Raw genomic sequence first — 72,089 nt, forward strand, 5'->3', positions numbered from 1 at the left:
GGCTTTTAGAATATTCTATAAGACTTTAGCGGCGGCCTTACCCGCTATTGGTAACTAGGAGACGGTTAGTATAGAACGGACCACGGAGCGGTCTATAGCGGAGGGAGTATAAGCCTATATTAAGGTATAAATAATTACCGTTAATCTAGTAGTAGTGATATTTGGCTAATGTCTCTAAGAAAGTAGGTAAGTAAGGAGTTAAATATAGGCTAATAACACGATATGTACTAGCGCTATATCGGTATAACTTATACGGGATTGTGCCCCCCTCCTTTAAGTCTAAGTCGGTTAGGTGGCCGGCGTGCTATAAGTATAGGGCATGAAGGCCCTCGCCTTTGCCTATATTAATAAGCTTAGCGGTAGCGGCGGGCGGTATATTAGCGGCGGCGGTTTTTTTTTAACGTTTACTAGGCGTTTTAGCTATACTATTACTACTAGTAGCGGTATATCTTTTATTAGTCTTAGGAGCTATAATAGTCGGATAACGCTAGGATACTGGTTAGCTTATACTCTAACTACGCGTTAAACGATAAGGGAGGAACTTATAACGCTATATAATAAAGATAGCTATAATAGAAGAATAAGACTAGGACTAAGATAAGATTAGAGTTAGTAGTAAGATACACGGTAGGATAGATAGAAGAACGAATTATATAAAGGTATTATCGGCTAGTCTTAACTTTATTATAGAGTAGCGTGGGATCACTTATAAAGCTGGTTATCTAATCTAATAAAGTTAATTAGAATAGGGTAAAAAGAGGAAAATAATAAGAATAGGATCGTGGGAAAGTCAGAATATGATATCTCTAAGGTTAAGTAGGACTAGTATCCTGTTTTATATATATAGAAGGAATAATAAAGGTAATACTATGATTAGAAAGAACGATTACCCTAGTATTATAATAAAGGTAGTTATGGGCTAACCTTACTAAAGGTATTTAGGATAATAAAGTGGTCGGTAAAGGATTATATTATAACCAGTATAGGGTTATTATAAAGGATGATATTCCGGAATAGGTAATTACAAGGAGGAATATAACGGGCAGATTAGGCTAGAGTTATAATAAAGTTATTAGGCAGATCGGGGGGTAGGAAGAATATAAAGATATATCGGGTTAGAGGAAAACACGGGTATATTAGATTAGTATTAAGGTTTCCGGGACGGAAACTATAAAGACGGGGCGCCCTATTAGGTACCGGACCTCTAGTACCTAAGTACCGGATAGCTATAAGTCACGGCGAGGTTCTAGACCGGTACGGATTTCGGGTAACTATAGAGTATCCGGTCCGGGACCTAACTCGGCGCTGGCTATAACATAGTCGGCACTAGGGTATAAGTCGAGCTATCGCCACGAGCTAAGGGATAGTAATTAATCGGGCAGAATAGGGTCTCGTGCTAGACTAAAGCTGGCTAGTATATATATAAGAAAGCATAGATAACTATCCTTAGGATAAGGAGGCTAGCGATTAATTTAACTCTTTAGCACCCCTTACCTTTTAACTGAAGTATAATCACGTCCTGACCACTAAGTGTCTTTATCCTGATTATCTCTTTACTCTTCGCGATCACCTACTTAATATATATAGCCTTTATATTTACCTTTTACCTCTTACTATATAATAAGAATCGGAGCACTAAAGGGTATTAGTGCTAACGTCTATTTCATACGGTCCTGGTCGTAGAGTCTGTTTAGGATTTAGTCTAAAAAGGCTCGGTCCTTATAGCTAAGCGGATATAGCTTCTAGCTAATCCTTTAGGTGTACTACCGGTCGATTAGGGGAACGCGTATATAGTCCTTTTTGTCTATATTAATAACGCCTTAGTCCGTCTAACCCTTAGGATAGTTACTAATAATCCTAGTAAAGCGTTATATAAAGCGGGCTCCGTGGTTATAAATAGTCACGCCTTCTAGAGTCGCTTTAGTTAGAGTATCTAGGCTCTTAGCGATTGTAAGCTTGTCGCTAATAGGTAAATACCCTTTAAAGATATCGCCTTATCCTTCCGGACTTAGGGACGTCTCCGCGACCTCTAGTTATTTTATTAGAATATCGCTGGCGTTATCTTGCTTTATATGAAAATATCCGTCCACGTAAAAGGGATCCGTATACCCTAGCTTACTACCTCGGGAAATAAATAATAGCCGGTTGTTAGCTATATAGACTAGAACGGATATCCCTTTACTGAGGATATAGTTCAGTAAGCCCTTAATATCCAGTTAGAATTCTATAGAGTCTAAGGTTATATTTTATTCTTTAAATAGGATAAATCTATATTAATACAGCGGAATAGTAACCTTCTTAGTGACTTTTAGTCGGCGTCTAACTAATAAACGTTTAGCGAAGATACGTGCCGGTACGATAGGACTATCGGAGGACCTAATCTAGATAGCGTCCCGCGAATTAAGGATATTAACCTTATTCGGATAGTTTAATTACTGCCTAAGGAGTAGGCCGGCTTCTAGTTTAGAAATCACCTAAGCCTTTATATATAACTGTTTAACTCGGGGCTAGCCGTCCACTATACCTTATATTAGCAGGGTGAATAAAGCCTATCTAATAGTGTGTGATATACCCACGCTACGAAGCGTAGATCTTATAAACGTGTCGACTTCTATATCAGGGAGGTAAGGGAGAAGGCATTAGCTTATAACGTATCGCGAGGCATCCAAATTTTTTATAAGCTTTAAAGGGAGCGTTATCTAGGGTTACTCGGACTTAGACCCTTACGTATATATAACCGTATAGGCCGACTACGGGGTCTATTACTTCCTATTAAGCGCCTTTAATTAGCGTGGAGTCCTAACTGCCTTATTCCTTTATTAGGAATAGGTAGGAATAGGGCTTCTTATAGCGGAGGGCCTTATTATTAGATCTTATTAGTTATTTATACTTAGTATATTATCGTTATACCTAGTAGAGATTATAGTATTTAAATATAAATCTGGGTTTCTTAGCGACCTAGTATAGTTAATCACTGCCTCTATTAGTCTCGGCTTTATTATCTATAAGGTCCTTAGAGCTATTAGACTCCTCCTCGAAATAGTATAGGTCCTCTAGTTCCTTATTATTCTTATATCCTTTATCGGAGACCTATTCCTTAATAGTAGTGTTTATGGGGCCCCGGGATCGTTTTTAGCAAAAGTTCCTGTTTCCGCGCGCTAGCTAATCGGATATATTATTAGCTAAGACCCGTTAGCCGTGTTGATTTATATAACGGTTTAGCGTTCCTAGGGCTAATAGGGCGCGGTTATTACGGCGGAATTATCCTGGTCCTAGTAAGCGATATTCCGGTAATAGTAAACGACGATCCGGCGCTAGGGAATATCGTTTAGGCTATAGTAAGCGGCGTAAAGCCGGGCTACTATATCGATCCAGGTACCAGGGAAAGGGCGAATAAACCTATAACGAAAGGAAAGTCCCTAGACTTTAGTCAAGGAGAAGATATTATAGAAAAGACTCGATAGCTTAGTATCGCAGAGTGATCGCAGTATAGTCGTTGACTAAGCGCTGACTTTAAACCAAGACTTTAATTTAAGGGATTAAACTGATCCCTTAACGCACGTATAAAGATAGGTTCGGATCGGTGGTCCGTGCGCGGCTATCGGTCCGACTATATACCGATAGGTCTGCGATTATCTCGTTACACTACCCCTCCTCCTAATAAGTCTAGTCTCGTAGACTCGTATTATCGTGATGCCTTTAATTACGCGTTTATCGCGATTAATTATTTCTATCTAATTCTATACGAGCCCTTATTAAAAACCCGTAGGAAAAAAGAGTGGCCGCTCCGTATTTACTTATTCGTCCGTGTTCGATGGCCGACTATATGCCTGGCGATTTATCCGAATATTACTATAGAAACTCCGCGATAAATATTATTATTACCTATAGTTATTTAACCCTTCGCGGATATTATACCTAGCCTAGGTAACCGTTCCGTAAACGAGTATATAATCCTATCACGCAATTTCCCTTATATTATTTTAACCTTCCTCCTATAACTATCTTCTATTATAATATCGCCGATTACACGGCGATAATTTACTATTTTCTATCTATTAACTATTATTATTCTTTACCGTTTATTCGCTATTTTATTATTATATCCGATATTTCCTTATAGATGGTTATCACTATAAGCGAGAGGCCCTTTAACCAGGCTTAAAGATAGTTTAGCGCTATTAATAAGGCGCTGTACTAGTATTAGATTACTCGCTTAGGTTACTATATCGAAGTTAAATACTTCGATAAATCCACTAGCTAAGTAGGCACTAGCCGTTATATCACTTACGCTCGTGACTAGTAATAGTGCACCGCCGTATATTCGATAATCTTTTAGCGTTTCCTATTATTTTATACTAAATTCTTTTTATTAAATTCTAGAGTTCTTAATAGACGTAGCTTAGCTGCTTTAAAATTATAGTAAGTGTATACTTAATAAGAACGATAACTTAACGCCGATTTAGTATTAATACGCCTATACCCGTATCTTAAATACTTATAAGTGGTTCCGGGCAGTCGTCCTACGTGGCGACTATAAGCTTATTATTAAAGCTATAAGTTTCTATTTCCGCTAAGCGCTTAGCGATCCTATACTAATTATTAATAGAATTAATAGCTCGTCTTAGATAAGGTTACTTCTCTACGCTCGGTTATAATATTAGAATTTATACACCGCCTTAGCCGTGTTACCGATAATAGCGCCGCGGTCCTTCTGGACTAGATTCGTCTGCCTTAAGAGGATAACTTACGGGATATTATATCTTTTCGGCGCTCCCTCGCCGATCTACGTGGTATATATCGCCGCCCCTATCCCGATAAGGATAATTAGGAAGGCATCGAGGCCTTCCTAGCGCTACCTAGCCTCGCCGCTTTATTAGCGGCTATTAATAAGCCTCGCCGCCTACTCCTTAGTTATTATTTTACTAGCCGTATAATAACTCCTCGCCATAGTTATACGCCCTGGGCTAGTCCCTTTATTAGCTAGCTTCCTACTATTAAGCCGGCGCCTAAGTCTCCTCGCCCTCCTTCTCGATATACCCCCGTCTCCTCGCCCGCCGCTAATAATAACGATAAGGAGGAAACGGTCCCCGGACCCTTCCGTTCTAACCCTTATCGCTATTCGTCCGGCGCCACCTTAGGCGGAGAGACTAACTTCTATAGCTTTAACGGTTAATTCCGCCTCTTTCCACTAAGCCTTCGCTGGTATTAATCGCCTATAATAGCGTTAAACTTTATACTACTAGTTTAGGATTTTAGGGCTAGTCGGGGGATTAACCCTGTTTATTAAGTTACTATAAGAAAAGGTTATTATAGCCTATAATTAAGTTTTTTATTTTTATATCTAACGACCCTTCGGCGCCTTATACTATCTCGTAGTCGTTCTACTTCTTATATATATGTTTTTTATGTTTTTAGTATCTTTTCCGGATCCCTAGAGCGTTTTCTAGGTGGTCCTCTGATTCCTAGATATTATACTCTACCGGCTAGCCTGCCCACTTTATAAGATAAAACGTTTTTCCCTATTCTTCTTTATAACTAACAATATCTTTTAACTCCTATTTATCTTACTCCTCCTTTAGAAGCGGAGATCCTTCGCTAATAGCTTAACGGCTACTCGGTCTTTCCACGGTTCTAATAAGGATACCGGGAATATATCGTATATTCTTATATACTATATAGGAAGGCGAACCATATACGCCTACTCGCCGATTCTTTTAGTTACCTATACCCGGATATATCACGGTACTAGCTTTAACCCTTACCGGAACCGGAAGTTCTTCGTGGATAGTCTAACGATATCGCCTACCTTATATTATTAAGGTTACTAGCGCTTATTATAGTGCCGAGCCTAGTACTTTATAGCACGCGCCTAGTATTCGCGGACCTTCCGCCGAACCTCCGCTAACTTTTTAATACGTTCTTAAACGCCCTATACCCGGGTATCGTCCCTGGGTCGAATATACTCCACTATACGTGGATAGTACCCGTATAACGCTTTATATAGCGAAATACTAAGCGAGGAATACTCGCTATTATTATAGGCGAACCTTATTTCTAATAAGTAAATAGGCTATTATGTTATTATATTATTAGCGATTATTCGTAGGTACTTAATTAGAAACTAATATAGTCGTTCCGTCTAACTATCCGTTTACGGGTAGTATATAGTGGATAATCGCTAAGCGTTCGCCCGCTTATAGCAGAACTTTATCTAAAACTAACTAGTACATAGCTTATCCCGGTTTATTACTATACCCTTTAGGCTACCGAATCAGCACTTAATTTCCCTCTATAGTAGTGCTACTAGCTAAGGTGCTATTAAGTCCTTCCTTACAGGAGTAAACAGGGCGTACTTTATATACCGGTTAACGACTACTATAATAGCGTTATAGGTTTACCGGTCGGCCCCTTTTATAGGCGGTAGACCCGTAATAAAATCTATACTAATCTCTTAGAATAGATATATAGATAGCGGTAGCGTCTATAGCTAGCTATACGGTTTATATCGTGGCACCTATACCCCTTAACACGCCGAATATACGGTAACGTAATCGCGAACGTCCGCCGCTAAGTCTACCTAGTAGAACTTTCTAGATATTAGCTTAAGCGTCTAATTCGCTCCTATATACCCCGCCCTAGGGTTATTATAGTGCTATTATACGACTTCCGCCCTTAGGGAGCCCTATATAGGTAGTACTAACCGTCCCTTAAATAGTAGTATATCCTTTTCTCTAAGAGAGTACCCCCCTCTTTTTCCGGTCTCTCGGCGAATATTCTTAATTAAGGATAAATAATCCAGGTTAGTGGTCCATAGCCCTCTAACTAGATCTTTTAGTTCCTTACTAATTATACGCCGACCTACCGTTTTATTCCTAGCTAGCTCTTAGGCTATAGAATATAGGATATACTAATTCGGTATTATAGTAACCCTAGTCTTATTAGCCTTAGGCGTCGGCGATATCTTATCGGCAACCCTTTACCATATAGTCGTCCTATACCCTACATCTTATATTAGGGAGCAGGCAATAGCAGCGATAATAACACGCCGGGTACCGTTCATAGGATATAAGGGTCGTAGCGTTTTTCCGTCCTTATATTCTTTTAAGCTAGGCAGGGCCCCCTTTTATAGAGTTTATACCCGTTTACGTTTACTAGGCCTATATTCGGGTACCATTACCCGAGCGACTTAAACGTATATAATCTTTACCGCGTTACTTATTAGGGTAAGGTGGATACTCGGGATCCGTTAATAAACGCTTATCGGGAGATCGCTAACTAGTCGTAATCTTTATAATAGGGTAGGAAGTATATTATTATACAGTGTCTCGTCCACTATATAATCCGGCTATCTTAATAGGCCGTTTACCGGGTTAGTTTTACCTAGGCGGTATTATACTTTAAAGTTAAATAATAATAATCGGTATACCTACCTAGTAAGCCTTCCGCGAAGGTCCCGCGCCGGCGTGTTTAGTATACCCTTAAGCGCCTAATAGTCTATTAGCATAGTAAACGCCTACCCTATGCCTTTAAGATAATAACACTAATACTCGAGGCTTTTTATTATAGCTAATAGCTCCTACTATCCCGTGCCTTATCGTTACTCTATCTTAATAAGCTTCCGCGAGAAGTAAGCGACTAGTCGCTATTTAGTCTTATACTTTTAGCTTAGATATCCGGAAATAGCCTTGTTCGAGGCGTCCGTTTCGACCCTTATCTCTAGCACCGGATTCTAGTATCGTAGAATAGAAGCTAACCCGAAGGCGACCTTTAATAGTTTAAACACCCGCTTAGCGTTATCTAGGAACTTAAAAGGTCTCTTCTTCTTACCCGCTTAACTACCCTTTAGTAGCGTAGTTAATAGCATCGTGACTCGGGAATACCCCTTAATAAACCTTCTATAGAAATTAGTAAAACCGAGGAAGACTTAGATATCCCGGAACGACTTAGGCGCCGGCTACTCGGCGACCGTACGTATACGTTCCGGATCTATTATAATACCTTCGCGGGTTACTATAAACCCTCAAAAGTCTACTTAGTCACGGTAAAATTCGTATTTTAATGGCTTTATATATAGCTAGGCCCTATAAAGCCGATCTAAAACCTTCTTTAAGTCCTTTATATACTATTCCTTTAATATAGAATATATAAGGATATCGTTAAGGTAAGCGATATAATATATATCTAGTAAACCGGCGAGTGCTTAGTAAATATATGCCTAGAAAGTAGCCGGAGTATTCGTTAGCCTAAATAGTATAACTATATACTTATAGTGGCCGTATCGCGTTCTAAACGCCGTCTTCTAGCGATTCTCTTTCTTAATCCGGATCCTATAATAGGTACCTCGGATATCCACCTTAGAAAAGTACTTTACCCCGGTAAGCCTATCTAATAGCTCGCCGACTAGGGGTAGGGGGTACCTGTTTTTAATCGTTATAGCGTTTAATCCTTAATAATTAACGTAGAGTCGTAGGCTATTATCCTTTTTAAACACGAATAGCACCGGTGAGCCCGCGGGGCTTATAAACCGTTAAATACGACCGCTTATTATCCCTTCGGCGATATACCTTTTAAGCTCCTCTAGCTAGGCTTAGGATAAGGGATATAACGGCCCTAATAGCGGTTCCTTCCTGTTTTATAACTTAATCGTGTGTTCGGCGTCTCTTAATAAGAGCGGCTCCTTCGCGGCCTATTCCGAAAACACGTCCTAGTAACTAGCGATATCCGGCGGTAATTCGATAACTAGTCTGTATACTACTTTATTATCTATAAACGGAATAGTTATATCCGGTATCCCCGGTATAATAATAGTAGCGGCAGCGATATATATAATATATACCTTCGCCCGCTTCTCGATAACCTCGTAAACCTATAGCTCGGGGTCTATAATTAAGATCGGCCTATAAATAAATATTCGGCGAGCCGTATTAATTATAATACCTTCCTAATCCATACTATTATTTAAGAGCAGTAATTATTTAGGACCCTTAGGTCGATCCGTATATAGGAAGACCCTTTTTAATAGGCGTGGTCTCTCTTTTATATCTAGTAGATAGAAAGCTAAGCCGTATACTCCGCGAACCCTTACCGGGCTACCGTTAAAGCCTTTAATCTCTAGAGTCTTAACCTCTAAGAGCGGTGTTAACCCTAGACGTTCTACTAACGCCGGGCTAATAATATCTACCTATATATAGGTATCTAAATCCATACTAAACTTAATCTCCTTCCCGTAACGGATTACTATCGCTATAAATGTCGCTACTTTACTAACTATAATCGCCGGCCGGTTATTAGGCATAGGTTCGGCCTCCCTGTCTACGCCGACTCGTTTCCTAATAAATAGAGTTCCCTAACCCGAATATCGTTATTAAGGTCGTTATATATAGCGTGTATATTACTAACACGGGCGTGACTCTTCGCTGCCCTATTATCGGCTATTATCCGCCGTTCCTTATTACTATAGTAGTTCTTAGAACGGTAACCCTTCTTACCGTAGTTATAGCACTCGCCTATAAAGGCACGCGTACTAGGCTGCGTTTCCGAAGGCTCGGGGCCCGACCCCTTTTAACTCGTTAAGGGCGCCCTATTTAAGTCTGCCTTATTTAGTTCGGCAGGTATACGCCGGCTAGTCGCCGGAGTGCTTACCCGGCTTAAGCGACCGTCTAAATGCTAGAAGTTCGATAAGGTCCTTTTACGACAGGTATCCGATCACTTACTACTCGCCTTCTTAAGGGGACTTATATCCTAGAATAGCTATAACTCTTAAGCCAGCATTACGGCCTTATCTAATTTAGTCCTCCGCTCTTATATCTTATCCTTAATACGCAGAGGTAGTCGACTAAAATAGTCGTACGCACGCTCTTCGCTTCCGCTTATCTCCTAGCCCAATAGCCTATATAGGTTATCCCACCGTTTAAATAGCTTTATCGGCGTTATATCGCCGGTTATTCGTGACTTATAAAGTTCCTTATAGTAATAGTACCGTTATATATTATAGGATAGGTGCTCCCGCCGAATAAACGCCGTAAAGTCGTCTTAGTTAGGGTTAGCGATCTTCCTAGTATAGTGCCTTTAGGATATCTAAAAGGTATATTTAAGCTTCGTTAAAGCCTATTCGATCTGCTATAGCACTAGGGCACTAGGTCCAAACTAATTCCTAGCCTTAATCGCTACTAACTAATTATCGATTTTTATAACTATAGATAACTCTTTAGATAACTTATAATTATATCCTAGGGGCTTTTCGCAATCGCGCTATGGCGCCGGTTATTTAGCGAGCTTCTCTATAATTACGCGGTTAATCTTACTCTACTACTAGAGGTACTACGAAAATATCGGAATTAACGCCTTTTACGTCGCCGTTAAGGGGCCGGCGACGGATCGCTAATTAACCTATAAACTATTATCTTTAGGACCGAGTATAACCGGCGTATCCATTAACCCCTTATTTTTATCCGGTCCCTACTCGGGCACTATTATTATTACTTTCGGTACGACGGGCGCCTACTCGGCGTCCGCCTTATTAGGTCCCCCCGGGGGAACGCTTATTCCTCGAGTCCTTCTTAGTAGTATCTTCGGCCTGATTATCTTAAAGATATAGAAGTTAAAGAATGATAATAAAAGTAAAGTTCGTAGACTTTATGCTATGCGGATTTCCCGTATCTGTGTGTCATAGACGTGTATAAAGAGAATTCAGAGAAGTAAAGATATATTATATAAGTATAAGCTCGTAGAGCTCTATGGGACCATAGACTAATATCTATAAAGGTCCCGCTGACTAAAGAGAGAGTGTGTGACTAAGCTAGTGGATGTGTATAATAAGTGCCCTCCGCCGTAAAAGCAATCGTCCCGATTACTATACCATACTCCTCTCTTTTATATTTCCTCGTATATATCGTTTTCTGTGTTAAAGCAAAGTAAAAGCTAAATAAATATCCCGTCCTGTTCTAAGCAAACAACCGAAATTCTGATCTCTTATATCCCTTTTCAATGCTTATCCTTCTCCTGTATCGCCGTCTACCGATATTAATCGGAATCCTCTAGCTAATCCGTCGATTACGAGTTCTATCGCGATATCGAAGAAGCTGGTTATTACTGCTAGGGTTACGGCTACGAGGACAAAGGCTACTACTATAAAACTTTTGGCTTTACCGACTTTAGTCGTGGCGCTTATAGCGGCTACTAAGATATGGTCGGTTAGGCCGATTTTAGATAAGCTAATTTCGGCTGTTTCGAGGTCTTCGAAGCTTTTTTTAATTAGGCGATTTCCTTTTACATTATTATAATCTGCGCTTTAAGTGCCCTAATACTTGCCTCTATAACTGCCTAATTATCTTCGACCTTCTTATTAATCTACTATAGTTCCGTCTACTATCGTTAACTATCGCTCTCTAGCTAGTTAATTCGAACATGGTATCGGTCCTATCCTTTATACGTGATATCTGCTCTCTAGTCGAGTTTCTTCTAAAAATCGACCGCCTATCGGTTAAATTTATCGTTAAAAGCCTTATCCCTATCGTCGATTATCCTCTTAAGGCGTTTAATATAGTTATTCGATCTTATATCCGCAGCGTTCAGTTCGTCTTTTATCGCAAAATTTATCGTTAACTATATCGTCTAGGTAGTCGTCTACGTCTAAGGGACGGTTATCGTCTACGCTAGGGGAGCGGCTATAGCGTTAGGGCCGTTAACGGTTTTCTTTTTCTTCCAGGGATTCGCGTCTATAAATTCCTATAAGTTATTAGGGGAAGCTAACCTTTTCCGTTATCTATTATTTTCGCCCTTTTACCGCCACTACGTGATTTAGTCGACGATAATTTCTCGGTTTATTATATTCGGCCAGTCCGGTCCGATCATTCCCTTATCTCTAAGTACCAAAGCGATAATATAGTGTTTAATAAAGGATTTTCCGGCTACTAACTTATTCCTAAGCCGGACTACCAGGTCGGTATAGTCAAAGAATATAGATCCTAATAAGTAGTCCACTTTAGCTATAGTATACTAGTCGATAGCTCCCTCCGCCCCCACGATAGCGAATCGCTAGTCTATAAATATTTACTTTACTTAATTATCGTTACTAGTTAGCTATACTTAAGTCAGGTTAGCCGTTAGCTGCTATACGGCTATATTAGCGAGGGGCTATAGAGCTAAAATAGCGGCCGGCTATAGGGTTATACTAGCGGTTATCTATAATACTACGCTTAGCTATAGGGTGTTAATTTATTACTAATAAGGATCCGTTTACTAGCCGGCCGTGGTAACTATATTATCTAGCTTATTAGCGTTATTATTATTGTATAGGCTGAATTCGTTATCGCCGTATACGTAGATATTATTATCGGATATAGCAAAGTTTATATAATCCATGTTCCACCATCTATCGTCTCTAATAGAGTTATTATCCTACGCGTTGGTAATAAAGCTCGGGTCCTCCTAGTATCTAAACGTCTCGGTATCAATTAAAGCTTTCTCGAATAACTATAAGGCGTTTTCGTTATCAGGCAGGTAATTATCGTCTTATATTCGTTTATTTACCGTATCCTACACGTCCTGCTAGTCGTTAATCTATCGTTTTATACCGTTCGTCTAAATACAGTATACTATATACTATGGCTCTAGCAGGTATAGGCTTAGGTTATTCTTAAGGATAAAGTCGTTAAAGTTTTCGGTTTTCTTTTTATTACTACCGCTCGTAACTATCCAGCTAATACAGAAGGTCGTGGTGGCCTTCCTTTCCTAGTTATTATATCTTTACTCTGCCAATAGAAATAGTAGGACGTTATGATACTACTCGTATAATCGATAATATTTATATAGATATTTAGATATCTTTCTAAGCAGCTTAATACTCTCCTCTGCCTTATTACGGATAAAGCGTCGTTCCTATAGATTAGGAACGGGGTCCTTACCTTTTTTCGCTATAATAAAGAAGTGGTTAAACGTAGGGGGAGGATAGATATTTATATGTCGGTGTCCATCGGCATAAAGGAGGGATCTCGATTACTGTTTTCTGCAAGAGCAGATAAAGTGAGAATCGGCTAGACGTAGAGAGGGTTAGAAAGAATTATCTATTTATTACTTGAAATCGCTGGCCTAGGCGATTATATCTTTCTGTTCTATTCGGAAGCTTAGGAGGTTTAAGTAAAAATAGAATATAACGTAAAGGATATCTGATTACGCCTCCTTTTCCGGAAGCGGCTAGTCGTTTCGCGTTCTTTCTCCGTTTAAATAGGTCTTCTTATAAGGGATATAACTGCGTTTACGCTCGTGTAAGTCGTTCCTTAACTTCTGTTTATGCAAGGGAGTGGGGCCGAAGATAAGAAAGGGGTAAGAAAATAAGGGAAAAAGGGGTTAAAGGGTAAACTGGTCCTATGAATATATAGTAACGCGTCGAGGCAAGCCGTTTTGCAACGGCTATGGACGTCCTTACTGGTTGCTTAAAGGCGAGCTCTGGTGTAGGTGTGGAGCTGATGCGTCTGCGGTTATATGCTGCAGATAGGTGATCAGCTATTAGTGGAATTTATGGCGGGGCAGCTATAGGAAACGAATTCGAACGGCAGCTATGGGATTGATTTATGTCGCGGAAACAAGGAAAAAAGGGGGTTAGGGTATAGTATAGAGCGAACGATTACAACAATTCAGTTACTACCATTTACTATACGGATTTCCCGTATCTATGTGTCACGGACGTATATAAAAAGAATTCAGAGAAGTGAAGATATATTATACAAGTATAAGCTCGCAGAGCTCTATAGGACCACAGACTAATATCTATAAAGGTCCCGCTGACTAAAGAGAGTGTGTGTGACTAAGCTAGTGGATATATATAACACTTTAGTTAAGGAGAAGATATTATAGAAAAGGCTTAATAGCTTAGTATCGCAGAGTGATTATAGTATATTCGTTAACTAAGCGCTAACTTTAAACTAAGACTTTAACTTAAGGGATTAAACTTATCCCTTAACGTATATACAGAGATAGGTTCGGAGCGGTGGTCCGTGCGCGGCTATCGGTCCGACTATATACCGATAGGTCTACGATTATCTTATTATAAAACATAGGAAGATTAGTTTAATATCGAAGTCTGTTTAATCCGTGGCAGGGTTTATTAGATAATAATATCTAAGTGCCTTTTAGGCTTTATTAGTATAACTCCGGTATTATCCCGGTGTTATATTAGCTAGGCTATTTATAAAGTCGGTCGCTATAGTTTCCGGTCCGGGGCGGGGAATAGGGTTTACTAGGTTAATATCTAAACGGTCCTATATAAAAGCTAAATACTCACCTCTAGGTTTATTAGCCGCCTCTACTACTTGGATTACCTTATCTATAAAGACACGGATATTATAGCGGGTAACTATATCGTCTAGGGTATATTACTCGCGCCTTAGCTTATCCTCGGCTTTTTCTTAGAGTAGTCGGAACCTCTCCTATAAAGCGGTCTTTTATTCCGTAACGGTTATTATCCTAGTAAGGTACGAATATTATCTTTCATTAAGGCTTATAAACTATACGGAGGCCTCGTCTAATAGTAAAGGAAGGCGAAGCCGTCACTACGCAGAACGGCTCCGCTAGGGCCAAAACAAACAACCAACCAATAGGCTAGCCGAAGGGAGGGTCAGGCTCGTCACGGGTCCGTATCTAGAGCTAAACGGGTCCCGAGGAGACGGTCGCCGGGCCTCTAGAAGGGTCGGTAGTAGTCCGATCAGGGGAACGAATAGCTATAGATAGACAGGCGGGCCTATAGTCAGCTCTTCTGGATCGTCTAGATAACCGAAAAGGGAAGGATAATGTAAATTATGATTATAATAGGTGATAGGTGACGATCGTGAAAGATCGGACGAAAAGCTAGCTAGATATAGTGAGTCTATTCCGAAGAATAGCCGCATACAAGACCAGATCTCTGGAACCGCGTACGTGGTCACGTGATATCCATGACGTTCAGACCCGGAACACGGGTCTGCCCCCCTATAATAGATAGCGGGCTAGTCCGCGGGGAAGGGAATCGTAGTACTAGGCACTTAGGGCGGTATACTAGTCTATCGTGTTAATAAAGCGGAAGATGTTTATATAGATTAGTTTAGTTCCTTTAGTCTTAAGATCCTAGTTAGTAGCGAAGTATAAGGGAGGCTTAAAATAGCCTAGGTTATCGGCCTTAAATCGGTGTGTCCGATTATCGCGCTAGCTGAGGATAGCGAGTAAATCCGCTTATCGCATATACAAGTATAGTTCCGGGTAGGTAACGCCTAGCGTATTCCCTAGGGGAGGACCTAGGCCGGGGAGGTTATATCTTATAGGACTATTAACCGGAGGGGCTACTTACTATTAGCGTTCCGGATTCCTACCGTTCCCGGTTCCGATATCCTCTGTCTTATCGTAATAGTAGTATATAATATTAGAGGGCGTAGGGCTTATATAATTATCGTGGTGGCTTATAGTATCGGCTTAATTAACTTTCCTAGTCAGTGAATAGTATACGGTTATTAGGCGTTAGGGTATAGTCGGGTATTTCTTTAAAAGGTTTAGCGTCCTTTAGAGAAAGGCTTTCCGTTATATCTTCGGGGAAACTTCTAACCGGCTACTCGACTATACTTATAGCGGGGCGGAGTTAAAGCGGTTCCGATCTCTTAACCTTAATCTTTGGTTTTACTAGCGGAAAATAGTGGCCGGTAATAAAGGGGGCTAGCTCCTTTCCCTTAGCTACGCTATTACAGGGTATAAGTATAGACTTATAAAGTTCGATATATTCGGGCTCTTTCTTTACCTAATTATAGAATACCTTTATAAAAGAGTTATAATAGATAACCCACTTCGCGGGATAAGTTAGCTAGGGAGGCAGGATAGCTCTAGAGACTCTTCCTCTAGAGGTCGTGGCTTAACTAGCTCTACTAGTGCTAAGGAGATTCCCTGCTCGCTTAGCTTTATAGAGGAGTAGCCGATATTCGGGTAAAAGAATCTTCTCGGCTATATCTGGACAGGCGTTCGTTATTATAGCGAGGGGACGTATACCTTTTAGATGCCTTAGCGTTAGGGGAGAGTCTAGGAGAACGGGGTAAGGAGCGTCGGTTATTAATAAGCGGGTTTTATAATAATACTATTTAGTATTCGCTAGGTCGTTTTAGATATAGGCCCGTTAAATAACTAGTACTCGTGGACTCTTATACTTATTGCTTACTCGCCTAGTCTTAATAAAGGGGAGGGGCTTTACTTAGTGGATTATAGTTAACCGGTACCGCTTTAGCTACGTGTCCGCTTAGAGCGCTATATATAGGTACTTAACTGAATAGGGGTTTAGTATCTAGACCTCTATATATTACGCTAAAGGGCCAGTAAATATAGCAAGGGGTGTATAGGTAAGTAGTTCCTTAGTAGCGCTACTAGACTATACCGTAATAGTCGCTGCTCGTCGCCTAGTCCTGTTTAAGGGAAGGCATTTTAATAACGACGGATAGTTGCTTACCCTGGGATCGTGTAAGTATAAAAAGTCTCTATAGTCGTTTAATAGGACCGGTACGCGAACCTTACTAAGATCGAATAATCTTATTTTAGTTATTACTTTTTAATATACACTAACCGTATATATTACTGGCTACTTAGTATTATAGGACCTATAAAAGGATTTAAGTTAGGTAACCTTAGGGTATAGTAAATAATATATAAATAGGATAGATTCTTTAAGGAGGAGGGCGAGGTTCCTGCTCTGTATATCTATAAGGGAACCTTAAGCTATCTAAGGCTAGGCGCTATACTAGGTATAGTGCTAGGATACTGCTAGCACTAATCCAGCGCTATACGAGTTTAGTGCCTGTATAGTTCTGGCACTAATCTAGAGCTATATGGTATTGGGTCCTGGTATGGTGCCGCATAGTGGTGCGTAGCAGATAAGGTATATTATTATTAAGAGTTATTATTAATCGACTAATAGATACTTATAATAAGCTGCTCCTAGATATTAGAACCCTTAGAACTAAGCGACCGCCAGGAACCTCGTATAACGCGATAAAAAGACCCCTAAAGAACTTAAGACGAACTACTAGGATAAGGCCTTATAAGGAGCTAAGATACGGTGATAGGAATTAACTTATAAATAAAGCTTTAGAATAAGGCTATTATAATTTTACTTAAATAGGTGAAGAGGAGAAGAGGGAACATAAGAATAAGCTAGGGGGACTAGGTAGAATATATTCTATAATAGTTACCGGACCTCGCATAAAGCCTATATAGTTACTCCTGCCTACTCTATGATCTAGGTATACCTGCTATACTAGGAGCATACCCGTGGGGTATTATTTAGATAATAATAAAGCGTCGCGTGCACTCCTTTAAGTCCATAGGCTTTATATTTAGCTAGGCGATACGGTTATTCACGGGTTATTTATAAGGCCTTTAACGATAGCTTAAAGGCGGAATATGAAAGGATCCACGAAGCTTTATTTAAACTTTATTAAGATAGTTTAGAATTTAGGGGAGATTAATCTTTGTGTTTATATTTAGCTCTGGCTTTAGTGAGTTATTTATAAAAGGCCCTATAATAGGATAGCGATAACCTGGATACGAATAGTGGCTTATAAGCTAGAAGCCTAGTATAGGCTAACTTAAGCTATTCGTAGTCGGGTGCCGTTCCGGGCCGATTCGTCTCTTCCGGAAGCTATATCCGGAGGATATAGGTTAGACGGGAGGAGGTCCTTATAAGGACACCCGGTTAACTATATTACTCCCAGGGATATACGCACTAGAAGAGGGGGCGTGATATTATAGGCACAATTTATCGGAGTCAGGGATAGTATAATAAGATAATCGCAGACCCATCGGCATATAGTCGGGCCAGTGGCCGCGCACGGACTACCGATCAGAACTTATCTCTATACGCGCGTTAAGGGATTAGTTTAATACCTTAAGGTAAAGTCTTAGTTTAAAGTCAGTGCTTAATTAACGAATATACTACGATCGCTCTACGATACTAAGCTATTAAGCCTTTTCTATAATATCTTTTCCTTAACTAAAGTCTACGGACTTTCCTTTTATTATAATTATAATTCTTTAACTTCCATACTTTTAAGGTAGTCAGGCCAAAGATACCACTAAGAAGGACTTAAGGAATAAGCGTCCCCCCGGGGGGAGCTAGCAAAGCGGACGCCAGGTAGGCGCCCGCCATACTAAAACTAATAACGATAAGCTAAGTAGGGACCGTTGGATAAAATTAAGGGGTTAACAGATACGTCGGTTATACTCGGTCCTAAGGTTAGTGGGTTATAAGTTAATCGGCGATCCGTTACCGGCCCCTTAACGTTAACGTAAAAGGCGTTAATTACGATATTTTCATAGTATCTCTAATAATAAAGCGAGATTAATTAAGTAATTATAAAAAAGCTCGCCAAATAACTAACGCCCCGGCGCCATTACGAAAAACCGCCGGTATATAATTATAAGCTAATTAGAGAGTTATCCACGGTTATAGAAATCAACGATTAGTTAGTAGCGATTAAGGCTAGGAATTAATTTAGGCCTAGTGCCCCGGTAGTATAGCAGATCGAATAGGCTTTAATAACGCTCGAATATGCCTTCTAAACGTCCTAGAGGCACTATACTAGGAAGACCGCCGACCCGAATTAAAACGACTTCACGGCGTTTATTCGGTAAGAGTATCTATCTCGGGATATATAAGAGTACTATTACCGTAAGGAACTTTATAAGCTATAAATAACCGGTAAGATAATACTAATAAAACTATTTAAATCGTAGGATAACCTATATAGGCTATTAGGCCAGGAGATAAACGGAAGTAAAGAGCGTACCTATAACTATTTTAATCGGCTACCCCTAGGTAGTAAGGATAAGATATAAGCGGAGAACTAAATTAGATAAGGCCGTGACGCTAGGTAAAGAGGCATAGCTATTCCAGGATATAAGCCTTATTAAGAAGGTAAGCAGTAAGCGATGGGATACCGGATATAAAAGAACCTTATCGAACTTCTAGCGTTTATACGGTCGCTTAAGCCGGGTAAGCACTCCGGCGATTAGTCGGTATACGCCCGCCGAACCAGGTAAGGCAGACTCGAAGGGGCCGCCCTTAATGAGTTTAAAAGGCTCGGGGCCAGAGCCTTCGTAAACGCAGCCTAATATGCGTGCCTTTATAGGCGAGTGCTATAACTACGGCAAAAAGGGTTAGTATTCTAAGGACTATTATAGTAATAAGGAACGGCGGACGATAGCCGATAATAGGGCGGCGAAGAGCCGCGCCCGTGTTAATAACGTGCACGCTATATATAGTGACCTCGATAATAATATTCGGGTCTAAGAACCCTATTTATCGGGAAACGAGTCGGCGTAGGTAATAAGGGGGCTAAACCTATGCCCGACGACCGGCTAGCGATTCTAATAGGCGAGGGAGCGAGGTTAATAGCGATGATAATTCGCTATAGGAAGGAGATTAAGTTTAGTATAGACTTAGATACCTATACGCAGGTCGATATTATTAGTGCGGCGTTAATAGAACGCCTAGAATTAAAACCGCTCCTAGAGGTCGAGACTCTAAAGATTAAAGGCTTTAATAATAGCCTGGTAAGGGTTCGCGGAGCGTATAGCCTAGCTTTTTATCTACTAGACGTAGAAAGGCAGCTATGCCTATTAGAAAGGGTCTTCCTATTTATATACGAATTAACTTTAGGGTACCAGATAATTACTGCTCTTAAATAATAGTATAGGTTAAAAAGGTATTATAATTAATACGGCTGGCTAAACGTTTATTTACGGGGTAATCTAAATTACGGACCCTAAGCTATAGGCCCGTAAGGTTATCGAAAAGCGGGTAAAGGCGTATATTATATATATCGCTACCGCTATTATTATCGTACGGGGGATACCGGATATAACTATTCTGTCTGTAAATAACGATAAGGTGATATACAGACTTATTATTAAGCTACTACCAGAAATCACCGACTACCAGGACGTGTTTTCGGAGCAAGTCGCGAAGGAGCCGCCCTTACTAAAGGACGCCGAATACACGATTAACTTATAAGACAGGAAGGAACCGCTGTTTAGGCCGTTATATCCCTTATCTTAAGCCTAGCTAAGAGAGCTAAAGAAGTATATCGCCGAAAGGATAATAAGCGGTCGTATTTAATAGTTAATAAGCCCCGTAGGCTTACCGGTGCTATTTATACCTAAGAAGGACAGCAGTTTACGACTCTGTATCGATCATCGGGGGTTAAACACTATAACGATCAAAAATAGGTACCCTCTACCCCTGGTCGGCGAGCTATTAGATAGGCTCGCCGGGGTAAAAATACTTTTTTAAGGTGTATATGCGAGATACCTATTATAGGATCTGGATTAAGAAAGGAGACCGCTAGAAGACGGCGTTTAGAATACGATATAGCTACTATAAGTATACGGGTATACTATTCGGGCGAATAATTACTCCGGCTATTTTATAAGTATATCTTTACTAAGCCCTGACCGGTTTACTAAATATATATTATATCGCTTATATCGACGATATCCTTATATATTCTATATTAAAGGAATAGAATATAAAGGACCTAAAGAAGGTTTTAGATCGGCTTTATAGGGCCTAGCTATACGCGAAACTATTAAAATACGAATTTTACTATAACCGAGTAGACTTCTTAGGGTTCGTAATAACCCGCGAAGGCATCGGGATAGATTCGGAACGTGTATATATAATCGCCGCATAGCCGGCACCTAAATTATTTCGTAATATCTAAGTTTTCCTCGGTTTTACTAATTTCTATAGGAGGTTTATTAAAGGATACTCTAGAGTTATAACGCTATTAACTATGCTATTAAAAGGCAGTTAAGCGGGTAAGAAGAAGGGACCTTTTAAGCTCCTAGATAGCGCTAAGCGGGCGTTTAAGTTACTAAAGGTCGCCTTCGGGTTAGCGACTATTGTACAGCACTAGAATCCAGTGCTAGATAGAAGGGCTAAGACGGACGGCTCGAATAAGACTATTTCCGGGCTCCTAAGCTAGAAGTATAAAACTAGATAGCGACCGGTCGCTAATTTCTCGTAGAAGCTTTCCGAAATAAAGTAATAATAAGATATAGGATAATAGGAGCTATTAGCTATAATAAAGAGCCTTAAGTATTAACTCCACTATCTCGAAGGTATAGGATAGGTGATCACGGTGCTAATAGACTATTAGGCGCTTAAGGGTATACTAAACGCGCCGACGGGGCCTTCGCGGAAGGCTTACTAGATAGGTATACCGATCATCGCTATTTAACTTTAAGGTTTAATACCGTCTAAATAAGACGAACCCGGTAAGCGGCCTATTAAGACGGCCGGATTATATAATTAATAAAACGCTATACGATAATATACTTTCTACCTTATCGTAAAGATTATAACTAGTTAGCGACCTCCCGATAAGCGTTCGCTAACGGATCGCGAGTATCCACCTTACTATAATAAGTAACGCGGTAAAGATCGTATATGTTTAAGCCGCTCGGGTAACGCTACGCGAATATAGGCCTAGGAAATATAAACGGGCATAGACTCTATAAGAGGGGGCCCTGCCTAGCTTAAAAGATAAGGACAGAAAAGGGCTATAACCCCTACGTCCTACTAATAGCACCCGGCGTGTTATTATCGCTACTATTACTCGCTCCCGAATATAAGATATAGGGTATAGGGCGACTGCCTAGTAAAGGGTCGCCGATAATATATCGCCGATACCCGAGGCTAAGGCTAGGGTTACTATAATACCGGATGAGTATATCCTATATTCTATAGCCAGAGAGCTAGCCAGGAATAAAAAGGCGGGTCGGTATACTACTAGCGAGGAAGTAAAAGATTTAGTTAGAGGGCTATAGACTACTGATCCGGATTATATATCCTTAATTAAGAATATGCACTAAGGGACCAGAAAAAGAGCAGGGTACTCTCTTAGAGAGAAGGATATTTAGTACTGCCTATATAGGGCGCCCTAAGGGCGGAAGTCCTATAATAGCACGACGATAACTCTAAAGCTAGGTATATAAAAGGGAATACGACGCTTAAACTGATTTTAAGAAAGTTTCACTAAGTAGACTTAGTGGCGGATATTCGCAATTACTAAAGAAAGGCGAAGACGTTACTATACAGAACGGCTCTGCTGGGGCTAAAATAAATTACTAACTAATAGGCTAGCCGAAAAGAAGGGTTAGGCTCGTCACGAGTCCGTATCTAGAGCTAAGGGTCCCGAGGAGATGGTCGCCGGGCCTCTAGAAGGGTCGGCAGTGATCTGATTAGGGGAACGAATAGCTAGATAGACAGGCGGGCCTATGGTCGGCTCTTCTGGATCGTCTAGATATCTGGAAAAGGAAGGATAATATAAATTATGATTATAATAGGTAATAGGTGATAGGTGACGATTATAAAGAATCGGACAAAAAGCTAGCTAGATATAGTGGGTCTATTCCGAAGAATAGCCGTATATAAGACTAGATCTCTGGGACCGGGTAGTTATATAATATCTAACGTCCTGACCCGGAACACGGGTCTGCCACTTTATATTCGGCCCTAAATTATTAAGCCACGCCCTATAGGCTTAATAATTTTATTATAAATAAAAGCAATAACTAAATAACCGTGTTATATATATCTCTATTACCCTGATCAGGGTATCCTATAAGTAACCTATCTAGTAATAGCTTCCTTTATTCCTCGCGCGTGTATTTCTGAAGACGTCTTTTAAAGACGCGGACTTAAAGGACAGTGACCTTAGAGATAGAGGTGACCTTATAGGTCCTTTATACGTAGGCTAGGCGGCGGCGGCTTCCTTGGTTCCGTATAAGGAATAAGTAACGCGGTGGCGGCCCTAGTATACTCTTTAAGATAACCGTGACGTAGACGACGTGACTATAAACACACACGCAGGGCAAGCGGCGGCGGCCTCTTCGGTTCCATAATAAGGAATAAGGTAACACGGCGGCCTTAGTAAAGGATTAATAATGCAGAACGCAGAACTAGGTGACGTAGAGCATATCTATCTCTTTCCACTGCCTATATTAAGGTAGGTAGTCTATTTCTCGGTTCGTAGGCGTAAAGCACGCAGGTCGGATCTTTTCCGGCGGCGTGGCACGGCACGTAGGAGGCAGGTCGGTTCGTCGAGGGCAGGAATCGCGGTAGACTCTTCGAGGCGGTAGTATCGTGGCCGGGCTCGAAGGAATAGGAACAAGAAAAGCAGGATTAACTGGATTAACTGGATTAACTGGATTAACCAGATTAATAGGATTAATCGGATTAACAGGATTAATCGGATTAATAGGATTAGTCGGATTAACTATAGGTAGACGGATTAGGCTCGGGCCGATGAAAGGAACGAAGATATAGGTAAGGTTAATATAGGCTATATACCTTACGCAGAACGCTTCTATAACAGTGTAAGGGGCTGCTTCTATATTATAGAAGTAACACCGCGTATTTTACTTATATACTTAGGGACAGCGCGGTACCGTCTTCTTATACTTTTTAACGGTAGGGCGATTAACTCCCCCCGTGGCACCTATTATCGACTAGCGAAGCCGGGCGGAAGGAGAGTCTAAGGGGCCCCCTATTTAACACTTATCTACGTGCCAAGGCAGATAAGGGCCCCTAAGAACAGGTTCCGAGTAGTGTAAAAAAGAAAAGGATTTGCTTTTGCGTCTGCCTCTAGCCGGATTCGAACCGACCTCATCACCTCGACTATATAGCAGGTATACCACCACTACACCATAGAGGCATAGTAATAATATAAAAATCATATATATAAATACGAAATTTAATATAGATAATATAATAATTAAGGTCCGGTAAAGGAGACTTATAATACTCTTTATGGCTATCTAAACCTAGGTTATAAAGACGATACGTTGTCTAATTATAATTTACCACCCTATAATAATATTAAAGAATTAGAATACTAGGTTTTAATTCTTAGTATTATTAACTCTTTATAAGGGGGTATAAATAGGTTTTTTACCTTCGGGGTTTCCTAGATATTAGAGGTTTTTCTGAATTTTACCTTGAATAATATACTATAATAATAACAAGGGTTTTTGAAATTTCCCTTGCATTAGAAACCACAGGTTTTTTTATAAGTTTTCCTCTATATATTCTAGTCTTAGATAGACTAGGACTACTCCGCTCTAAAATATAACTATAACATGACTAAGCCATACTTATTATCTAACAGTCAGCTTACGGGGAGGTATTAATATCATACTTATAATAAGTAATAATCATAATAATAATACGTATAATATCTAAGTCAAAATAAGTAGTATATGATCATAGGTATAGAACTAGACGTCTACTTTATAACCAGCTTAACCTATACTATACTACTATACGTATTCCACGTGTATATAGACTTAGCTTACGATATATATATATATATACATATATAATAACTATACTAAGTATCGTAAATACGATATCTGGGTTATTACTTAAGCTAATAACGTGGCGTGATAACCGTCGCGTAGGCGGTTTACGTAATAGTCGCCACAGAGTCTTTCAGGGTCTTTTACCAGCCCCGGATCCAGGATCCCAGAAGTCAGCTCTTAATATACACACATAATCAATATAGGTTCAAGCTCGCGCAACAAGCAGTAATCCTATATATCTACAACTTCAATAGCTATTTGCTTGGTTTTCCCCTCTTTCGCGCATACAGCCTATTACTCGTAGCCTAATTTATCAAAATGATCTAATTAGAAATATACCCCCACCAGCGTTCAATACGTTAGTTTCCGACTTTTCTCTATATCTCGACCGTTTATTAGTTTATACTGCCGATCGGTATCTTCCTATATATCTTTATATATAGAAGTATAAAGCATTATATCGCCACGAGACTGACATTAATATAGTAAATAATCATTTACGTTATTACTATTTGCTTGCTTTATTATAAAAAGAGGGCTTGATTAAGCGCTAATACCAGATCTTTAGTGGATAAGCAGATCAGAATTAAGAGCAGCTATTAAAGCAGCTTAGAAGGTAATCCACAGAGACTTCCTAGGTTTAATTCTATATCGCTTTAAGCAGGCAATTAAAAGGAATAGAGATAGCACGGATTATTAGCGATAGTATAAAAGAAATAAAATCAGACTTATATATAAGTATAGATATACATCTTTATTAGGCAATATTATACACAATTAAGTACTTATACCTTTTAGTTATATACTTATATCTTCTAGTTATATAAAGGAAGTGGGGCCTAAACACGAGCTAACCTATCAAACCCTGGTAGAGGTGTATAGTCGCAATAACCAAGTGGTACAGTCGGAATAACTCGAACCTAAATTTAATCGTTAGTTTTGATTAGGCACTGTATGTCTATTCTAGAGATTTACGTTAATGCCTCTCTTTTCCCCCGGAGGTTAGTTATTCCGGCCTTTTGGCTCGAATTTGCTCTACGGCCTCTGACAAACATTAGTATGTACGTGGTGACGTCCAGCTGATACTCGACGGCTTTGTCGTGCACCTTCCCCTCTCCCTATCTTTCTGTCGCCGTCGCCAAAATACCGCTTGTCCTACCTGTCCCCCAAACCCTTTTGCACGTATACATATACGTACTGGCACCGACCACAACGCAGCCTTTCGAAACACTCTCCTTTATTCCAACACTATGGTCAGCTTTTTTCATACCCTTTGTCGTTATGGTCATATTTTGGGCTCCAAGACGATCATGGCGATAAGCAAGGAGTCCTGGGCGCAGCGAGGATACTGACAGTTATCGCTGCCTAGGCCGATTCCCTCACGGAGGAACAGGTCTCTGAGTTCAAGGAGGCTTTTTCTCTGTTTGTTCGTGCTTGTCTACACAACCCCCACGTCTACTGGCCAGTGTGCTCAATCTATGCTGTTATTCGCTGACCTGCTCGCAGGACAAAGACGGCGATGGTTAGTTAATTCTTTCCGCTCGTCCAGCGACTTTCTCTTGCCAGGTCGTGGTACCTACTGGGCCTTCATTAGAAGACAACACGATAAATACATACCTCGGACATCTCTAGGCTGACCAACCACATAGGCCAAATCACAACCAAGGAGCTCGGGACCGTCATGCGCTCTCTAGGACAAAATCCATCAGAATCGGAACTTCAAGACATGATTAACGAAGTTGATGCTGATAATAATGGCACTATTGATTTCCCCGGTAGGTACTTCATGCTGAGGTTCTCGGTGTAGATCCAACGCTAAAACGCCCTTGTTTTAAGAGTTCCTGACTATGATGGCCCGCAAAATGAAGGACACAGATTCGGAGGAGGAAATTCGTGAAGCATTCAAGGTGTGTCCCAAACACTTGGTTAGGACTAACCCTGGCTATATTGACCCTTGCGCAGGTCTTTGACCGAGATAACAATGGCTTTATCTCTGCCGCTGAACTACGCCATGTCATGACATCTATTGGAGAGAAACTCACAGACGACGAAGTCGACGAGATGATTCGAGAAGCAGACCAGGATGGCGACGGGCGAATCGACTGTGAGAATATCCACTTCGGCATATGTACACATGAGAGATCGCTAACAAGTACCCTTCTTCGTCCTAGACAATGAATTTGTCCAGCTTATGATGCAGAAGTAGCCATATGCCTTGATACACTTTTATCTTATTAAATTCTTTTCTTGACAACTGATCAGAAATAATGATCGGAAGTGAATTAGAAAAGGCATAACTACGTACGGATATAAAGTCACGCCGAAGGCTATAGAAGAGGCATCTATAATAACCCTATCAGCTACTATATAACCTATACGGGAGTCTATAATCCTAGATTCTTGTTAGGCATTTGTGCCTAAGGTCCCCGATAAGCCCGAAGGGTTATATTCGAAGGGCTATATCACACACTGCTCCGAATACGGAGGTACTTCTATTAGATATACTATAGGGCCTTTCCCCTTTTTTGCCTATATATTAGATATCGTAGACTAGTACTCTTTTATAGTCTCTAATAAACATAAGTTACTCTTTATATCTTATTCGTGTTCTAATAGTTATAAGCCCGCTGCTCTAGTAAATAACTCCATTTATATCGATCTAATAATTCTAGGCTCTATGCCTCTCTTTTAAAGCCCTCGGGTTTAAAGCTCCTACTTAGAGCCTCTCTTTTTAAGTCTCTATTCTGTTATAGTTAGAGCCGTTCTACGGGAATATCCACCTACTCGTTAAATAGCCTCCTCCTCCTCTAATTATTCACCTATTATTAAAGTCACTATAGCCTTAACCGAAGTTATACTCGCTGTTCCCGGCGATTAGTATAACTAGCTCTAAGGCATTATAGGCCACGCCGCCGGGAAAAAGGTTAAGGACCTTATTAATCCTAGTATTAATAATAGTAATAGACTCGAACTACTAAAAGACAAGCCCCCTTTAGAAGCTTACGTAGATAATAATAGCTGTTAGGCATTTGTGCCTAAATGCTCCGATATCCTGTTGGGTATATTCGTAGGGCCATATCACGCATTGCTCCGAATACGGCGGTACTTCTATTAGATGTAATATAGTTCTTTTCCCCCTCTTTTGCCTATATATAGAATATCGTAGACTGGTACTCTTTTATAGTCTATAATAAATATAAGTCATACTTCGTATAATATTAGTGTCCAGATAGTTATAAGCCCGGCGCTCTAGTAAAACGCCTCTATTCCGGTCGATCTAACAGTTCTAGGCTCTATGCCTCTGTCTTTTAAAGCCCTCTTTTTAAAGCTCTTAGTTAACTAGAGCCTCTCTTTTTAAGTCCTGCTTTATTGCGGATAGAGTCGTCTACTAGCCCGTCTGCCTACCTATTATCACTAACCCTTTTAACCGCCTTTATCTATTCCTCCTCCTTCCCCTTCTCCTTCTCCCATTCCGTCTAATTAACTACCCTTCCACGCCGTCACGATAACCTTAGTTATACTAACCTCTTCTAAGGACTAGCACTAGTGGTATCTACGTGTAATAGAAGTCGCCCTCTCTAATAAGGTTACGAAGCTCGTGGATCCGGATCTAAACGATACGAAACGCCCGTAATGCCTCTAAAAGCTTAGCCCTCCTGCTATAAGCAAAGATAACGAAGATTAGGATTAAAAATATAAGCTATAGCTCTTCGCCTATAACGAATATAAGTAGGAAAAGGCCGCGGTAAAGGCCGTTCTGGATTATATTACCACCACTATAAACCGGAGCCTCGCGGAGTCCTTTGCCAGTAAAGACGATCTAAAGGAAATCCTACGAATCTTAAAGGCACGTCTTAAACCCACTAACACCACCTAGAGGTCACTAATTAAGCGCTATTAGGATAATTATATATAGTCTATTAAGAAGATGCTTTACTAACGCTGGCTTAATAACTTCCGTAAGTTATATAAAAAGGTAAAGACGTATTAGGTTCGCGTGATCGATTCGAAGATAGACTAGCTTAACGGACTTTTTAATACGATTAGATCGATTTCCCCGGAGTAGTCGGAAGCCCGGTTTTCTATAATACTAATAGAAGAAGACGAGGCTAGATTATCGGATATCGAGACCGTGGTTAACGAATACACCACTTAGTTACGTTATAAGCACCCTCTACGTCTAGATCGAAAGCCGGGATCGTTATCGTTCTATATAGCCATGTTCTTAGGAAACGATAAATAAGGTTAGCAACCGGATCGTTAATCGGATCATTAAAAGGATCGTTAACAGGGTACCAAAAGGGAATTCATTCACGATTACCATATAGCCCGGAAGACCCGCACCTACTATAAGCTAATTTAGACCTGCTAGAATATTAACCCGACCCGAAAAGGGAAGACCTTTAAGTTATCTAAGAAGACGGAAGAACGCTATAACCGGATTATCGCTAGTTAGGATAACGATCGTCGAAAGAGGTTCCAGAATAACCTTAAAAAGGACGCCGAAAGTAAAAGAAATAAGGGTTAATAGAAGTCACCCTTAAAAGACCCTTCCAAGGATTTATCCAATTTCGTGGCCACCGGGGGCGCTGGTTCTTCGGACTCGGATTCGGATAAAGGAACCAGATCGTACGGTATATACAGCTTTTTATTAGTATTAGCCGGAGCCTTTGAAAACGAGCTATTAGTTAATTCCGGCACTATAAGGCATATCACTAATAAGCGTCACCTTCTAGAAGACTACCGGCCTACGGAAAAGTATATAACGTTCGATACCGGCGGAGGAGAGTCGGATCCGGTTGCCGGATTCGGTATTATAAGGCTGGAAGTTAAAGATCGGGATCGTTAGCTGTTTCCGCTGATTTTAAAGGATATAGCGTATATCGAGGGATATCCTATAACCCTTATATCAGCCCTCCGATTACTTTTAATAGGATCGCTCGTTATTAATAGATAAGCGTTAGAAATTAAAGAAAAAGGAAGGACCGTTACCCTGCCTTTAAAGAACGTGGGAGGTTAGTTTGCCCTCTAACTAACGGCTTCATAATAACTAAGCTTTTTTAATAACTTAAGAGCCCCGATTATAAGCGTCGCCGATACTCGTTTATAGCATAAGCGGCTAGGCTATATAAGTGCCGATGCCCTTAATCATATCACGACCGCCTATATAGGCGGCACTATCTCTGGAGGGGAGGATTTTCCCCTTATAATAGAGTATAAAAGCTGCTCCGGCAGTAAAGCCCGGAGGCTAATATCACGAAGGCCACTAAACCACTAACCCACACGCCCTTAGCAGCGTATAGATATCGACCTCTTCTCTAACGACGAGTTTTTTAATGGCCTTACTAAGCTGATACTATACTACTATCCCTGTACGCACTTTATCGTGGGGGACTTCCTAAATAACCTTAAGTCAGCTTTTTTATCGGTTACCTCCTTTAAGCTGCGTATAGCACGGCAGTATTAGTGCCCTATTATAGTAATACACCTAAATAATAAACGAGCCCTATAAAGCAATCTCGATAACTAGGCCTATAGCAGAGGGATTCTGATCGAGAGGTTATTACCTTATATAGCCGTATAAAACGCCGGAGCGGAACGCTATAGGGCCGTTATATACACTATTAGCCGGGCCCTCGTTATCGCCTGCGGCTTTTAGTAGGATATATAGCCGGAGATTATCGCCGCCGCGATATACCTGTATAACCTGATTCCACGCCGTAACCTTAGGTGGAAGTCGGTAAAGGGTTATATAGATAAGTGGGTTAATAAGATAGGTATCGAATATATTACTAGCACCCTATTAATCGGTTACCTAAAGAGGTACGGTTACTATGCCTATCTATTAACTGCTAACTATTAACGTGGACGCCGGAAGAATAAGAAGCTCGCAGAGAGGGCTTATATCGGTTATTTGATCGGATACGAGAGCAATAATATATATCAGATTTGAGTGCTAAAGCTTAGGAGGGTCCTGCGTATAAGAGACGTTAGCTTTAACGAAAAGATCTTGTATAAGGATCGTGATATGGACCTACCTATGGTAATAGAGATTTTTAAAGAGCTTAATCTGCCTGACGATACCGAAAAGGACGCCCTCGAGACTATTGGCGTGAGGTCGATATACGATTAATTTATGATGTTATAGCAGAATACGATAATGGAGTCGTTCTAGAATATTAGATGACCAGAGTAGCTTAAAGTAATTAAAAGAGCTATAGTTGAATAGGTTATTAAAGAAGAAGAGGTTAAAGTAGCTGTTAAAGTGATAGAAAATTCGACTCCCTCGCCTAATTCTGGGGGGGTAGATAAGTTATAATAGCGATCGTAGCCGCCTAAAACGGCAGCTATAATGGCTACCCGGGTTGCTCCTTCCACTATGGCAGCCACTACCGCCCGAGCTAAGGGCTCGGCCATAACGCCTATAGCGCCGGCTATAATTACTGCTATAATTACCTCTAAAACCTCTTTTAAAACCTCTCCTAAAACAACGCCCTTTTCTTTTTCCCCTCCTATAATAACGCCTCTAGCTTTACCTTAATTAACGCCTATAGCAGCTATTCCACCGGCTGCCGTAATAGCTGCCTACTAGCCGGCTCCTCCGGCCAAGCCTCTAGCTTTAATAACGTTAGTAGTAACCGCCGCTGCCTTTAACGATTCCTCCTATAACGATAATGACTCGGATAAAGATTCCTCTGATTCTAATAACTCTGAAGATACTATTACGCCTGTCGCCGGCGCCGCCGCCGGCACCACCACGGCTATAGGTTTATTATTACCTGATTAGTTAGTTCTGGAGGATAAAGTAACGGTGTTAGGGATATTCTATTCAAGGAAATCGGATAGGACTTAGAGGCGTTAAGGAATGTGTTAAGAACCCGGAACCGGCCTTAAAGTTAACCCTAGGAATATTTAGGACCGAGTTATGTTTTAGGATTATTAAGCTGGCCTAAGACCGGTGGTCTTAGAGCCTTAGGTTATTATATACCGATCCTAGGGAGGATAGTCACTAGTCCTTAAATAGGGTGTTTCCCGTTAAGTCCTGAGTTAAAAGGGCTTAACGAATAATCTTATAATTATTCCCCCTTAAGGTTAGCTTCGTGACCTATTCTTACTATAGTCTTAACGACTCTCTTTACTCCTTATATAAAACCTATAATATTTTATTTATTCGAACCGTTTACGGGTATAACGATTATTAAGAGTTTAAAAGACTAAGTTATCTTTTAAATCCTATTATTACCCCTAACTAGTACTAAAGATACCCCCTAAGCGTACTATTATTATTCGTACCCGGGATATTTTCCCTGTTACCGAAAGAGCCGAAGCCGGGCTATTAGGCGCCGATCGCGAGTAATCCCTTATACCTAAGTTAGAGGATAAAGATAGTAACCCTAAATTCGAGATTCGCGGGTAAGCTAACCCGGACGCTTATAATCCTATAGTAGGACTATTACTTGACTAAGGGACCCCCTAAGTTATCCGCGTAGGACCCTAATTCGATATTAAAGACCTTAAAAGCCGCCCTCCCGGCACTTTATTATTAGCGGAACTCGATTTCCTAATTAAGCATTATAAGGACCGCCGAGCCCGTGAAAAGAAGGAGAAGCGCCTCCTTACCCTTTAATAAGGGAAGGACCCTAACACCTCCGAGTATATCCCCTAAGGAGACTCCCGTAAAAGCTAGTATAAGGTCCCGTAGAAGCTCCCCGAATAGGACGGGTAGTCCTACGACTAGTTCTAGATATTTATCGAAGAAATCGAAGAGCGCTTTATACTCGACGAGGTTAAGCCGTCTAAAGCAGAGAAGATCTATCTTACTTTTACCCTGCTACTAAAGATTATAAAATCCTGATATCGTGCCTATTATAGGCGTGTTTATAGGAAGACTAAAGGTGCTACCTAGGAGGACCTTAAGACCTTCCTAACCGAGTAATTAGTTAATAATAAGACCCGTAAGATATCTATAACTAAGAAGCTATTCTCGGACTAGACTATATAAAAACCTAATTAAACCTATACTAAGTTTATTAATAGGCTAGACTCGTTATTTAATAAGGTATCCTTACCCTTCCCCGATAAGTAGCGTATATAGTTAATCTTAATAAAGCTTAATAAGCCACTATATAACTAGATCGTGGCCGCTAGTATCCTTACCGATAATAAGGCGTTAGGTGTTATAGCCTAATAGGCAGAGATTACTCTTTTATATAAGAATAAAGAAGAGACGCCCCGGAATAATCGCCTAAGGTAGCCCCGCGGCGAGAAGCGTAGGCGTAATAAGGCCCTTAATAGGGCCCGTACTATAACTATTCGGCCCTTTATACCTCCCTAAGGTTTTATAGGATTAATTAAAGTAGACGACACGGAAGCCCCTAGGCCCCCTAAGAGGCGTAATAATAGCGGTATTATATACTTCGGCTATAATAAAAAGGGTTACTACCGGAATAAATACCCGAAGGAACCCTCTAAGTTAGGTTAGTCGTTAGGATACTCTAATAGTTAGAACCCGAATAACCTACCGGTTAATATAAGGCACCCCGTTATTAGATAGGCTTAGGCCTAGGAAGGGCCGCCGTCTTAGCCGTTCTTCGCTAATAAGGGCGTAATTAAGGCGAAGTTAGAGTTACGGTTAAGCGGCGCATAGGGCCGCCGGAGCGCTAAGCTTAATAGAGGCGCCGAGGTTAACCTAATTAACCGAAAAGCCCTGCCTCCTAACCACGGTCCCTTAGGACCACCGAAGCGACTTAGATAAGTTATCCCTAGGGTTAACGTATAGTCTATCGGGTCCTTTAAGACGTATATTAAGGTTACGGATAGTTAGGACCGGACCCGGATATATCCGATTAAGTTTAAGGTATTAGATATAGACCCTGATAGGTCCTAAGTTATCCTCGGTATACCCTGGTTAGTAGAATATAACCCCGTTACCTCCTTCTGGTCCGGTAAATAGATATATCGACTCTAGTAAGAGGACCTTCGAGGTATCCTGGGTCGAAGAGAGTTAAAGAAGGCGAAGGAGTATATATAATTTATTATCCGCCTTATAAGGTCCGGTGCCCCCCGTATCGGCTAAGTTATCGGTATAAAGTGGAACGCTATTAAGGAAGAAGAGGATACGTTACCTAATAGTCCTTTAATCCCTATTATCTAATTAGACCTATTATAACCTATACCCCCCGTGCCCCCTAACCCGACCTAACTAAATAAAGGGATCCTAGAATATCTTAATCCCGGGCCGTATTAAGAGTCGCTAGATAAGGATAAGTTAGGGAATATTATCCCCGAGCACTATTAAGAGTTTTTAGATGTTTTTAATATCGTGGAGGCCGGCCGTCTACCCGCCTACTAGTATTAGGATTATATAATCGAGATAAAGGAAGGTAAGTTACCCCTATTCGGCCCTATCTACCCCCTAGCCGAGTAAGAACTAGCCGTCCTATAAGAATATATTAAGGAGGCTATAGCTAAAGGGTGGATTCGACTATTAATAAGCTTTACGGGCGCCCCGATCCTATTTATACTAAAGAAGGGTGGATAGCTATGTCTATATATAGACTATCGAGGTCTTAATAAGGTTACCTAGAAGGACCGTACCCCGCTCCCCCTAATATATAAGATCCTTAACCGCCTCGCGTCCTCTACGGTTTATACTAAGTTAGATCTTAAGGACGCCTATTATCGCTTAAGAATTCGAGAAGGGGATAAGTGGAAGACGGCTTTTAAAACTAAGTACGGATAATTTAAGTACTTAGTAATACCCTTTAGTCTATATAATACCCCCGCTAGGCTTTAGCGTTATATTAATAAAGCCTTAAAGGGTCTCGTTAATACTATCTACGTTATATACCTAGACGATATCCTGATTTATAATAAGGACCTTAGTACCTATTATATACATATTAAGGAGATCCTTACGCGCCTAAGGGAATAGTCCCTATTCGTAAACCCTTAGAAGTACGTGTTCGAGACGTAAAAGGTTAAGTTCTTAGGCTTTATATATAGCCCTAATAGGGTCTTTATAGACCCGAAGAGGGTTAAGGCTATTAAGGATTAGGAGGAACCTATTTCCGTTAAGAAGATTTAAGTCTTCCTGGGTTTTACCGGTTTCTATTAACGTTTTATCGAAGGCTACTTTAAGGTTACTGCCCCTTTTATAGACCTATTAAGGTTAGGGGGTAGACTAGGTATATTCTAGTTAGGGGATATAGAGAGAGCCGCTTTTAAGAAGTTATAATCGTTATTCTAGTCGGTACCCGTGCTACGGTATTTTAACCTAGCCCTGCCTATTCGTGTTAAACCCGATACGTCTAACTTCGTACTAGGCGCTATAATTAGCTAGTATAAGGACCGAACCTAGCGACCCGTGGCGTTCCTATCTAGGAAGCTAAGGGGACCCGAACTAAACTATCCGAAACTAGACACTAAGTTAATAGCGATCGTTAAAGCGTTCCGGTAATAGCGCTATTATTTAGCGTATAGTTAGACCCTAGTAAAGGTACTAACTAACTACTTAAACCACCGGTATCTACTAAATAAGCCTTAAATTAAACCTTAACACGCCTATTAGCTAGAGGAGCTATTAAGCTTTGATTTTAAGATCCGTTACCGCCTAGGCGTTTAGAACCCCGTAGATAGGCTCTTATAGAAGCCATAGCTTACTATAGATTAGGCAGATCTTAAAGCGGAGCGGTAGAAACCCGTTAAGGGATTCACTAAGAAGTTTATTATTAGCCTTATAAGGGCCCGAGGTATACCTAAGCCCTTAGGTCTATCTAGCCTAAAGGATAAGATTATCTTTGCCTAAAAGGATAATCCCTTTTATATCTCCTTAGTATCGAAAAATAACTTAGCGGACCTATAGTCCTATAACGGTTAGGGTACGGTCTACTTTAGGGACCGTCTCTTTATACCAAACTAGTTAGGTCTACGCGATAAGGTCCTTTAGGTATTTTATAACACGCCTACTACGGGCTATTATAGATTAGGTCGGATAATTAAGAGGATTTCCGATTCCTACTACTAGGAATACCTCTCGCGAGACATTAAGAAGTTCGTGCCTACGTATAGTATCTATTAGAGAACTAAGCCGCGCTAGTATAAGCCCTTTAGGTACCTGGCACCTCTGCCTGTACCCGAACGGCTATTCTAAGAGATCTTAATAGACTTCGTGATAGGCCTCCCCCCTATAACCTTATAGGGAAAAAAAGGGATTCTATCCTAGTCGTGGTGTATTAATATACTAAGTACGTAATCTATATCCCTTATAGCAGCTCTTTAATAGCTAAGGGTCTTACTAATACCCTATAGGTGTATATTTTTAGTATCTACGGCCTACCTAATAGTATCGTTTCGGACCGAGGGTCCCTATTTACTAGTAAGTTCTAGACTACCCTATATAGCCTCCTAAGCGTTAAGCGGCGGTTATTAACCGCGTTCCACCCCTAGACGGATAGCTAGATAAAACGATAGAACCAGAATTTAGAGCACTTCCTACGGGTATTCGGTGCCCTATAACAGGATAACTAGGTTAACTAGCTACCCCTAGCCTAGTTTACCTATAACACCGTATAGTATTCGGCTATCCGGTAAACCCCTTTTATTACGCTAATAGGTTTTAACCTACACGGACTATACGATATATAGATACGTAAGTTAGGCGAGGTTCGTGCCGCTATAGCCGAGTAAAGGGTAAAGCACCTTATATTAAATCGCAGGGCTATAAAGGTCCTTATTACAAAAGCCTAAACCACTTATAAATAGTACTATAACGCTAGCCGGGCGGCCTAGCGTTTTAAGATTAGCGATTATATACTGCTATCCTCGAAGAATATTAAGTAACGTCGCCCTAATAAGAAACTATTAGATAAGTTCCTCGGCCCCTATAAGATTACCTCCGTAATAGGCTAGTATCGGCTTACCTATAAGCTATAGCTCCCGGAGTTAATAAAGATTTATAATATTTTCCTAATCTCGCTCCTCGAACTATAAAAGTCTCGGGATAGCAGGTCGCCTATACCCGTGGACGTTAAGGTCGAACTATAGGAGTCGGATAAATATAAGGTAGAGGAAGTCCTGGGTTATCGCTATAACGGGAATAGGCGCGAATACCTTATTAAGTGGGCCGGGTATAAGTATAAATATAATACTTAGGAACCACGAAGATACCTCCCTAATACGCTTATCGAGGAGTATTATAGTTAAAAGAATGAAACTAGTTAATAGCGCTATTAGTGCCCCGCAGGGACTTTTCTTATTTAGGTCTAGGGAAGCAAATAAAAAAAATAGAAAAAAAAAGAAAAATCAAAAAAAAACCAAACGCTAACGCCCCACCCCCCCTAACTCCTCCTAGCCCGATCCTAACGACTACTATAAGATATCCTTAGTTATTTTTTAGGCCGGTTTCTTTATAAAGACCGGCTAACTTTAAACTTTATTTAACTAATTAGCCTAGGTAGCGGGTAATAGTAGCCAGGTAACGCTTTATATAAATAGGAGTATCGCGCCTTTTACGCTCGGCCTTATCCTCCTTTTCCTAGTAACGACGCGCTACGGGGTCAAACCCCTTATTATCCTAGGCGTATTTCTTTATAGCCTTAAGGGCCTAACGCAGCTTAGTTTAGACCCGGTAGGCCCGGCGCTTATAGGTATTAGCGGTACTCTTCGTAAGGATATTAGGCTAACTTATAGACGTCTAGTCGTCTAGACTATTACCGCCCCGTGCAGCCGCCACTAATATCTTCTATAGCTTTTTAGCTACTTACTCCGCCTATAATAAAAGCTATATATCTAGTTAGTAACCTTAGGAGTAGTTAAAGTAAAGGGGACTATAGCTAGATAAATATACTAACTTATAGTCGCGGCTATTACTATTATAGTAGTAATAGCATTTATTAGATACCTTACTACCGCGGCAGGGCCGTATAATAATAGGACCGGTAGCGTTATCGCCACGTAGCGCTAGGGAACCTAGTATACGGGCATACCGCCTATAAGGAGCATAAAGCTTTAGGCCCTACCTAACTAAGATAACGGGACGTACCGGTATCTTAACGCCGTCGCTATCGCTAAAGTCCGAGGGTCTATCGCTAGACCCGTTTATAGATAGAGCGAACTCCGATAACGACGACCTATCGGAGTTAGCTTCCTTATCGTTAAAGAGGGTGGCTTTATCGGTATTACCGCTTATAACGATATCCTAACTAGTATAGTTAAGGACGCCCTTTAGGTCGCTAAGGGGCTTAAGAGCACCCTACGGCGAGTTATTACGCCCTAAAAGGAGAGGGTTAGTCGACTTAGTAACCGGAGTAGCTATAGTAGCCGGCTTTTTAACGGTCCTAACCGATATAGCTTATTTAGCTAGAGTAGCCGCTATGCCCGGCTACTTAATAGCTTTATCCTTTAAGGAGGAAGAAGACGACGAATCCGAGGACGAATCCGATAACGAGTCCGATAAAGGGTTAGACTGCTACTACTACTACTACTACTACTACTACTTAAGAGTAGCCGCTATAGCCGCGGCCTTAGCCTTAGCCTAAGCCTTTTTAGCGGCCCGCCATGCCTTTTTCCTAATAGTCTTAGTTATCCCCTTACCGATAACCTTAGGTGCTACCTTAGTGGACTTATTACCGACCGTGTCGGACTTTTTACCGGCCTTACCGGACTTCTTAGAGAATTTACCGGCCGCGCCGGACTTTTTATGCTTATTAGCTAAAGCAGGAGGCGCTATTATATAATAGTGGTCTGCTCTAATACTATAAGTTAGCCTAAGGTCTACGCGAAAGGGATATAACACTTATATAGTGGTGATAGTGATAGTGGTGGTAATAATAATAATAATAATTTACTACGATATTAGCCGAATCCTAAGCCGCCCGCGATCCTATACGCGATGCACGGAACTATATAGAGATAATATATACCCTAATAAGGAGTTAATAGGATAAGTCGATGCCCTTAATATAGACGGGGATAAATAACTTACTATAATAGCGATACTATTATTATTATTATAGATAAGTAAATAAGAAAGGGTAAGGAAGAAGAAAATAATAAGCTAAGTTAGGTAGATAGAAAAGTCCTATATCAGAATAGTTATATAACCTAATATAGGCCCTACTTATATTATTCCTTCCCCTTTTACCTAGATACGACTACCTATTACGGGTTTCTATAATACGGTTATTTAGTTAATAAAGGACGCGCCTAGGGTGCTATTATAGTATACGCGTTACGGATAGGCTTTGTTATTATTAATATTTATAATAGATGTCACGACTTATTATTAACCGGCCTTAAGCTAGATAAGCCGTGAGAGGGCGATAAAGGAAATAGAGTAAGTTCTTTTATTATTTAGGACTATAGCGTGGCGGGCCTTATCTGATAGTGTTCTTTATATAGGCTTTTTAGGTCGCCTTAATAATAATAGTAGTATAAGGGAATTATAAAAGCAATAAGGGTTACGATTCACTACTAACCTAATATCTGCTTTAGAATTATGGTTTATTCTGACTAGAGCCCTTTATTAGATAGGGCCCTAACCAGAGTGCTTAGGGCTTTATTATAGTATAGTCGTAGTAAGGGAGATAAATAAAGGAGACCTAGGAGAGTTATGCTTTATCTAAAGATAACTAGGCCTTTTGGTTTATAAAGACTACGGTTATACTACGCGAGGTGGATAGTATTAATTAAAGGGATAGGTTAGGTTAAGGGGGATAACTAGTTTAGCTTCGGGAGGATAAGGAGGGAGTGGTGGCCCTAATAGGTAGAGTTTAGGCCGGCCTGTCTATCCCTAGGTCGGGGTGGATTAATAAACGGGCCGGACTAGTAACGGCCACCGGCTCCTATAGACAGGAGCCTTAGAAGGAGGGGCGTGATATCAGGGATATTCTATTCGAGGAAATCGGATAGGACTTAGAGGCGTTAAGGAATATATTAAGAACCCGGAACCGGCCCTAAAGTTAACCCTAGGAATATTTAGGACCGAGTTATATTTTAGGATTATTAAGCTGGCCTAAGACCGGTGGTCTTAGAGCCTTAGGTTATTATATACCGATCCTAGGGAGGATAGTCACTAGTCCTTAAGTAGGGTGTTTCCCGTTAAGTCCTGAGTTAAAAGGGCTTAACGAATAATCTTATAATCATTCCTCCCTAAGGTCAGCTTCGTGACCTGTTCTTATTATAGTCTTAACGACTCTCTTTACTCCTTATATAAAACCTATAACAAATGGCTACTACCACGGCTGCCGTAACGGCAGCCCCGGGGCCCTCCACTACTCCTGCGGCAGCTGCTTAATAGCTGCCTTTATCGGCTGCCTCTTTAACGCCGGCTAGCACTCTATCTTCGGACTATCTAGCGCCGGATACCCGTCTATCCTTATCCACGGCGGGTGCCCTATCTTTAGTTACTACGCCGGCAGCCTCCTCTTAGCCGTAATATAACCGCCGGCTATTATAACGATACGCCGACTCTGCCTTCCTTATCTTAACCGCTTCGATATACCGAAGAAGCCACTACTACGCCGCGATATACCCGAAGAGCCGTCTAATTAGAACTAGATAATAAGGTCTTTATATAGCATATAGTGGGTTATAGCCGCCTCTAAAGAGGTATAGGCTCTTATTAAGATAGGCATATTTAAAGCTATTAACACTCCGTTGCCTTCTACGCTTCCGAGCCGCCCTTTAGATCTGATATGGGTATTTAAATATAAGGTTGATTTATCCGACTATGTTACTAGATTTAAGGCACGCCTCTGCATTTATAGTGATTAATAGCCTTAAAACCACCTTAACGCCTACGCCTCTACCCTGGCCGGCAGGACCTTTAAAACGCTTATGGCTATTACTACCTATTTTGATCTGGAGACCCGCTAACTTAATACCATTAATACGTTTACGAATGCCTACCTTAATAAAGAGGTCTATGTTAGAGACCCGCCGGGATAGAATATCTTATAGGCCGCCTCTGCCACTAACGTTATTAACGAGGCCAGATTAAAACCGTTTTTAAGCCTCTTACACCCCTTAAATCGTGGGATTAACCGGCTATTTCGGGCCCTGTATAGCTTGCCGTTCCCCTAAACTATGGTATCAGGAGCTCTCTTCTATTTTAGGTATGTATTGTCTTATATAGTTAAAGGAGGACGATTACGTCTTCCGAAGTGATAAGCTGCTTATATTCTTCTACGTTAACGATATAGTTCTACTATATGGAAAAGGGCATGTTAACGCCGCCGAAGATCTGATTAAGCAGCTATAGGAGCGGTTCTAGATCCGGGATTTAGGTCCTATTAAGTGGTTCCTTAGTATCCGGGTCATAAGGGATCGTGAACGCCGAAAGCTATAGTTATTACTAGATAACTATATTAACGAAAAGATAAAGGCGTTAAATATCGTTACTAGCTAAAGGGTTACCACGCCGCTTACTATTCCCGATATATTAGAACCGAATAGCTTATAGGCGTTAGAAGACTCTATCTACCTATATCTTTAAAAGGTCGGATCGATTAACTACATAGCCTATTAAAGGAGGCCGGGTATTATAAAGGCTGCTTCTAGACTAGCCGAATTCGCTATTAATCTATCCGGTTAGTATTATAAAGCCGCTAATAGGTGCCTTAAGTACCTCGACTTAACGAGGTCCCTCTGCCTATCCTTTAGGCCACGGGATTCCGAAGAAACCCTAGCTAATTACGCCCTTTTTTATATAAGCGAAGCCGCCTTTAGAGACGATTGTGAGACTCGGTATAGATCCTAGGGATATATAACTATGCTTTTTAGAGGTCCTAGTAACTGGAAGGCGAATAAGTAAATGAGCGTTGTTATATCGAGCACCGAAATAGAGCCTGTAGCTCTGAGCGCCGTTGCCTGGCAGTATATCGCGACGCTGCGATTAAGAAAGGATCTAATGTTGGCCTTTAAGGTTAACCCTATTACTATCTATTACGATAATAACTAGACCCGTTAGCTGCTAGAAAGCCCGCGCCTATAGGTAACGTTAAAATTAAAATATCTCGATATATAGGCCCTATAGATCTGGTAGATCGTATATCGTCAGGAAATCGTGATTATTTAGATCGCTATTAACGAGATAGTTAGTGATAAGATAATAAAGGCGTTGCCGCCGTAAAAGCATGCTATGTTCGTTAAGATGCTTAGGATAGAAAAGAGCCTTGCCGGCTTAGTTTAAGCGGATCGATTACCACGGCCTTAACGGTAGTTAGATTGATTACTATCGCCTTGACGGTGGTTTGGATTGAATTACGATCGTAATTGACGATCGTTAGATTGACTATAATTGTGTAATAATTATCACGTTGTTTTTAGGATTATAATAAGGCATAAGCTGTTTAATAATCCCTTGACCTTTGAATTGATACCTAGGCTTAAATACCCTAGATTTCAAGCTATAATTCAATCAGAACCGTTAGGATTAATCCTGCGGATCTGGGGGGGGTGTGTTAGGCATTTATGCCTAAATGCCCTGATATCCTGTTAGGTATATTCGCAGAGCCACGTCACGCACTGCTCCGAATACGGTGGTACTTCTACTAGATATATCATAGTGCTTTTCCCCCTCTTTTGCCTATATATAGGACATCGTAGATTAGTACTCATTCATAGTCTATAATGAACACAAGTCACACTTCGTAGGATATTAGTGTCCTGATAATAGCTAGGATTATAAGTATAAGATCTAGCTATATTACTATAATAACTATACCAGGGAGCAGGAGGGGCTTGCCTCTGTTTTGATTTATATTCGATAGACCGGCGCGAGGAATATTATAGAGTAGTATAGTTAAACCACTGATCCGAAAGAAATCCTAAAGATCCTAAAGGATAAGATAAAGCCTATAATCGCCGCCTAGAAGTCCCTTCTTAAGAAACGGTAGGATAAATATATATAATCTATTAGGAATATACCCTATTAATGCTAGCTAGATAGCTTTAAAGCGTTATATACCCGCGCGAAGATACATAAGGTCAGGGCGACCGATTCGAAGATAGATTTAATTAATGGCGTTTTTAATACGATCAGCTCGGTAGCCCTAGAATAGTGTAAAACTCATTTTTCCTTTACTTAGTTACTAATAAAAATGACGTTCTAGCCGTTAAAGATATCGTCGCTGAATACACTACCTGGTTATATTATAGTCACCCTTATCGTCTTAATTAAAAGCCGGGATCGTTATTGCTTTATACGGCCACGTTCCTAGGAAGAGATAAAGAAAGTTAGTAATAGGATCGCTAAAAGAATCCTTAATAGAGCCAGGATCGGCCAGAATTTATCTACGATTACCGTAGAGTCAGGAAGGCCAAACGTTAGTGCCGCCCGGAGTAGAAATACCCGAATATTAATAAGTCCCGCAGGAATAAGTTCTTTAGAATAATAAAGGAGGCTAAAGAATGCTATAACCGGTTAATCACCAGCTAGAGTAAAGAATGCCGGAAAGTATTCTAAAGCAACCTTAAAAAGGACCTCGATAATAGGGAGAATAAGGATAAAAAGGAGTTATAACTAAAAGACTCTTTTAAGGACGTATCTAATTTTATTAACGGTTAGGCACCGGATTCGGATTCGGATAACACCTCTTCGTATGGTATATATAGCTTCGGATTAATAATAGCCTGAGCCTTTAAAAACAAGCTATTAGTTAGTTCCGGCACTATAAAGCATATCACTAATTAACGGCATCTACTCTAGGATTATCGGCTAGCGGAAGAGCTCGTTATGTTCAATCCCGGCGGAGGACTGTTGGATCCGGTTACTAGATTCGGGGCTTAAAGGCTAGAAGTTAAAGATCGTGATTATTAGCCGTATACGCTGATTTTAAAGGATATAGCATATATTAAGAGATATCCTATAACCCTTATATTAGCCCTCCGCTTACTTTTGAAAGGATTGCTTATTACCGGTAAATAGGGGTTATAAATAAAGGCAAAAGGTAGGACTATTACCCTGCCCTTAAAGAATATAAGAGGTTAGGTTATCCTCGATCTAAGGGTATAATAATGACAGAGCTTTTTTAATACTCTAGGACCCTTATTATAAGCCTCGCCGACGCTCGCTTATAGTATAAGCGGCTAGGCCACGCCAGCGCTAAAGCCCTTAAAAAGATTATAACTGCCTGCTCCGGCGGAGTAGTATCTGGTAAAGAGTACCCCTTAAAGATTAAGTGCCAGGACTACTCTACTAAGAATAGCTAAAGGCAGGTATTATTTTTAATAAATTGGGCTACGAGTAGTAGGCTGTACGAGCGGAAGAGAGGAAAATCAAGCAAATAGCTGTTGAATTCGTAGAATCGTAGGATTACTGCTTGTTACGCAAACGCGTAGTTATGTGTAAAGAACTGACTTCTGGGATTTCTTCCTGGATCCGGAGCTGGCAAAAGACTCTGAAACATTGGGTGGCGACTGTTACGTCAACAGCCTACGCGACGGTTATCACGCCACGTTATTAGATTATGTACTAACTAAGATATCGTATTTACGATACCTGTGTATTTATATTGTTATTATGATTATTACTTATTCTGAGTATAATATCAACACCCCCCCGTAAGCTGACTCTTATATAATAAGTGCAGCTTAGTCAGGTTATAGTTATAGTTATATTATGTTATAGCGCAGTAATCCTAGTCTATCTAAGACTAGAATACATAGAGGAAAGAATTTGAAAAAACCTCTTCTTTTTAATTTAATGGAAAATTCAAAAACCCTTGTTATTATTATAGTATATTATCCAAAGGAAAGTTTAGAAAAACCTTAAATATCTAGGAAAGCCCGGAGGTAAAAAACCTAGTTGCATCCCCTTATAAAGAACTAAGAATACTAAGTATTAAAACCTAGTATTTTAATTCTTTAATATTATTATAAGACGGCAAATTATACTTAGGCAACATATCGTCTTTATGACCTAGGTTTATATAGCCGCAAAGAGTATTATAAGCCTCTTTTGCTAAACCTTTAGTCATTATATTAGCTACATTAAATTTCGCATATATATATACGATCTTTATTTTATTATTTTATAGCTGTTACCTGTAGTAGTGATACTGCCTATCGATATGCTTTACCCGTTTCTAAAATTCAGGGTTTTCGGCGAGCCTCTTTACACTCTCACTATCTATTAAGATAGTAGGAATCTCGAGAGTTTTATTAGTATTATTATTATTATTATTATTATTATTATTATTATTATTATTATTATTATTATTATTATTATTATTATTGTTATTATTATTACCTCTTATATTAGAATCTAGACCCAGATTCTAAAGTATATCTTTATATAGATTATAAAGATAGATTCCTTCTTTGGAAGCTTCTATGAGAGCTATATATTCGGCCTCTGTTATCGGTAAAGCACCGACTTTTTGTTTAGTTGAGGTCTAACTAACGGGGTTATTTACTCCTACGCAGTAAATATATCCTGAAGTCGAGGTTCTATCTTCGATTATATCTAAAAAGCTGGTATCTGAATAACCGTAAATACCAAGGTCTTCTTTATTATAGTTATATAAAAGACCGATATTAGGATATGTAGTTATATAAGCCTAAATTCGATTTAACGCAGTAAAGTGGTCTTAGGAGGGATTACTTATATAGCGGGAATACTCGTTAACTGCGTACGTTATATCTGGTCTTAAATGCAAGGCTGGGTATAATAAGGCCCCGATTTCCTGTTGGTATTTATTTATTTTATTAGTTAACGCCTGTTTAGGATTTAGTCCTAGGACCTTCTTGTGTATATAAGGGGTGTTAACCCTTTTCAGACTTCGTTTATCATACCTTTTAAGTATCTTATTAGTATAAGGTAACTGACTTATAGAAAGAGTCTTATTGTCTTTATTTATATTTATTATATAGCCTAAAAAGGTATTTATTTTACCTAAGTCTTTAAGTGTAATATCTTTAGATATCTCCTTAAAGAAATAGTCTAAAGTGTTCTTAGAAGGGCTTAGAGCCACTATATCGTTAACGTGGTATAAAAGAATAGCTCGTTCTTCTATTCTTTTAATTTTATTATATTTATAAAAGGTAAAAAGTCCGTTATTATATTTAGAGACCCGGTAACCTAGCTTGGATAATATCTTAACCAGGTAATTATACTAGAGTCTAGGACTTTATTTCAACCCGTACAAAGCTTTATTAAGCTTATAGAGTGTTATATAATTATTATTTTTATTTTTATTATTTTCTGAGCTGTCTTCTTTCTTGAAGCCTATAGGTTATATAGCGTATATTAGGGTATCTATATTGGTATAAACGAACGCGTTTTTGACGTCGAACTCCCTGAATTTCTAGTCGCGTGATAGGCCTAGTATTAAAGCTAATTTATAGCTTTCTGCCCGGCAGGTAGTTAAAAAGGTTTCTAGATAATTAAGACCTAGAACCTGATTAAACCCCTGAATAACCCACCGAGCCTTATATTAAATACCTTCGCTAGAGCTATTATATTTAATTCTAAAGACCTAACGACCTCCTAGTACGTGATAGTCTTCTTTTATTTTATTATAATTATTAGGCGTATTTCTTATACTTATTAAGTCCTAGGTCTTTCTCTTTTCGACTTCTAATATGTCTGCTACCATCGCGTCTATCCATTTATCTTTATCTAGGCAGTTTATAGCCTGTTTATAGGTAGCTGGTTCGTTAATCGAATTTATAGTTAAAAGAAATAGGGAATCCTCTTAAAACCATAGGTTTCCAAGTATTATATCCTTTATATAATATAGTAAGTGCGCACTATTATTATAGGATATTAAATCCTTATAGTCCGGTTTCGAAGGTTCTCAAGGTATTTAGACTTCTAGCCTAGTACTTTGGCTACTATTATTATTATTAGCCGGGCTATAGTTAATATTATTATTATTATTATTATTATTATTAATAGCTGGAACTTTATAGCCCGCTGCCCGCAGACGAAGACTCTTACGTCTGTTATTATTATTATTCTCTTTTTCAGGTTGAATAGATTCAATAGAATGTTTCGAAACGCGCGAAGGAATATTTTGTGAAAATTAACCGGTATTTTCACTAAAAGTGATTCCTTTATTATACTTAACGGGTTGATAAGGCCCGCGGTTGGAAACCTAATTATTATATACCTGAGTATTAATATAAGGAGGGAGGTTATTATTGTTTTTAGGCGTATAGTTATTATTATAGTTATCTAAAGAAGAGTAAAGAAACTGATTCTCTAAGATATAAACGTCTCGAAACCAACTAGTCTTTATAGTTACTGGGTTATAAAGCTTATAGTTATAGTTATTAAAACCTATCAAAGCACCTCGAAGTGCCCTTATATCTAGTTTCTTTATATTCGGGTCGTTGTTTTTATAATAAATAATAGAACCCTAAACCCGTATATTATTAATATTAGGTTTCTGACCTTATAAAAGCTTAAAGGGACACTTATATTTAAGAGCTGAATTAGGTGATCTATTATATATATAAATAGCTAAAAGCATAGCTTGACCTTAAAGGTATCGAGGTAGCCCTAAGTGGAAAAGAAGAGCTCGAACCTTTTCTATTATAGTTCTTATAACTCGTTTAATAGAGCCTTGAGCTTTGTAAGTGTATGGTGGCTTTATATTATGTTTTATACCTGCAAATAGGCGTTAAAAAGAGGCGTTATTAAATTCTTTTTTACTATTAGTATCTACTTCTTTAATAAAGAAGTGATATTTATTATGATTATTATTATTATTTTCCACCAAAGCTTTCTACTCTTTTATAGCTGTAACTACCGTCGTTCTAGATTTGTCTAAGAGCAGTTGTGCCTTTAGGACCCGGGTGTAACGGTCTAGTATAACTAAAATCCAACGCTTTTTATTATAAGAAAGAAGTTCGGTTAGTCCGTAAAGATCTATATAAACCTTTTCTAAATATAAAAAGTCTTTGTATTGATTAACTGAATCTTTATTCGTAAGTGTAATAGACTTGCTCTTCTTATAGGTATTATAACTCTATATTTTAGTTAACCCTTTGTTGGTTATATTATATTCTTTTTAAAGAGTATTCGTATAAAGACCTTTTAAGGTAGCAGGGTTAATATAACGTATCCTGTTATGCCATAGCGTTGTGCTTTTAGTTATAGAGGTAGTTCTTTGACGGTTACTACGGTCCTTTTGTTTATAAAGCTTTTTTTAAGGTTTCTTTATTATATTATTACTTAGTTAAGGTTTAACTAACCCTTTTATTATATTTCTTTGCTTATTTAGTTTCTTTAAAACCTGTTCTTTGAACCTTTAAAACCTCTTTATTCTAGTTGAGTCTCCTGGCTGTTTCTTTAGTATAGAACCCTTTTATAGCTATTTCTTTATATTTATTGTATTTATTTTCAGAGACTTAGCCCCCCCGTACGATAGTGCCCGTGCTATAGCCTAGTATAGCCCGTTATAAAGCAAAGCCGTTATATAAAGAAAGAGGGGCTCTTTATTATTAAATAATAAGAGCTTCTTATTTCTAGTAAGACCGCGAGCTTTACTATTAAGACGAGAGAGACTAATGATATTCGTGCCTATTTCTGGTATATAAAGGCACACTCTTTTAAAAGCAGAAGCTTTTTAGTATCCCTAAATTTTATAACGCAGTCTCCTTTACCTTATATCTTTATTTCCTTTATCTGACTCTAATAAATAGTTCTTTTTGTAGAATTATGAGTAGAAAAGAGTCTTTTATTTATAATAATATACGCCGTAGCCTCGCTATCTATATAGAAATTTAGATCTAATATAATACTGTTTTCTGCTTATATTTTATGAATTTTTTCCACTAACTAATCTATATTAAGGTTAGTATTATTTATATATTTATTCGTAGAAGAGATAATAAATACCTGATCTATATCTATTAAATCCTGTGTAAAAGGATTAGGACAGTCTGGAAGAGGAAACGGAGGAGGGACGACGTCTTTAAAAATAACGCCGGCCTCTTTATTTTTATTATCGTCTTCCTATTCTTTTTCCATTTCTTTTTCCTGCGGCTAATCCTGCTACTGATTCTGTTAATCTATCATTATATTAACCGTAGTAGACTCGTCGTTTTCCTTTTTTAAAGACGTATTTAGGGCGTGCTATTCCTTTACTTTTAGCACGAGGTTTATTATACGCTTCTCTTTTCGAGAAAGACGCGTATTTCCACCTCCTTTCTTTTCCTTATCCTTTTAAGAGGACGAGGATTTATTGACCTTATTCTGGGTATTTTTCCTTGATCCTGAAGTATCCGTTATTACCTAGTTCTTAGGTGCTTTTTTCGGATAGCGAAAGTAGTAGTTAGTCGGCGTATAGCCAGGCTTCTTATAGTTCTTATAGAATAAAGCCTTAGTCTTCTTTTAGGGTTTCTTTATATTTTTCTGTGATTTTGAACCTTATATAAGGAGGGTATTCGACGGCTAATCGACCTTTCTTAAAGGATCTATTAATTCCGCTGTTAATTTATCTAGTATATAATAAGTGCTATCGTGACGGAGAGCTTAAGTTATTTATTCTATTATAGATTCGTACCTTTTATGGAGACTATTAAGAATCCAGGTAAAGATCACCTTATTAGAAAAGGATATACCTCTTTGATTTAAGGTAAGCAGTCTCTTTTATATTTTATATAAAGACGCTTCGAGATTAGGAAATTCTGAAGGCGAGAGGTTAAAAAAAGAAGTCAGGACGATATAGTCGGCCTAGAATCCCTTTGCTTTATATAAATCCTTTAGTTTATCCTATACTTTTAAAGCTTCGTTTATTCCTTAAACCTGGGTTAAGGGACCGTCTAAAAGAGTAGAGAGTATATGTCTAGCTACTTTTAGAGACTCCTCCTTCTGTTTTGTAGAAGGATTTACTAGAAGGGGCTTTATAACGTCTTTAATATATTTTCCTTTACGAGTAAAGTAAGCATGTATTCCTATAGTCTAGTTTTGATAGTCTATGCTGCCCTGAGGCTTCCGGACTGAAATTTCTTGGCTAGTCTCTAATTAGGCTATTTTTAAGTAATAGAATAATATTTTTTATTAATTATTTGGGTTAGCATTAACCAAGTTATTTAACGATTTGTTTTTTATTATTTTCTTTATTGCTTTTTCTTTATTACGTTATCGATAAAGGACAGAAATAAAGAATACCGAGCCAAAGGTCTGATTCTGATTAGCCTAGCTTCGAAAAGTGGGTCTAAAAGTGGGTCTAAATAATAAAGCTATTTATAGATCTCGCGGCGCAAAGAAAAGCGATGCTCGTATAAAGCGAATAACAGGATTTCTATAGGCGGACTTTTAACTAAAAGCTTATATACCACGTTACGATATCCTGTTATTATAGGCAGCGCGGTAGGTTAAGTGGCTTAATTATTATAGCTGTTATTCGTGGAGCTATAATAACTATAAAAGTAGCTGCGTTTAATCTACGTATTCGTTATCCTTTTTTCTTTTTTCAAAAAGTCCCTTTATAAATAAAGGAATAGTATATCCGATCGTAATAAAGAGTCTTATTGTGATCGTATAGTTTTTCCGGAATAGGAATAAAGAGCTGGCCTCTTAGCACGAATCTTAGCGACCGTATTAGGAAGAATAAAGAGCTTTGAACCGTGGTATCGGAACGAATGGTTATATTCGATTAGCTGTTTTCGGCAGATAAAGGGATTTTATACGGTCGGAGATAAGGATCTACGACCAGGGGAGGATAAAGGGATAGCCTAAAAAGGCAGGTAGGAGTCTTTTAGGTATTTTGCGTGGAATAATAGGGTAGAAAAGAGTAGATTTGCTTCTTTACTAACCCGGGCTTATAACCTTTTAATAAATTAGGCTACGAGTAGTAGGCTATACGAGCGGAAGAGAGGAAAATTAAGTAAATAGCTGTTGAATTCGTAGAATCGTAGGATTACTGCTTGTTACGTAATCGCGTAGTTATATATAAAGAACTGACTTCTGGGATTTCTTCCTGGATCTGGGGCTGGCAAAAGACCCTAAAACATTGGGTGGCGACTGTTACGTTAACAGCCTACGCGACGGTTATCACGCCACGTTATTAGCTTAAGTAATAACCAAGATATCGTATTTACGATACCTGTGTATTTATATTATTATTATCATTATTACTTATTATAAGTATAATATTAATAATTATAACGGCCTCTAAACCACTACCTAAGAAGACCCTAGCAACGTGTAGATATGGATCTATTCTCTAATAATAAATCCTATAATAGACTAAAAGTAACCGTCCTTTTCTATAACCTCTATATTAAGATAAATAAGGGGGAGTTTCTGCCAGATTATAAGTCAGCCCTTAAGTCGGTCCCTAAGCATAAGGTGTAAATACAGGGAGGACTTATTCCGACTAGGGCATTTATTTATTCCGACTAGGGCACTATTTTAGTAGCTAGCGCTAGCCGCCCTACGATTACCTTTTTCTTTCTTTTTTTTAATATAAGGATCGTCTTTTTAGCCTTAGATACGATCGCTAATCGACGGATTAATTCGACTATAAATAGCTGCTTCGTATCTCCCTATAATATAATATACGCACGCCTCTCTGGCTCTTCCTGTAGCCTATGGATAGCCTATCCGTTCCCGACTAGGATCTAGGTGGGATTGAGTTGCCTTACACGGAATTTGGGTTGAATTAACCCCGACCGCTCACTCCACGTTGTCTATGCCTTCCACCCTGACCCCGAACCCCCGGGCGATCACGACCTGATTATTATGATTGTTGTTGTTGTTGTTATTGTTATATAAAGAATCGGGAGGTAAACGCGCTACTTCGACGTTATTAGGCGTTAGAGATAGATGATAATTGTTAAGGGTAAAGAAGCCGATATCGTGGCTATATAGTAGATAGGAACGTTTTTTAAAAAGAAAATCCTAAAAGAATAAGAGGTAATCGTGGACGGCTAGCGCCGGCTATGAAAATAGCGCCCTAGTCGGAATAAGTGCTCCCTAAATATAAAGGCAGTACGGTTACCCGATCCGGGTTATATGCCTAGATAATAAGCGGGCCCTATAATAGGAATTTAATAACTAGGGTACCTACCAGGCTATCCTAATTAAGCGGTCGGCGCTAAATATAGCCGCCTAAAACCCCTAGGGCGAATAGCATAGTGGTATTATACGAGATTTCTCCCCTCCCCCTATAGGGAAGGAGAGATGATCTCGCCCTTTAGGCGCGGCTGCGATTTTTAGCTGGCTCCCTATACGATAATTTTAAGCGGGCCCCTACTATAATAGATTATAAGCGACTAAATAACTATACTTAAAATCCTAATTACTAATTAGCTTGTTTTTCCTAAGCCTATTATAGTGATTTTTAGTGCTTTAGTCTATAAAAATAAACCTCGCCCGTTTTTATTTTCTTTATCTCTACGCCTATAATCAAGCTTACCTTTATTCGATTATAAAGCCACCGACTATAGCTTACATTTTCTTATACTCGGCTATAATTAATTAATTAATCTTTATTATCTTCTCCCTATATTAATTAACTATAATTAATATCACGCCGTTAAGGTAATAGCTAGCGTCGCTATATAAGTTAGCGGGTATAAATAACTATTATAATCTAGCGAAGTCCTAATACTAACCGCTTATATAGAATGCCTGCCCCTTAAACTAGTGATTTTATTCCCGCCTCCCGCGACGGCACGCCCCGCCCCGACTACGATACGCCGCCCGCCCCCTACTCGCCCACCTTATCTAAGCTCTAGGCCTTAATTCCTGGAGTTAGAGCGAGCCAGCCTCCCACCCATACTCCTAGCACGCGCGCCGCTAGCTCCTGCACCACCACCGCTGCTAAGCCCGCGGCCGGCCCCCCCTCCTCTTCCCGTAGCCGCGTATAAGGTATAATAGCCGGAAATAATAGATATACGATTCCCCGGGGCGAGGCTATAAATAAAGTATATAATAAAGGCTATAAAGACTCCAAAGCGTTATAGACTATACAAGGAATCTGGGTATATTCCCTCCTATTATATTAAGCCCTATTAAATATACTAATAATAATCCGCTTATAGGTAAAGCGCGACCTTATCCTCTAGGAGAATAAATAGCTTAATCTTAATCGGGTAGCTAATCGCGAGGCTATTATAATATCGCTAATAGGCTTATATACTAAGGATTATAAGCAGTGCGGTAAAAAAGACGGCCTATTCGCTAGGTGCTATATCGTTCCGGGCATAGCTAATAGTAGTTATAATAACTGCTATTATAACTTAGAGGGATATAAATACTCGCTCCGCCCTGCCCCCTCTATGCCCTATAGGGGTATATATGCGGCTAAGGGTATAGGTGGTAAGTCTGATATAGTAAGTTATCGCTACGCGTATAATAAACTAATAAGTCAGTAGAGCATAATGGGCCTTTATCGAAGAAGGCGAAAACGGCTAGTGCCTCTAAGGCCAGAAACCCCGTGACGCCTACTCCCGCCCCCGCTATTACCGCCGCTATCCCCGCTACTATTACCCCTGCGCCCGCCCCCTTTACCGCCGCGCCTATATAGTCTAGAATGCCCTTATAGCCAGGTATGCCCATAATGCCCGTAATACCGTCTATACCTGTAATATCTAGAATGTATAGTATACACGGTATATATAGAATGCATAGAATAAATAGAATACCCGCGATACCCGTATAATACCCGCCCGCCCCCCGCCACGCCCGCCTATCCTATTATACTAGGAAATATAGAGTGGTAGTTAACAATACTAGCGAGCGGTATAATAAACGGCTAGAAGAGGCAGCTCCTATGGTTTATTAGGAATATAATATAAGTTTTAGAGAATACGATAGGACCGGAATAGTAATAGATACAGCCCGCCTTTTTATCTATTTCCTTTTATTTACTTTTATTCTAGGATACGATTTTTACTTTTATTCTTATTTTCTTCTTATTTTTCTGCTATTTTCCCCCTTATAATTTAATTTCCTATTTTTTGCTTTATTTTATATCTACGTCTTTTATCCTTTTTGGCTTTTCTTTTTTTTATAATAAAGACTCGGAGTCGTTCTTATTTATTCTTAGATAAGACTTAATTAATTAGATAGCTGCCTAACGCCCGTACTAACCCAGAGCGCCTGCCTATTCTTAGGAAGTAAACGAATTTATTAAGACCTCTAGATATATGATATTATCTATATATCGCCTATCCTCGGCTAGTAGCCTATCTTTGCCCGGTAATAGAACGAATAGTCGCCGTATATTAGTAACCCTGGATATAGTAATATAGAATTACCCCTGGATAAAGACCGGTAGACTTTGATCGACGCTAATCGTACTGAACGATTAACCTTACGACTTATTAATAGTTATTATAAAGCAAAGCCGTATAGAAAACTAACCCCGGCGGAGGATAAACGTGAAATCTTCTTCCGTTATATTCAGGATAACCCGCGGGATAAAGTAGTGCTTGCCCGTACACGACCCTAATAGAATTTTCACCTCTAAGATATTTGTTACTATCCATATAATAACTATACGCGTACCATTATAAAGGCTCTTCTATAGACGTAGGTTCCGTAATAGAATAACCGGAGCCCTAATCTTAAGCTCGAGCTTTATAGGCGGGATAAAAGCGAAATACAGCGATAATAGGAATTCTAGACCCTAAGCCGGAGCTATACTATTAGTATCGCCTAGGCGATTTTCGACTATATTATATTAGTACTATACCTAGATAAATATACCTATATACGGTGTAGTACGATATACGAAACCTCCTGTAAGTCAGGGACTTCCTAAGTCCGCCCGAGTCCCCGAGGGACCTCCTAAGTCCTCTAGGGTCCTCCCGAGTCCCCCAGGGACTTCCTGAGTCCTCCAGGGTCCCCCCGAGTCCCCCGGGACCCTAGGTGGACCCACGGACCTCTAGGTAGGCCCACAGACCTTTAGGTGGACCCATAGACCTTTAGGTAGACCCACGGACCTTTAGGACCTTCGGAATAACCCACGGACCCTCGCCTATACTTCGAGGGTCTGGATACTAAATCAGTAGCTTAAATAAACCGTAGGAAAGGGCTATATATACTAGGCTGCCTGCCTCCCTCTTCCTTTCCTTTTTCTCTCTCTCTCTCTGTATCTTACTTCTGCAGTCTTTATAGTCTTCCAAATTCAAACTGCCTCTTTTCCTCTAGATCTTCTGCCTGTAGTAGTGATACTGCCTGTCGATATGCTTTACCCGTTTATGGAATTCAGGGTTTTCGGCGAGCTTCTTTGCACTCTCACTATCTATTAAGATAGTAGGAATCTCGAAAATTTTATTATTATTATTATTATTATTATTATGATTATTATTATTATTATTATTATTATTATTATTATTATTATTATTATTATTATTATTATTATTATTATTATTATTATTATTATTATTATTATTATTATTATTATTATTATTATTATTATTATTATTTTCCACCTAAACTTTCCACTCTTTTATAGCTATAACTAGTATCGTTTCAGACTTATCTAAGAGCAGTTATGCCTATAGAAACCAGGTAGAACGGTCTAGTATAAACAAAATCCAACGCTTTTTATTATAAGAAAGAGGTTCGATGGAGCTATAAAGATCCATATAAAGCTTTTCTAAAGAGGAAAAGTCTTTATATTTATTAACTAAATCTTTATTCGTAAGTATAATAGACTTACTTCCTTTATAGGCATTATAGCTCCATATTTAAGTTGTATCTTTATTAGTTATATTATGATATTTTTAAAGAGTGTTTAATATGAAGACTTTATAAGGCAATAGAATTAATATAACCTATCCTGTTATACCCTGGCGTTATGCTTTCAGTTATAGAAGTAGTCCTTCGACAGTTATTACAGTCTCTTTATTTATAAACCTCTTCTTAAGGTTAAAGAGGTTAAAGAGGCTAAGGTGTGTTTATTATATTATTTCTTTATTAAGGTTTAACTAACCCCTTTCTTTATTTATTTAGTTGCTTTAAAATCTGTGCTTTAAACCTCTAAAACCTCTTTTTTCTAGTTAAGTCTTGAAACCATTCTTTAGGTAAAATAGCTCTTTATAACAGTCTTTCCATGTTTATTCTCTTATATTTATTTTCTAAGACTTAACCCCCCCGTATAATAGTGTCCATGCTATAGCCTAGTATAGCCCGTTACAAAGCAGAGCCGTTCTATAGAGAAAGAGGGGCTCTTTATTATTAAAGAATAAAAGCTCTTTATTTCTGGTAAGACCGCGAGCTTTATTATTAAGACAAGAGAGACTAATAATATTTGTGCCTATTTCCGGTATATAAAGACACTCTTTTATAAGCAAAAGGCTCTAGTATTCCTGAATTTTATCACGTAGTCTCCTTCCCCTTACATCTTTATTTCTTTTACCTAACCCCAACGAACGGTTCTTTCTTTTATATTATAAATAGAAAAGAGTCTTTTATTTATTATCATCTACGTCGTAGCCCTGCTATCAACACAGAAAATTAGATTAAGCTTAACACTATTTTCTGCTTATATTATATAAATGTTTTCTACTAACTAATCAATATTAAGGTTAGTATTATTATTATTATCTTTATTATTAGTTTCAGAACTACCCTATGGCTTCCGGACTAAAGTCTCTTTACCACTCTCTTATTAAGCTATTTTTAAGTAGCAGAACGATACTTTGAATTACTTATTTAAGTCAGAATTAACTAAGTTATTTAACGATTTATTTCTTATTATTTTTTTATTAGTCTTTCTTTATTACGTTATCGATAAAGGACAGAAAAAAAGAATACTAAGCTAAAGGTCTCATTCTAATCGGTGTATTCTTTATAAAAGTGGGTCTAAAAGTGCGTCTAATAGTGGGTCTAAACAGTACAGCTATTTATAGATCTCGCGGCGCGAAGAAAAGCGATGCTTATACTAAGCGAATAACAGAATTTCCACGGGCGCACTTTGTACTAAAAGCTTATATACCATATTATAATATCCTATTATTACAGGCAACGCGGTAGGTCAAGTAGCTTAATTATTATAGCTATTATTCGTGGAGCAGTTATAAGAGCCTTTATGTTTAATCCACGTATTCGTTGTTTTTCTTCTTTTTTACAAAGTCCTTCGTAAAATAAAGGAATAGTATATCCAATCATAACAAAGAGTCTTATTCCGATCCTGTAGTTCTTCCTACTTTAGAACAAAGAGCTAGGCTCTTAGCACGGCTTTCTGCAACCGTATTAGGAAGAGTAAAGAGCTTTAAACCGTAGTATCGGAACGAACGGTTCGATTCAATGAGCTATCTTCGGGAGATAAAGGGATTTTATACAGTCGGAGATAAAGATCTACGATCGGGGGAGCATAAAGGGATACCCTAAAAAGGCAGGTGGCCTAAAAAGACAGGAGTCTTTTTAGTATTTCGAGTAGAATAATATGGTAAAAGAGTAGATTTCCTTCTTTACTAACCCGGGCTTATAACCTTTTAATAACTTAGGCTACGAGTAGTAGGTATACGGCCGGAAGAGACGAAGATCAGGCAAAATAGCTGTTAAATTCGTAGGATTACTACTTATTACGCAAACGCGTAGCTGCGTATAATAATATTAATATTATATATGTAAAGAGCTGACTTCTAGGATTTCTTCCTGGATACGGGGCTAGCAAAAGACCCTAAAAGATTAGGTAACGACTATTACGTCAATAGCCTACGCGACGGTTATCACGCTATATTATTAGCTTAAGTAATAATTAAGATATTGTATTTACGATACCTAGTATATTTATATACTATATATTATAAGCTAAGTATATATATATATATATATAATATGTATAGTATTATCGTATAGGTTAAGCGAGTTATAAAGTAAACGTCTAGTAATATAGCTATAACTATATACTATTTATTTTAACTTAGATATTATACTTATTATTATTATAATTATTACTTATTATAAGTATAATATCAGCCTCTATAGTATACTAGTGGTATACCTGGCATATAGTCAAGGTAACTAGGTCGGTTTGAATCCGGCTAGAGGCGCACGCAAAAAAGAAACCTCTTTTCCTTTTTTACGCTACTCGGATCCTATTCTAGGGGGCCCTTATCTGCCTAGTATATATAATAAAGGTTAAATAGGGGGCCTATTAGACCCACCTTCCGCCCGGCTTCGCTAGTCGTTAATAGGTGCCACGGGGGAGTTAGTCGCTTGACCGTGGAAATAAGAGGACGGTACCGCCCTATCCCTAAGCGCGTAAGTAATATAGAGGGGTGGATCGGAACCCAGTGCTATATTATTAGGACGTTACGTGACGTTATAAGACGCGCGCTTTTTCATTTATCTTATATATTATATATACATAGCGACGCCACCTAGACACAGAGAATACTTATTATCCTATATAATCATTATCCTTTTAACCCTAAGTTTTGCCACGTTTATTATCTTCACTTTATTTAAGCTATGTTGCCCTGATCAGAGCAGCGCGCACCTCTAGAAACCTCTTTTAAAGGTCGCCTTATAATATATATTATTTTAGTTATATATATTTCGTGGTCTTAAGCACTCCTGTTATTAAAGACTTATCCGAGATTATACTACCTAAGCCGTTCTGTATAGTAACGGCTTCGCCTTTTTTTAATTAGTGCTTAGAGGCGGATCTATTCGGTGCCTAGGAAGTCCTTATTATCTGATTAGGGTAACCGAAAATACTTAAAAGGTGTTCCGGCCTACCTAAATAAACTACACGTTAATTACGGAAGTGGAGAGGGAAGTATACGGCTAAGGGGCTAAGATTAAAAATAAAGTATTAATATTTAGAATTAGTATAGAGATTACGATAATAGCCTAGGAAACCTGCCCCCTATATAGCCTTAATAAAACCTAATAACCAGAAAACGGGGACAGATCCTCCTTACCGAAAATAAAATAAGAGCTATAGACGGAGAGATAGGCCCTTACCGCCGATAAAGTAGAAGTGGATAGAAAAGCGAAAAATAGTTAAGAAAAAGGTATAATAAATAAAAGAAAGAATAGATTAACTATAAGATAGATTCCGGATATAGTATAGATATAGACACGGAGGGCGTGCTCCTTTACCGGACTAAGAAAAGCTACGGATATAGACTATTAAGGGCTATAGAGCTTAAGTATAAAAAAGTCTTTTACTATAACCCTTTAAGTATAAAATAATAAAGGTATAGGGTTAACTTTATTATAATTAGGGTAATAAAGGCCTATAGAAATAGCGGTAAGTCCTTAGCCCTAAGAATTTTAAGAAAATCTAGTTATATAAGGCTCTAATAGTTAGAAAGACTTATTAAAGAGCCCTAAGATATTACGCCCTTATAGACCTAGCGGTTAAGTAAACCTGCTAATAGATCCCGGATATAACTTAAACTAATCTCCTATAATAGCTAGCGATACCTTATCCTATTCCTTATAGGTATCCCTATTAGTCTAACTATAATAGGTTCCCTCCTAAGCCTTAGCGAAGAATACTTATATTATATCCTTTAGGGCCCCTAAAAAAAGGGCTCCTCCTACCCCCTATAGCTAAGTAGAATTATCCTTAGACTTATAGACTTAATACACGACTACTTCTTATTTCTTAACCCTTTCTTTCTTAAAGACCCTGATTCCCCTAATCCGCCTAAACCAGTTATTATAATAAATTAACCCCCCCCTTTTATTAATATAACGGCCTTATAATAAACCGACTATTATAACCCTCCCCCTATAATTATAGTCTATAGCGACTCTAAGCCTAATAATAATAGTATATACGCGGCTATCCTAACCCTAGTAACCACGGTTACGCCTAATTAGAGTAACACTACTCCTATAGCTAACCCTTTTCTTATAACCGCCTCGCTTAGGTAAGGGGATATAGACCCCGGTATCGGCCCGTTAATAACCGTCTCTTATGTTTAGGGCGTCCCGGCGTCCGGCTATAAAGCCGTATCGGCTTCCCCTTCGCCTAGTCAGGGCAACCCGACCCCTAGCGGCGGGCTAGTTTCCCTTATTCCCCCCGTTTCCTCCGTTTCCCCCGGACTAAGCGCTCCCTAGCAGGCCCACGCACCTAGTATAAAGGTCGCGCCTCCTAATAATATCCTAAAGAACTTTAAGGCGAGCCTTACCTTAAAGACGCTCGCGGCTATCTATTAGTATATTAGCCTATATAACGATAAGAGGGATAAAGCTACTATTATATCTCGCGCGTTTCTAAGCCCCTTTACTAAGGGAGCCCCTCGCTTTAATAGGAGGGCCCTATCTAACTTCCTTAGGGATTATTAAGACTACGCTAAGCTTAACTGCCTTAGTAAGGCTAATAAAATCTCCTATATTAGCCTATTCACGGAGGCTAATATCCGCCTTACGGTTAATAAGATAATCCGATTTATTAAAGTATCCGGTAGCTAATCAAAGAACCTAAAGTAACGGCGTATTAATAAATACTCCTACCTAGACCCTAACTAGCAGCTCCACCTATCCGATAAAGTACGCCAACTATAACTTACTTATAAGCATAAAAAGGTTAAGATAGTCTAATAAGTTAAATAGCTATTAATAATCGTTACGGTATAGAAGTTAAGAGCTAATAAAGTTAGTAGCACCTTTATTAAGGACTATAAGCTTTATAATATCTTCCTTACTATCCTATACTAAGATATTAATATATAGCTTATAAATTAGATAAAGTATAAATTCGTTAACCTAAAGAACCGGCTACGTAGGTATTACGACTTATCGGATATACTAAAAGAGTGGGCAAAAGACGTTTAGGTAGCCGACAGGCGGCCTAATAATAAGGTAGCGAGTATTATAGATATTCCTACTCTTACGCTAACTATTAAACCGATACTAGCTATTACCCCTCGGCCTAATTAGGCTAACCCGATAATATATACGCCGACTATTTTATAAAGGCCTACTATAATACCTAAACCGACTATATAGATAAGGAGCGATATAGATAAGTTAACGGAGCTTTTAGAGAAGTACGCTATCTTTATAGTTTATAACGGTATAGGCATTAATAGGAACGCGGTTCCCTAAGTTATAGCCCTCTCGCGTCGAGTAGGAGCCGATAAGGTTAACGCGATCCTTACTACCGACCCTTACCTAAAGACCCCGTTCTACGCCGCTATAAAGCAGTCTATTTCGAAAAGGCAGGACGCTACTCCGGTAGCTTATTATATTACCCTTAATCAGACTAATATCGGTATATATAAAGACGATATATAGTATAGGCAAGGGCTATTATAGTATAGGAATAAGAATTCCTACCCTTACTTTAGCGGCCCGTTATAATACCACCCTATTAATAACTAACCCCCCGTTACTTTTATTATAGATAGGAGCGTTACCACTATAAATTATTCGCGGTACTATAGCTAAATAAGACCTGGCACTTAGTTAGGTTCTATTACCCCGATTACCTCGCCTTAGACTAAAATAATAAGTAATAGCCCTGCCCCTAGGATATATACCTTAAGCAGTAAGACTAGCCGTACTAGCGGTCTATCCTATACTAGCTTAGCACGCGCCTTGAAAGGAAGTATAAAGACCTGGCTTAAGCCTACTATATTAGTACTAACTCCGGAAGCCTCTTTATTAAGATAAAAGACGTTATAAGAGTAATATTAGAATATTATACTAGGCTAAAGGAGGAAGAAGTAAAGGCTAAGGCTCCTATAATAAGCATTAGCGTTAATTTTGTGTCTATTATATTCGATTATTAGTAGGCGGATATCTATACCGCGTCGAATAATACCCGGAAAGAGTAGTCCCCCTTTTAGCCTTTTTACACGATTAGGAGTAGGAGGATCGTTAAACCCACTCCTAAGGTTATCCGTTTCCCTAATTAGGTTATTAAATAACGTCTATAGAAGTTAAACCCTAGTCCTAGCTACCGGGTCCCGACTCTACTTATAGCTAAGACCGTTAATAAAGAAGTGGGGATAAATAAAGCGCCGATATAGTATAAATAATAATAACCTAAGACTATTAGTAAATATAAGCCTAGCTACTCCGCGGATTAGCCTTATAACCTAGAGTAAGCTCGATTAGACCTAGATAGGTAAATCAGGCACCTCCGTATTAAGGTTCCTATCTAATACCACTTCCTTACCGACCCGGATATAAGGCTAAGAAATAATAAGAGGATACGCGCCGCTAAGACTAGTTAACCGTAGCGCGAGATCGTTTATCTAACCACTAATAAGGCCTTCTTCCTTAATAGATAAGGTCCCCCTAGTATACCTCCTCCCCTACCTTCGTTAAAGGGATATACCGTTTTATTCTCCCGACCCGATAATACTAGCTTAAGTGCCCTTACTATTATTAAGAGAGAGGTAGCCCCTAAAACCGATAACCCCTTAGTTATTACCTAGTATATAGTCTTAAAGTGCAGGCTTACTTAAAAGGGTACTATAATATATAACCCTAACGTTTTTATAAAGGCTATTATTAATATAGGGGCTACCTTTAATACTATCTTTATAAATACCGTAAAACGCTTTGGTTTAGAATATCGTATTAGCTAGACTAAGATCCGAATTAAGGGCGTTAATAACCAGGAGGGGTAACCGTATACTAAATACCTTAAGGAGCGTTTATAGGTTGGCGAGTAAAACGGCGTTTTTAACTTCTAAGTCCTACCCGGTCTAAGGCCCGATATACTATTTAGTATACCGTGGATCTAGGAGACTAAAGCGTCCTTTTCTTTCTGGGATAATTAAATCGATACCGACTTTACGCTTAGTAACGCCGATATTCTTATACCTATCGCCTATTATAAATAGATTAAGGAGATACTAAGGAACTAAAGCTAGCCGAATTATAAGGCTAATAAAAGGTATCGGGTTAATAAGGATCGGTCTAATTAGGCTAATTAATATTAGCTTTAGAATAGCCACCCTACCTATTAGCCTAGGGCCGCGACCTCGCTATCTATTAAAGAAAAGGCTAACTATTACCCTTTAGACGTTCTAAAAGAGGGCGATAAGATTTAATACACGATTAAAAACGCCGATATAGCGTCTCTAGTAGCCTTTATATTCTTTAAGGAGATTAAGCCACTTTTATTAAGGGTATATATAGCCTTAAGGGCGATACTATAGAATTAGGGCTAAGGGTATAGGAAATATAATAAGGAAGCCCGATAATACTATAAAAACCGTTTTCTTTTACTACTACTATATTTTTCTATAAATCCTTATTATAATTACCCTAATTAGCCTAATTTATACTAAATCACTTATACTAATTTTAAGTTAGAAGCGTGGAAGTCTTACTAATCGTTAGCGTTATCGGCACTAAGAGCGGAAGATACGCGTATTACTAGCGCCGCCGTAATAGCCGTAAAGAAGATATAGACCGCGAAGAGGAGAAAGCACTAAGACCTAATTAAGTAAGTATATTATTAGCCTAATCAGGCTATTTATACTATATATAAGCCGAAAGCCCTTAGGATTTACCCTATAAATAACGCGCTATCCGATAATTCCGCCCCTAAAGGCGACCCCCTTTAGAAGCAGAAGATCTTAGCGGAAATCCCCGAGGATATATAGGAGCAGGAAGACGACCGTTTTATTAGCCTAATTACCCTAAAGTTCTCTAAGATTACCCCTTACTCGAGACTTACGGAAAAGCGACTTAAAGATATCTTATACTCTGCCGACTATTTATTACCTATAGAAAAGGAGCTCTTAATAAAGACCCTCTTAGACCGCGAACCTGCCCTCGCGTAGGATTAGTAAGAATATAGGAGGCTTAACCCTATAGTCGCCCCGTTATAGAAGATTAAGGTAGTTCCGTATAAGATATAGTAGGCGAAAGGGATCCTTATCCTAAGAGCCCTAGAGTCTATTATCGTTAAGATAATTAAGGATAGGAAGGATAAGGGGGTTATTAAGAAAAGCCACGCGGCTTACCGAAACCCTTAGTTCCTTATAAAGAAAAAAGATAATAATATACGCCTTATTAACTCTACTACTAAGATTAATACTATTACCCTATATAATACCTTTATCCTGCCTAGGGCCGATAGGTTTTCCGGAGATTTCAGTATATATAAGATAGTTTCCTTTCTGGATTTCTTCTCCGGCTACGACTAAGTTACCCTAAATAAGGAATTCAGGGACTTAACGACCTTTACTATGGTTTTAGGACTCTTTAGGATATACACCCTTCCGTAAAGGGCGACTAACTTAGTGGTATAGTTTATATATACTATAACCCGTATCCTTTATAACCTTATTCCCTAATACTATTAACCCTTTATTAACGATATCGCGGTTAAAGGGCCGATTACTACCTATAATAATACCCTAATTAGACCTAGAATTCGCTACTATATAGCCGAGTATATTAGTAATATTAAAAAAGTCCTTCTTAATATAAAGCTCGCTAAAGCTATTATAGCTAGCGCTAAAAGCTAATAGTATTAGAAAGCGGCTATTATTATAGGCTATATATACGGAACTAATAGCTATTCCCCTAAGTAGGCTAAAGTGGCTAAGTTAACTAAGTCGTAAAAGTGCCGGACTATTTCCGAAATCTATTCTTTTCTTAGCCTCGCCACCTTTTACTATATCTGGATCTACTGCTTTACTATTATCGCAGGGCCGCTAATAAACCTACTAAAAAAGGGTTTTACCTTCCTATAAAGCGAACCTTAGTAGTATACTATAGATACTCTTAAGGTTACCCTAACCTCTATACCGGTCCTAATTATTATCGAGTATAGTAAAGGGGCTAGTATTATCTATATTATTATCGACGCGTGTATTAAGGGCTAGGGCGGAATCTTAGGCTAGTATATCGATAAGAAAAGGGCTATTACCCGGTATAAAAACGGTAGATAGAACCTAGTAAAGAAGGTCTATAATGCCGGTAAGCTAGAGCTAAGGGGAGTATTAAAGGTGCTACGCCGATTCCGTAACTATGTTTATAGAGTCCGCTTTATACTAGTAATAGATACTTAAGCCTTAGTATCCTAGCTTAATAGTTCTGCTACGGACCTGCCCGGCGTATTTATTACTTAGTGGATTACCTGGATCCGACTCTTCGACTTTAAGATTAAGTATATTAAGGGGACTAAAAACACTATGGCTAATAGACTTTTAAGGATACCTGCTACTCTATCTAATCAGGCTAACGACGCTATAAAGGGAGATATTAACGGCTTTATTAATAGCCGAATCTTCCTTATAGATACGGATAAGAGGTTTAATAACCCTACCCTAGCTAAAAACGTTTTAGACCCGGATATTACCTAGAGCTAGTTTTCTTAATAAATAGCCTTATATTTAACGAGCCTACGGATACTCTCTAGGATAGACCCTTATAACGCCCGCCGTGTTAAAGGATCGATTAACCTATGTTTTCGTAAAGGACGGTCTACTATATATAAGAGTTACTAAGAAAGATTCGACTCCTAGAAGGTAGATTAATAATAAAGAGACTTAGGTTACCCTAATTAGAAAAGCCTATAATAAGTCAGGCCACTATATAAGGTACCGGATATACTAAAAGCTTACCCCCTTATATACCTAGGACAGGATCTATAAGCAGACTAAAGAGGTTATCGAAGTATATACTAAGTATTAGAGCCGCTAAGGTAAAGCACGCGAAGATCCCCTAATCGCTACTTAACTACCTTAAGAAGCTCTCCCCTTTATATAAGTAAGTCTTAATATCTAATATCTTAATAGGTACTACATAATAGAAGCTCGATATATATTCACGGGATAGGTTAAAGCCTATTTATTATAGAAAAATATATTATAAGCTATCGCGATATTTTAATAGGCAGACGTTATCTGCCGGTATAGACTATACTAGTATATAATTATAGACGGAGGCCCTAAGAATAAGGGTAGCGTGATTAAGCTAAATCGGGTATACCTAATAAAGCGTAAGGTTATCTCTGCCTACTAACCCCGCGCTAATAGTCTAAATAAGGTAGGATATAAGCCTATCGCCTATACGCTTACTATTTAATAGAAGATTTACCGCGGTATATTATATAAGATCCTACCTATAGTTTTTTTCACGGACCGCACGACTATCCGAGTATCTATTATAAGGACGCCCTTTTACCTCCTTTATAGCTACGAGGCTATCACGCCTATTAAGACGACCTGCCTTACTTAGAGAGTACTTAACTAGTGCCGTGTTAAGACCCTCGAAGAAGAGATATTACTATGCCTAAGGGCCTTCGCCTAGTTAAAAGCCGACCGGAGGACTACTACCGATATAGTTAATAAGTAACGGTAATAAAAGACAGATTCCTTTAACCGTTTAAGAGTTAGGACCCTATATAAATAAAGACTCTAAGTTAGCGACCTTATCTTTATACACGATACTAAGCTAGCTATCGATACAAGCCGCGATAAGAAGCTAGACTACCGCTAGAATAGCCTATTTCGTATCGTATCGTCTAATCAGGATAATAAGACCTTTAGGCTATTAATTTTATTAGGGGAACAGCTCTAGGGCGTTACTTTTACCGCTAACCGCCTTAGAAAATATATTTAGGACGAAGACGGATACTAGGAGCCGGAGGACTAGACGATACTAGAAAGGGACTACGCTAAAGAACTAATAATTATATACCCTACCCGCGGTATCCTTATCGATCAAGAGCTAGTTAAAGCACCCCTCCTCCTAGGTGAATCCACTAATAAAGATACTAAGGCCAAGGATAATAAGCGTTAAGATAACAAAGGTTCCCCTAATAAGACTGTTAACGCACTTTTACGAGGGTTAATAAGGCTTTAGGACTTACTAGGCGAGTATTATAAGAGGTTAGAAGTAGAGCTCCGGGAAGCGATATAGTTAGGAAGAGTTAAAGTCTATATCCCTAGAGATCCTGACTTTAACCTAAGTGAGTATAAGGACTATACTAGGACCTTATACTTTATCCTATACTATTACTTCCTACCTAGTTAACCTAATCGTGGTAATACTATACTTATTAAGAGTCTTATATATAGTATTAGGGCCAAGGATATATAAGGCACCGCTATCTACTTATTCTTAAAAACTAACTATTACTCCCTAAAATAAAAACACTACTTTTAGGACTCCTTAACTCGCTTTTTTCCTATTTCTTTCCCGTTTACCCTTTATTACCCTAATTACCCTATTCCACGCCCTTCTACTTATTATTTTATTTATTAGTTCCTTTTATTTATATTTTATTATTACTATTTTCTATTTATAGGCACTAACTAAGTAAACACTATAAAGATATTTCCACTAAATATATTTATTATTTATCTACCTTTCCTTTACCCGTTTATACCGCGCACCGAAATAAAATATTCTAATTATACTAAGGTTACCCTAATTATAGTAATTACTACCCGAATCACCTATCTATATCTTATTCCGGCTTGCTTTTATAGTTATTATTATTAGGGCTATACACTTCCGACTTATACCGCTAAACCTAAGCCCTAGAGATAAAGGGGATATAATACCACTCCACTATCTCTTCTCGATCCCTTTTTATCGGGTTATTCTAAATAGTATAACAGAACTTCTTAAGGTTATCCTTATATTTATACGGTAATATAGGGACTTATGCTATTATATAGTCCCACGGTTTAAGACCCCTTCCTCTATAAATATCGTGTATCTACTAAGCACTTTTATAGTATAGAGTAATAATACTTACCACGAAGATACTATACTAAGGTAAAAGCCGCGGACATATATTATTATGGTATACGGACTATAGCAGTACTAATAAGTCTTTAATATATAGATTAGAGTAACTAATACCTATATAGTTATTATCTAGCTATAAGACCTCCTAATTAGACTAATAGAACTACTTCCGAAGCTTATTATTATAAGACGTGTAAGCTATTTTATAAAAATAGTAGTTAGCGTAGTCCGGAAATCGATGATTATATTAGAGCGATACGTACTTAAAGAAAGGATAAGTGATCTTATTATTAACCCGATTACTTATAGCCGACTATTATTTCTTATAGCACTAGTATAGCACCTTATTAATAACCCTAAACCCTTAGATAATCAGGGCTCTAACCGTATAAGCCCGGGTCACCGTCTTTATAATATACTCCTTCTAAGGACTAGTAAGGTCCTTAGCCACGAATACACGGCGACGAAATAAAGATAAATTATTACTAGACCTTACCTTCTTAAATAGCTCCTACTCTACGTCCTTATTAGTAAGATTTAGCAGGCTATCCTAGACCCGGCCTACGATAATAGCCCTAGAGTTGCCTTAGATAATTTAGCCTATAAAATCCAGTTCGATATATAAAGCGCCACCCTTACTAGCCACTTTGTACTAAATAAAGTACGAGTTTACCTATATCTATAATATTAGCTTACCCTAATCAGGGTAACACGATAAAAAGCGTAAAAAAAACTCACTACTATATCTTAGACTATTATAAAAACATTATACTTATTAACCGTACCCGCGATAAGTCGTGTCTTAGACCAGAGACACGGTATAGGATAAACTAACTCTTAACTAGCCACGGCTTTCTTACGCTTATAAGAGCTAAGGTTATTAAGCCACGTGATTAGAGCTTTAGCGGATATATCGATAATCTTATTACTATTATTAAGGAGAAGTATATAGGAAAACACGATATTAAGTCGTAAGATAATATAACGACGTAGAGCCTAAAAAATACGCCTTTAGCTAGTATCCCTCCGCCTTATATCCCTCGACGATAAGTAATATAGCCTAGTAATTTATAGTTTAGTGACTTAAAGAGGCGTAGTTAAATAAATAGCCTATTTTAAGTTACCAAAAGACTAGGCTTTAAACGTGATTTAAGATTACCTTCCTTATATCGCTGTATTATATAATCGCGACTATAGGTATAATAAAAAAGGTACTATCTAATCTTTTTATCTAATTCGATTAGTTACACGGTAAGCCGACTTCCGTATTTAGATCCTAAGCCTAATTTACTAAGTTACCTTTATCCGAAGACCATAAATAGTATCAGGATTACCCTTTCTTTAATAATCACGACCCTATTTAACTAATAGCTATAATAGAAACTCTAGTTAAAGCCAGTCTGGTAAGAGAGGCACTGCCTAGAAATATTACACGTCGATAAAGGATATATATCCCCTATCACTAGCCCTAGTTAACCCGTTTTCCCTCTCTTCTTCTCTTTTCCTATATTATTAAGTTTCTTTCTAACCTACCTCTATCTATTTCTTCGGTATTTATTACCCCCGCTACCCTTATATATTTTTCCTATATCCCCCCCGCCTATATATTACCGTGATTAGGCTAATAAAGACATTCCGAATATCTACCCCCCCACCTTTAACTACTAGGAGCCGGCTCCCGCCGGTCCTATCCTTACCGCTAATATTATTCCCGCTACTCGTGCTACTATTAATAAGACTATACGCCCCCGTTATATCGGTGACCCTAATAATAGCCGATAGGTGTTTCCCTAGTAAGGTCTACTATACCGTTTATTTAACGTCCCTAATAACGCTACTCCCTTTACAGGCTTCCCTTAGCAGCCTTAGGATAATATACGCGTAGTCTAACGCCTCCTCGAAAATACTATAGATAGCAAACTCGACGCTATTATAATTAATATAATACTCCCTTATATCCCTATAATAAGTATATTTAGTAAAAGGTCCTAGGATACTTATCCTATAATATAGTTATTATTTAGGATATACTACGACCTAATAAATAAAAGATAGCTAGAGAAAGGTAGTCTAGAGGATATAATACGTGTAATATTTAAGCGTAGGTAAGGGGATAGCCGTCCCGTAGCCTAGGTTAATATTGCCCCTTACTAGGAGTTAAATAGCCGGACACTAGTTTACTCTCCTTAACCGCTTAAAGAGATTAACCGTATTAATAGAAGTCGCTTTATCCCTATTATTTATTACTTTAATAATTATTTTATTAGTCTAATTATAGATTAAGAGATATAGTGTATATATAAAGACGATAGTATTTAGAATACTAGTAATACTAAGACCGCCTCCTACGGTTATTTAAGTATACTATAGGTTAGCTACGTAGTATTAGTATACCTAATAAGGCCGTCTCTAGCCTTACTCGCCGTTTTTATATTATTCCCGGCCCTTATTAGACGGATAATTACTTATATAGTCTCTTTATTATCGAATAGATATAAGCCATTATCTAAAAGGGCTACTTATTCCCTTAGAGCTTAAAGAGTTATCGGTTTATATAAGGACCTTACTATAGGAGTAATAGCGCCGCTTATACGCGTTATATTAAGGAAGAATAGCTATCTTATATTAAAGCGATTCTCGGTTTTAGCTACTAGAAGATATTAGTAATTCTAGTAGTCCCCTAATCTCCTTTACCGCCTCCTCCTAAGAGTATAGGTTTTACCCTTATTAATAAGCCTATTATTAAATCTAAGCCTATAGCTCCTGGTTGCTCTAACTAGGTTAAGAAGAAGACTTAGGCGCTAGTTAGGAGCACTCCTAAGAAAGATACTAGTATCCCGGTGCGTCCTAAGACGCCTAAGAATATCTCTAAGAAGCCTTCGGCACCGGTCACGCCTAAGAAGGTCACTAAGGTCACGAAGAGTCCTAAGAAGACTCCTAAGTCCTCTAAGCCTTCTAAGTTTGCTAGTATTAACTTAAATAGTTATAAGATTATTTACATATCGCTAAAAAAAAGTCTTAGTATAGTCTAGGAAGGTTAAAATCTAAGGTAAATAGATAAAGGATATAAAGGAGTAAGAGAAGGGTATCGAGATATCTTATAGACACCTATTCTATAGGCTATATAATCCTCGCCCTATAAACTCTTATATTAGCCCGATTAGGCCTAGCTTATTCTCCTAAGATAACTAGGCTTACTTATATAATAGTATTTACTAAGCGATACTTTATAACGCCGTCGTTAATAGTTCTTTATATATACCGCCTTTATATACGATTCCCTAGGAAGGATAGTTATAGTAGAATACTAGGATTAAGTAGGATAAGGATATAGTTACGGCTATTATAGAGCGAGCTTATACCGAGAAAAAGGATTATATAGTTAGCGGACGGACTCTCTATAAGCATAAGTAAGTCTTTAGAATAGTTTTACTAGATTATACTTAGCTTAATTAGGGTAGCCTAATTATATTTAGAGTTATTATAGCTATAAGGATATAAGTAAGATAACTAGGGCCGATTATAGAGGGGTAGATCGGAACCTAGTGCTATATCGTTAGGACGTTACGTGATATTATAAGACGCGCGCTTTTCTATTTATCTTATATATTATATATACGTGGCGACGCCACCTAGACAGAGAGAATACAGATTATCCCATATAATTATTATCCTTTTAACCCTAAGTTTTACTATATTTATTATATTCACTTTATTTAAGCTATATTACCCTGATTAAAGCAGCGCGCATCTCCAGGAACCTCTTTTAAAGGTCTCCTTATTATATGTGTTATTTTGGTTATATACACTTCGTGGTCTTAAGCACTCCTGTTATCGAAGACTTATCCGAGATTATACTGCCTAAGCCGTTCTGTATAGTAACGGCTTCGCCTTTCTTTAGTAAAATACACGGCGTCCCTTGTATAATACGGAGGCACCCTCTTACGCTATTATATAAGCGTTCTATATAGGTATATAGCCTATATTAGCTCCACTTATAGCTATTAAAAAGCAAGGGAAACTTAGGAGCTTTAAACCCTAGGAAGCGTATATATATAAGTCGCCTATAGTAGGCCCGTAGGGGTTAGGCCTAGGGCATATAGGAGGCGTATAAAACCAACTAAGATAACTATACGCGCGCCGTTATTCGAGTATATAGTCGGTATTAAAGTCGCTATAGGTAAAAGCGTTATAGGCTTCCTAGTATAAAAGCTATGAGTTTTATACTAGTAGCGAGTTAGTAACGTGGCCGCCACGGTACCCGTATAAGGTAGTAATCCTAAAGGAGGGGAGTATTAGAGTTTTTATCCAAGTTATATACTAGTTCCCTAAGTCTTATACTACGGTTTTCCCCCCTATAGGTATTAGAGAAGGACCGTATAGTTAGAATTCTAACTCCTGGCTACTTAAGTAGGAAAAGGATATCGGAGTAAGAATAATAAATAAATAAATAAATAAATATAATATTAATATTTATTAATAGAATAAGTATAATATATACTTAAAAGCTCCGGATTCTTTCTTTATTAATTAATATAGTCTTGATTAGTTTGAAACATTATGTCGATACGGCCTATATTATAGTTAAAGTGTTTATATTTATAGTATTCGCTTAACGATCCCGACTCTAAGGCCTTAAGGGAATACTACGTCGATAATAAAGGGCCGTATTTGTCCCGCTATAGCTACTATTAATAGTTATAAATATCTTATAGGCTAAGTATAAGGCCGCCTGCGATATCGTACTTAAACTTTTATTACAGTTATATAGTAATAAGGCCGTTAACCTGCCTATAGCCGATAACGACTCGACTAATACCTTAATCCGCGATACTCTAATTACTCATTACGAATCTAGCCTTGCTATTACCGTCGCCGCCGCCACGTTTAACGTAAATAGAGGGTGGTTATAATAGTCCTTATCACCGATAAAGAAACACTATGCTTTCCTAATTAATACTATCTCGGTAGCCAAAAGGTATCTAATTTTAGTTATTTTAGTAGCTTTTATAACGGCTTTAGATAGCCTCTATATACCGCCGCGGTTATAGGCGAGGGTAATCTAAAAGACTATACCACTAACAAGCTTTCTATTACCTGACTTTATAAT

At 38.7% G+C, this 72,089-nt stretch overlaps 1 protein-coding gene and 1 pseudogene across 2 annotated transcripts; one reads left to right on the plus strand and one right to left on the minus strand.

Annotated features, from left to right (window-relative positions):
• Positions 1–23,651: 23,651 nt before the first annotated feature.
• On the minus strand, positions 23,652–23,726 carry ACRALDRAFT_t281 (annotated as a pseudogene). The gene has a single exon. The product of its transcript is annotated as a tRNA-OTHER (tRNA).
• A 1,701-nt stretch (positions 23,727–25,427) lies between these two features.
• ACRALDRAFT_1063552 (calmodulin) lies at positions 25,428–26,967 on the plus strand. The gene is made up of 7 exons (XM_071016814.1): positions 25,428–25,625; positions 25,742–25,798; positions 25,879–25,894; positions 26,022–26,147; positions 26,209–26,279; positions 26,335–26,476; positions 26,544–26,967. Exons 1-7 carry the CDS (start codon positions 25,623–25,625, stop codon positions 26,576–26,578), a joined length of 450 nt encoding a protein of 149 aa, XP_070871322.1. The 5' UTR covers positions 25,428–25,622; the 3' UTR covers positions 26,579–26,967.
• Positions 26,968–72,089: the final 45,122 nt, after the last annotated feature.

The sequence above is a fragment of the Sodiomyces alcalophilus genome, assembly GCF_042370955.1.
Source record: "Sodiomyces alcalophilus JCM 7366 unplaced genomic scaffold ACRALscaffold_9, whole genome shotgun sequence".
Taxonomy (NCBI): domain Eukaryota; kingdom Fungi; phylum Ascomycota; class Sordariomycetes; order Glomerellales; family Plectosphaerellaceae; genus Sodiomyces; species Sodiomyces alcalophilus.

What these genes read in the sequence shown, in the direction of transcription:
- ACRALDRAFT_1063552 (XM_071016814.1), top strand. An exon ending in TGGCACTATTGATTTCCCCG is followed by an intron (nt 26,148 to 26,208) that starts GTAGGTACTTCA and finishes CCTTGTTTTAAG; the next exon opens with AGTTCCTGACTATGATGGCC. An exon ending in TGGCGACGGGCGAATCGACT is followed by an intron (nt 26,477 to 26,543) that starts GTGAGAATATCC and finishes TCTTCGTCCTAG; the next exon opens with ACAATGAATTTGTCCAGCTT.